The 72,089-nt window shown below is 39.0% G+C and overlaps 1 protein-coding gene across 4 annotated transcripts; it reads left to right on the forward strand.

Annotated features, from left to right (window-relative positions):
• The first annotated feature begins 7,857 nt into the window (after positions 1–7,857).
• On the forward strand, positions 7,858–44,336 carry LOC113120328 (ephrin type-A receptor 4-like). 4 transcript variants are annotated; one of them, XM_026290212.1, is made up of 18 exons: positions 7,858–8,107; positions 9,253–9,320; positions 11,469–12,132; positions 27,586–27,741; positions 30,880–31,215; positions 32,321–32,445; positions 33,514–33,673; positions 34,088–34,199; positions 36,366–36,424; positions 36,684–36,797; positions 36,956–37,141; positions 40,014–40,084; positions 40,206–40,415; positions 40,637–40,813; positions 40,911–41,104; positions 41,542–41,700; positions 42,038–42,896; positions 43,257–44,336. In XM_026290212.1, exons 1-17 carry the CDS (start codon positions 8,008–8,010, stop codon positions 42,150–42,152), a joined length of 3,006 nt encoding a protein of 1,001 aa, XP_026145997.1. In that variant the 5' UTR covers positions 7,858–8,007; the 3' UTR covers positions 42,153–42,896; positions 43,257–44,336. The 4 variants fall into 4 exon arrangements, with proteins under 4 accessions (XP_026145997.1, XP_026145999.1, XP_026145998.1 ...); XM_026290214.1 differs by having other exon boundaries at positions 40,664–40,813; XM_026290213.1 differs by having other exon boundaries at positions 40,023–40,084.
• Positions 44,337–72,089: the final 27,753 nt, after the last annotated feature.

A 72,089-nucleotide genomic window follows, 5' to 3' on the forward strand; every position in this document is an offset into this window, starting at 1 on the left:
TAGAGGTGGGTCTTATCTGAACTCCCGGAGGCCTGAAACACAGTCCTTCACCTTGCCAGGTCAGGTGCTGAAAAGGGAATCAACGGGCATCATGGGGACCAACCGAACTGTGTAGCCAGAGGGGTCACCTGGCGACCTCACAGTGCAGCAACCTGTCGACAGTCAGACAAGACCATGACCAAGACCACCAACAAGTCTATTTTCACTAGTACCTTTCCTGCTGTCACACAAACTTACACACATACACACACACACACACACACACACACACACACAAAACTTTGAATACACACCTTCATTATCTTAAAAAAATTACTCTCATTGCTGTAAACCAAATAAACCCATCTAAACTTTGATGTATTCTCATAAAACACACACATATGCTTTCAATTTCACCCTAGCTAAATGCATCACAGGCCTTTCAGAAGCTCACAGTAATACCAAAAATAATTTGCTTGTTTATCAGTAAGCATGCCAACACAATTACCACACTAATTACTGCAGTCAGTGCGTAAAATATTACCAAGTGTGAGGCGATGCCTCCTCTCACGCTGTAATATTCATTCCATAATCATGTTATTACTGTAAACGTGGCTCATTTTACGACAGCAGTAATTAAAAACGGCTTTGATCACACGTATCAGTGGCAGCTTAGTGCTGCCGTACTCTCAGTAATTAACACTGCCACCCCATCTCTCCCTTTCTTAATGAAATCGCTCAGACAGATCATAGATTTCTCATTCATCTCAGCAGACCAGGCACGGGCAGCTCACCTCCACTGCTACTGAACCTTGTTAAAACAAAGTAAAATAATGGGGAAAAATGCTCTCTCCTTTTGCCTCCCTGTTTTTCTACAACAGTGAAATCGATCATTTAAGCTGGTAAAACTGAAGCTGCAATTTCACCTGTAAGCTTTATTATTTTGCTGCGATCAGCTTGGTCTAGAAAAAATCAAACATGTAATGATAGAATGATATATGAAAGGTTTGCACAGTGTAGCTATTGTAATTTCTGGCAAATTAAAGCAGTGACTCGGAAGGCCGAGGCTTTGCCGTGTTCCAAGTGCTGCTTAAAAATCAATATGCCAAGAGGAACAGATGGGAGAAGGCATTGTGGACAGAATTCTTTACGCGATATTTACATATCTAACTAGGCAACCGACGCTCCAAGATCCAGTCAGCTGCTGTCTCAAGACCTCAAGCCTCACGTCTGATGATTTATTAGGCTTCTGGCACTGATGAAACTCACTACCTGGCTGTCTTCCGCCCTTCTCTGCGGGTGTGTGTGGCTGGTGCACGTGTGTGTGTGTGTGTCAGTTTGATCCTTGGCATGTGTATCCGTGTGTGTGCAAATCTGTGTTCATTTCCATATGTCTGTGTTTGCTTGTCTGGGATCTTATGTGCCAGTGCATATGTCTGTGTATGTTTGAAGGTTTTTTGTTTGTTTGTGCTTAGGTGTGGCTATATGTAAGTATTTTTGATTAATAAATTAAATAATAATGTATTTCATTAATTAACAACAACAGCAATTGTTATTATTAATATAAATAATATTAATATAATTACTACAAAGAATAATAATAATAATAACAACAATAACAACAATTAATATTAATAATAATATTTAGTTAATTAATTATTATTATTTATTACAACAATAATACTAATACTAATAATAATTAATATTCTTATTATTCTTATTATTATTATTAAATGTAAACTCATTATATTGAGTATGAACAACTTTATAAGCGTACACATGTTTATTTATCCTTTGAGGGTCATAAAATATTGAATTCAGAGAATAATAGGTTAGATTTATCTTATTCATAATAAATTAGACTAATTGAGTATCCTTAACATTATCACATTTATTTCACAGTTAATGCATTTACCTAATTTGACATTATGACATTTCATTCTGTTTGGTGTGATTTTTCAAGTCTGGTTGGAACAATGGTTGGACACACATATCGCTAAATGAGTAAAACAGCTTAATGAGTGCAACATGTTAATGTTACAGGGTTTCGTAGTTGTTGTGGTTTTATTATAATTAATTGAGTCCATTCAAAGAGAATAAGTGACTCACATCTGGATTTCATTTATGCTAAATGTTTTTAAAAGGGTCTTTCTCAGTTTCGTTCAGTGCTAAATCAGAGTCCTGCTATATTGTGTCTTAGTATCAAACTTGCTGAACATGTTCTGGGCGCCTATTTAAGATTTATAAAATTTTACATGTATCAAAGCAACCATGGTGTTGTCAATGTGTTGATATTGTAGGTTTTGGTATATATAAAAAAGTCAGTTGTTATTTTTCAAGAAAATGAGATGCAGTATGTGTAAAAGTTACATACAAATACTGTGAATACTAATGAAATAGTGCTTGTAATTGAGTATATTTGTCTAAACATGACTTTATGCTGGGACTGAAATTGGCACAGCATCCTCTTTGAAACAACAAAGTGTCTCGCTGTCTTCCTGCCTCTCTGCCAGCACCTGCTGCCACTGTGAGTCTCTGTTTGCATGTCAAACTTTACCTCTCAGACAAATGGCAGAGGACATTTAAACAAAGCAATATAAAGCTGCACTGAAATAATTCAAGGTTAGAGCTACAAACAGTCGTGGCAGTTAGCTTACTCAAATGACAAAAGGCGGAGTGCAGTTTTTTTCTATGATAGATCAGATGACTCAGTTTTTGAACAATGGTATACATAAGTCACAGAGGTAGAGGTTATTGAGCTTTCTAGAGTATTCGAATATTGTAATGTGTTTTACAGTCACGGGTGACTCTCTCTTTTCCTTTCGTTCGTCATTCATCCTGAGTTTTTGCTCTGTACAGTCGTGACAGCTGCCTGGTGCGATGGGACCGGCAGTGATGCCTTCACCATACTAATGACTCTACTTATTTTTGAAATGCTGTAGGACACCCTGCACCATTACACAGTCTATCCGTCTTCACCAAACAGCCACTCCGGCACATCTGAAGCCTTGCTTTACTGCTTTGGGGTTGTGGATGGCACTAGGCTGTTATTTAAAACTCTTAAGAGGAAAAGAATTAGCAAATAGAAACCATGCTACAGCAAACCTTGAGGCCATGTGGCGCTGAGTCCACACCACTGTGGGATGTTTGCCAATGGAGGTCTGGGAAAAATAAAGAGCCACTGTATGCAACCGTTTCCTTCGGTGGCCACACTTATGGATTGGTGATTTCTGTAGTATGTTTGCACCTGTGGGGTCTGAAAGCTCTCTAGTGCTTTGAAGTAGTGATAGATTGGGTTAAATCTGGTCATTTTGAGATGATCAAATCGGCAGAAAAACACATTCACTTGGCTGATTAACAGCTGCTTTGTCAAAAGTAAACAATTTTGTTTTAAAAAATTTTTTACAATTATTTATTAATCAGTTTATTTATTCATTTTATGTATGCATTCAGTTTTAAACAAAAAATTTTTTTATTATTAATTTTATTAAGCTTGCATATATCTTATTTTCTTTGATTGAATGTATTATGTATGCATTGCAGGATTTTGGAGAAGTCCTTATTTAATTAAGATTCAACATTTAAATTAAAATTCAATTTCTGAATTTGAAGTAAGGGATGCAGAATTGCAATTAGAATTTTAATGTAAGAAAATGTTTATTAAAATTAGTTCAAATTACATTTTAACTAAAAAAAGCAGTTTGTCAACTTTGAGAGTTGGCTTGATAGACTTTTTTTTAAAGATAGATACATTGAAGGATAGTGGATGGGCAGACAGATAGAAATAGATAGAAATGCTGTAGAAATGTGTATTTAGTTTATATATTTAATTTGACTGAACTAACTTTTGACAACGGTGGAAGAACATGTAATTTTCCTAGTATGCATTAGACAATAAAGGGATAGGGCATTTTGCCATAATCCACTAACCCTCAAGTTGATCCAAACCTGTGTAAGTTTCTTTCTTCTGTTAAGCACAAAAGAAGATATTTTAAATAATGTTGATAACCAAAGAATTGCTGGTAGTCACTGATCTCTGACTCTCGAAGTTAATGGCTATCATCAACTGTTACCAACATTCTTCAAAATATCTTTGTTTGCGCTCATCAGAGAAAATAAATTCATACAGGTTTGGAACAACATGAAGGTGAGTAAGTGATGAAAAATAAATGTCTGCTTCTGCTTTTTAGAAACTGATATCGACCACTACTGTGAATTCAGGAAAATTCAGTGGACAATTGGGACATTTTCTTCTAAACCAATTCAACAAATAGCAGAGACTCCACATTTCATTTACTGTGCAAGTAACATTTACATAAAAACTGTCCAAACTCCATTCAAGTGTCTGATACATTGATTGTTGGTTATCTGATGCTGTAGTTGGGAAAACATCATGGCCGATGATTAGGAGCTCTTATGCTATCCATTGATTTCTCTTCTATCGGGGATGAGCGGTTGAGAACATAGAGCCGGGCTGATAGCTTTGTGTTTGATTTGCAGTCTCGAATCCATTCACCATTCGAGGGGGAACAGGACTCTATCTCCAACAAAAAGGTCTTTGGGAAATCATACTGTATAGAGACAGAGAAAGGGAGACCATGAGTCATTCCTCATCTTTATCAGAAGGAGAGAGAGGATTTTATGCAAAAACCTCAGCAAGGTCTTTTTGGATTTATTGAAAGACAGGCACGTTCTAACAAAGGAACTTTTCTCTCCTCATTAGGCTCCTCTGAAAAGCTATTGAAAACATCTAGTAAGCGTACAACATTATTGAAGATGGAAAACCAATCAATCTCCTATTTTATTGGACTCGGTCACATCTCAATTGAGATGATGGTGAAATAACCTCCTGTACTGTATTTTAAGGCTAAGGGAATACAGAAAAAACTAACCAGCCCAAAGCTCTCCTTCAGTTCCTTTGTTTCTCAATCACAAACACCCACACACTTCTTCAGACTGCTGAGCCCGTCCATTTAATTTGGCCTGCCTGCATTCATTCCCTCTCCTAAATTTTAACCAATTCATCACATGTTTAACGTTTGCATGTGCACAGGATATATGCATTAGAGTGGAGTTCCAACGGATATGAGTGTACGTTGAGAGGCCCGAACAAGGGGCGTACAGAAAGTAGAAGACTGTTGTCTTGCTCGAAGTTGGCAAATTACAGACCGCACAGTGTCCCTTGGGGGTCCAGGGTGCACTCCGTCTGGAGGCCTGTGTTAGCGTCGCACAATACAGATGTGTGGGCAGAAGCCATCTGGGGCTCGGAGAACAAAACCGGGTGTGGGGGCGCCGTTCAGGGAATTCAGTCGGGAGACCCGAGAATCCAGAAAGAGAATGGAAAATGATCTGATGGTAATCAATCAAAAAAATTGTGACACAAATGACCAAACACAACGGCCCAGAGCAAAGCTTCGCACAAACACACCCCTGGCTGTGGCGACTCTCCGCCCACTGGCCATAACGCAATCAATAGGCCTTCACCGATATGAGCAGAAGCGATTGGCGGAGACTGCTATGAGTGAACTGCCTCCTCCTCAGCTAATTGCACTTTTATGATTGCGCAGTCTATCGTGCAGATTGAGAAAATAAAATGCCATTCTCTTCGACAAACTGAGTGACAATCGATGTTGGACGCCCATCTCTGAACGCCAGATGCTCCTCCCGACTTCATTATGCTGACCGAGATGGTTTCGCCGGAGCAACGGCGTTGCCACAAAGCGTTTTTCGATCGTAACCCTAGAGACAAAGTCCCGGACGTCACCTGCTCCTCAGCCTAATGCTATTAAGAACGAGAGATCCCAAAGAGGCCCCAAATGTATATGGAAAAGAACAAAAACGTAGCTTCTCTGGCCTATACATAAACAGGAAACGCTAGCTGTGGTCAGACGGATCTTGAATGTTAAAGTCTGAGACGGCGGCGGAACATGTTTCAAGTCTTCATCGAATCCACGGAGACCAACTTTAAACCAACAACTTGACTACAACTACTTTTTTTTTTTACCATCTGTAACATTCTATGACAATGGTGCAAAATGTGGCGTGATACTAAAAAGTGAACTTTTTTTATAGACGACAAATGTTAAGTGAAGGAGGTTCCTTCAGTTAATGTTGATCATCAACCTGTAAATTTTGTTTTAGAAACATTTATTAAGCTCACACCTTCTTTCAGAGACTAAAAAGCAATAAATCCCCAATTCATATAATAATGATTGATACAATAAACATATTAAATAAACATAAAACATAAACTGAACAAATTGTAAAATAAAAACAACACCAGAATGGTTAATTGGGCTGTAAATTTAGCCTAAATTGAGGTTTTGAGGTTAATGTTAAGCTATATAATAAGTTTCAAACCGAACTGTTTGGTATAATGAGAAAAATCGTGTCTTTAATGCTTTCAGAAAGCCATGTGATGCCAAAGTGTGCCCGTTTTTTTAAACATTTTGTTAATCATTGTGGCTATGCTATATCATGCAAGGGTTATTTTTTTTTATTTAAGAAAAACACTATGTCAAGCTTTTTTTCCAGCCATCAACATTTATCATAAGTAACACAACAATGAGGTGCTGCTACAACTGTTAATGTTCAAGTATAAACATGCCTTTTCTCTTACAGATGCATCAGTCTTGTGGGCGGTACCCAATAACTCAAGTCAGTTACTCCCTTGCAGCCCATCGATATGCAAACACCCTGCTGTTAAAGTTGTCAGCATACAGTGAGCCCCGCTCCCCATTACAGGATGTGGATTGGCTCATCAGGTGGGCGCATGCTATAAGAGGAAAGCGTGAACCGAAATCGGCGCATCTGCTGCTATTGATTGAATTCCACTATGAAAAAAGACGCGTTTAGAGCGCAACCTGGTCGTGGGCGTCGTGAAACGATTGATTGACAGGCACAGGAGAGGTCATGAAGTGTAGGCGTCCAGTTGATAAAGACATAAAGGGTCTCACCCTAACATTTAATAACTTTTAGTCTTTGCAGCAACACATGCTGAATAGCGACGCCAGATTCGCGAATGAATCCTTCTTTTAAAGTTGAGTGATCCGGTTAACAAAACCTGTCTGAACAATTCAGTCGGCCCAAGCGGTTCTCTTGACAATATGTTTATTTGAACTTATATAATGTGCCACGCCAGTATGTCAATGACGCAATTTTACCGATATGCAAAATAACTGCTAAATCTCTTTTAAACCCATATTGAAATGAATTGTTTAAAAGATCCGATTTGCAAGAAAAAGTAACTTTTATCTCTACTGAAACGCTAGCTCTAACTAACTGCAGTTTAAATCAGGATTGAAAGTGGGCAGATTTACGTTTTCCCCCATTCACTTATATTTTTTTGATTGGTAATGTTTGAATAATAGTTATTGGATTATTCCGTTTCTCCTGAATAAATTGTCTGTTAATAATGTAATAGAAGTAGGCCAATTTATACACGATCTAGCAAGTTTAGAAACTTACCTTTTGCTCGAGTGTTGTGACTAAGAGGAAAATTGCAAACACTAGACGGCGCACTTGCTCTTCCCACTATATGGCTGTTAAGCTTAACTTTAACGACTACTTGGACGCTCCATACATACTTATGTATGACGTATACAGCTATAATACTTATGGTCAGGGTATTTCCAATATATTCTGGACAGTGTTCTGTATGTAAAAGCAGCATTTTAACAAACAGCCGCTCTCTTTCTTTTTAGCGCGTTCTCTGTCACTCGCGCACTCTGTTATCTAACACACACGCGAGCGTGGGATTTTATGATACGCAAAAGACTGAAAGAAGAAAGAGTTTTTTATACTTATACAATTCTTCATTTAACATATACCTGAAAAAAAAAATAGGTTGGTTATTTCACCGAATTGGACAGACTGGTGTTGACTTTTGGTGACCAGCACGTCAGGCAGTAAAGATCCGCCCCTCGGCGGTGTTCAGCTTGCGCTCTGTGTGCATCATTGTTAAACACTGATTCCACCGGGACAGACGCAACTTCGGTCCGCGCGCGGAGCGGAGGAGACGCACACAAAATGACACTAATGGCTGCACTTGTGTTCACAGCGACTTTTGCGCTTATAATATGGATACCGACTTTCGCATTAACCGCACGGGTCTACCCTCCTAATGAAGGTAAGGATTTACCAGGGAAAATCTCTCCAGAGTTATTTTGATGTTTGTTTGGGATACGACATGGGAAGGCATAGAGAGGTAGCCTACAGTATATGACTGCAAAGTGTTTTTTCTTTTCTTTTCTTTTTTTTTCTTTTTTTTTTGACTTTATCTCGTCAGCGAAAAGGAATTATATAATTTTCTCTGAAAGTCCCTTTTGGCATCTCCAAGTGTCTGTGGTTCCTTAATCCACAGATCTAATGGAAGACTGAGCCTTTTTCCCCCCATCAAACGAAGTTAAGCTCGGACTCTATTGGGAGTTAACACTCTGGTTCAAACGATTTTTAATTTTGGAACGTATTTTTTGCACATTTATTTATTTATTTATTTATCCATTTATATTTCATGAAATGTGCATGGATGGCCAGAAATGAAAATATAAGTAGTTCACGACTTATTATTTTCTTGGAGTGTTTTCAGCGGCGAAATGCACGAAATTCAGAGACGCGCACAATTCGACACAAACACTGCAGTATATAATGTAGAGTTGTAGTCTCAATTAAATTCAAGTAAATTTCGCATTACTCTGCATGCTTTTAAACTTCTTAAATTTAATATATAGTATCTATCTATCTATCTATCTATCTATCTATCTATCTATCTATCTATCTATCTATCTATCTATCTAATATAGCCTATGTATGTATAGGCTACACACACACACACACACACACACATTTATTGTGTCTGCTCATCTTAAATTCTGAAACCCTTACAAATAATAATAATAATAATAATACTGCAAAAAAAATAAAATACTTGACCATAAGCTTTTCATTTATTCTTTGCATGTTCATTCCACTAATTATTTCCACTTTCAAGGGACCTAATTTTACTTGAAAAATCGCCAACACAGAATACTGATTAAAACAATACATAATCAAGCTGAAATACAATTTGACAAAATACATATTTTGGCCAAATATTCACTTGCATTATTTAACCATATCCAATAAATAGCCTTATAAGCCTAAATCAGAACTGTGTGCATTTCTGTGCAGAACAAAAGCATAACAACAGAAACAAGTTAAGAGGTAGTTTGATCTAGCCATAAGGAGATTGATGATCCATCTTCAGTAACTCAACGGCATTTTGTCTTTCGGCAGTGACGCTGCTGGACTCGAGAACTGTGCAAGGAGAACTGAAATGGGTTGCGAGTCCAACAGAAGGAGGGGTGAGTCTACAGAGGATAGACAATGTTGCGTTTACGTTTGTATATGTGTTGAAAAATCTTTATCTGCAATTCTCGAAAGTGTTTAATGTCTTGAAAATGATATTTGCAAATGAAAAAGCAGACTAGAGAAATCAAAAATTTGTTTTTTGAGCACAGCAGAATTGCTGCTTCACACTGTATGTAAGAAGGTACAGGATCTAACCGAGGCCTCCTGTTATGTCAGAGCCCCACACACACACACACAAACCTGTTTAAGAGGTATTACACTGTATGCTATCAGTATTTTCTGCATTAGTGCATAGATGAAACACAGACGACTAATGAGACATATACAAACATTCATAATTATAAACCCTGACAGATTAAATGGCTGTGTTCTTATAATTTGATGTTTCTTACAGACTGAGAAACGACTTGAGTTTAAGAGCTCGTGCTCAGGAAAATTAATTTAGTATGCTTTGTAATTATAATTTTTCCTTTTTTACATCATTTATGGGCTGGCATCTTAAAATTTGAGAATTTTCTTGTGCTCGGTGTACTGTACTTTGTATATATGATAATGAGGGCATGTCTTTTTGGCTTACTAAAATGAGTACAGATAGGCTGATGTAAAAAGGCTATTTGCTAATGTTTAAGAATTTAAGTGCTAATAATATATATATATATATATATATATATATATATATATATATATATATATATATATATATATATATATATATATATATATATATATATATATATAAATGTCAGTGCTATATACCTCAAGTTAATTATACACACATTATGTGTTTTATATAAAAAGTTTTGTTTATTTAATATTCATGCTTGATAATTATTATGCTATTATTGCAATTAAATGTGTTAAAGTAGCACAAGCACCTTGTATTTAGTCACTTTTATTGTTATTGTTATTGTGATAAATTTTATGATGTATTAACAAAATAGATGTCTTAACCAACAATGTTGGTTTGTCTATTATCTATCAACCTGAAGGTAATGGATAGGAAAACCTACCAAACCAAGGCCAAAACAAAAAAACAACAACAACTCAACAGTCTTGCACACTATGGATACTTGCACATATATATGTACAACGTTTCGGTCCCATGACCTTCATCAGAAACAAAAATTGTTGTAGAAACGTTGTTCTCTAAATACTTCTTTGGTTGGTTTTAGGTTTAATGGTGAACTTGGTATTTGAAGAAATGTGCTCCTCAATCCTCTGCTGATTTATCTCAACGGCCCATTTGATTGACAGGGTCCTGACAGAGCCCCCTCCCTCACGAAAATGGGCCAAATGTACAGCTTTATCGGTGTGACAGCTGGGATTTCTACACTTACGTCTTACAAAGAGTAAAATAGCGAGAAGAAAAGACACCGTCATAGATTGTGACAGGCCTTTTCAAAACTCTACTTCACTGCGAACATCTCATTTGAAACTCTCACCAGAAGGAAGCATCAAACTCTAGCCCCCATAGTATTACAATGGCCTAATATGGGATTAATGGTGACCAGGACGTCAGGTTGTACTTGTAAATATTGCTGGTCATTGCATTTGTTTGGTATAGGTGTTTGCAGTGGTGTATTATTATTGAAAACCATATTTTGGCCTTATTTTCAATTTCATTTTACATGTTGCCACAGCTACCTCCCAAAACATTTAGAAGGATTAAACATTACTTGCTTTTTTGATGTGCAGAAATGGATCTTAACAATGCTTAGATCAATCAAATGATCCCGATTATGATGATTATTTAATGCCCAAAGCGTTTATTTGCTAAAACAGTGTAAAGAATTACTTTTCCAAAAGGGATTGTTCACCCTAAAATAAAAAATTAAATTAAATTAAAACTTAATAACTTTTTCTTCTGCTAGAACACAAAAAAAATGTTTTAGGGGTGAACTGTCTCTTTAATTTTTGGAGTAGCACATGCGCATAAGTGCACAGAATCTGGTAGATGTGTGATTAGATTCTCATTATCATATTATAATCAATGAAATCATTGCATCATTGCAGCTGTTAGTCTGTGGAACATCTTCAGCATCGGGACTGGAATTGTGTGCACCTGCTTTAACAAAAGTCTCCCCAGTAGAATTTCTATAGGCCTACTTACTTCTCTGTCTTTCCCTCCATCTCTCTCACAGTGGGAAGAAGTGAGCATCATGGATGAGAAGAATACGCCAATCAGGACCTACCAGGTATGCAACGTGATGGAACCCAACCAGAACAACTGGCTCCGAACGGACTGGATCCCCCGTGGTGGAGCTCAGCGCATCTACATCGAGATCAAATTCACTCTGCGTGACTGCAACAGCTTGCCAGGAGTCATGGGAACCTGTAAGGAGACCTTTAACCTCTACTACTATGAGTCCAACAATGACAAAGAGCGCTACATTCGAGAGAACCAGTTCACCAAAATCGACACAATCGCAGCCGACGAGAGCTTCACACAGGTGGACATAGGAGACCGTATCATGAAGCTTAACACGGAAGTTCGTGATGTGGGAATTTTGACAAGGAAGGGCTTCTACCTGGCGTTCCAGGATGTTGGCGCCTGCATCGCTCTGGTATCTGTACGGATCTTCTATAAGAAATGCCCCCTCACCGTACGCAACCTGGCGCAGTTTCCAGACACCACCACTGGGGCAGACACCTCATCGCTAGTGGAGGTACGCGGATCCTGTGTGGACAATTCAGAGGAACGTGAGGTCCCTAAAATGTACTGCGGAGCAGATGGAGAATGGCTGGTGCCTATTGGAAACTGTTTGTGTAACCCTGGCTATGAGGAATATGGAGGAACATGCCAAGGTAAGAGCTCAGATGACGCCCTCGCTCCATTTTTGCCAACAGAGCATTTCACCAGGTTCTTTTATGAGTCGAGATTTATGCACCTCCCACATGGAAAGAAAAAAAAAATAAAAAATACCCTGATCTCTCAGCAGCAATATATTCTATAATATAACATGAGATCATTATAAGAGAAGCTGACCCGGATACACTTTTCCCCCTTCAGGGATGTGAGAGTTTATACAAATATAGACAGCTGGGTACTCCGCAGATCACTTTGGATTAAGCTAGTGTTGCTATTCGAGAGGTCTGGATATGATTATGAATTGCCCTGTTTGATATCAAAACACCTCCCTGTGGATTTGTGCATGAGAAACGTTGGTGCTAATTATTTTGTTGGAGCAACAGCCGTGTGGTTTATTAGCAGAATCCTCTTAATTAGATCATGGGCTAAGGCTCTCGTACCCTTTTCGCTCTCCTTCTCCTTTGCTATCTCTCAAGAGCATGTGCAACGGGTTTCAGTTCACATTAAAGGGAATAGATGTGACTTGCAAAACCCTGAAAGAGCAGAAGAGATAAAAGAAGAAAAGGAGAGGATCAGATAGATTGCTTCTGTCACCAGAAGGCCATTTCCCTTTCTCCATGCTGGCTTTGATTCCCAGTGTCCGTAGTCAGGCCATACGGCATGGAAAAAGCTGTGACATACTGTTTGGGGTAATTCTGAGGTCAGTGCAGGCAAAAGGGAAGAGCCATAGGACATATAGACAGTTTGAGCACGCCCTTTCTTTCTTTTCTGTCTGGTCCAGAAGAGGGTCATCGCTTGAGCAGGGTGATAAATGGCCGACTGGCCAGTCTAACTGCCTTTATTTATGAGCGCTATCTCAGTGGGCTAATTGCATGACAAATACAGGCTGTAATTTAGGGTTCCTGCAGGCTCAAGGGGGGTAGTCAGCATTCACCGTGGGCGATCTCTCTCAGTGGATGTGCTTGTGTGGGTGGCTGAATGGGGTACACTGGGAAAGGACATTCTCAGAGATCTGGCCATTTTTCTCATGCACTCTTTTATTAGCAGAGCTCGCTGGCAACAGCCGGGTTCCCCACTCACTTCTTAACTTTCCTTCTCTCTCCCACTGCTCTCTTTTGACATTCAGATATGTTTAAATGAAGGAAAGAGGCTGTAATTTACAGAGATCAGAACAGTGTTTCCACATAGACATTTGGTAGAACATTTTACTTAAATCACTTCAGGGCTTGCAATGATGATTTCATTACTCTGAGATATTTGGAAGAAGGTGTTTTTAATATTTCTGTTGTTTGTAATAGGCAAAAGTTTTCAGGTTTCATTTCCCATCCCACACATCAATTAAAAAACCCTTCAAGTCCCAAAAGCTGATATATGTAGAGGATAATTTGTTTAATTTCTGGGTACAGGACTGAACTCTTAAGAATCAGATTTCATGTTAGTTCACAAAACCACATCACTCATTGCTCTTTCAGACCAGTGCTGCATTGCCAATTTTATATTTATTGATCTTGCATGTACATTAATGTGATTCATATACATTTTAAAATTAATTAAAAAAATAAATAAATAAAAATCTAGAAAATATAAAAATGCATTGCTAAAAACACGTTGATATGACAAGTCCTAGTGAAAATCAGATTTTTTTCCCCCAAAAAATCCTTATTTATTGTTAAAAACATACATTTTTTGATACTGGTCAATGGGAAAAGTGACCAAAAAACAAATAAAAATTCACAATATATTTAGTAGCCAAATTCCAGCTTCCATAAATTTCCTAGGCTCTAAGTTTCTTTATATATCCTTAGACCATCGTCTTTATATCTGTCTGATTTCAATTTGAGCCTGTCATCAATGGCTGGTTAAGGCATCACATGCTGTCTTCATCAAGGCAACAGGCAGTTGTTTCCACATTGAGGCGGGTTCAAAAGGTGGCTTTCTCTCCCAGCATGCAGATGGGAGTCACTATCAGTTTAATAAGTCTGTGTGTGCAGCCCAGGCCAGGGGAAGGATGCAAAGGTTCACCTTCAATGTGAGGGTGTAGGAGAGGGGAGAACTTTCTCAATGGGGTGTCCTGAGGACCTTGTGAAAAAAACCCATTGAAGATAAGGGATACAAGCCCCCATACCCCAGAAGACCTCAATGCGAGCCTCTCCCCAATTGTTGGGATGCCGTGATCCGGGATGGGGGTGAGAGGGGAGGAACACTAGACAGGGTCAGGGGTGACCCTTGGCTTTATCTTCCTCTACTCCCTGAGAGACGGGGGTCATGGCCGAGATTTATTAAGACGTCACAATTTTGACAGCTGCAGCCTAGACGGACAGGTCCAATAACAGAAGAGCGAGAGAAGGCCACAAAACAGCCGCCATTCGTCGGTGAATGGAGCAGAGACTTGGCCAGAGGATTTTGTGTCTTTTCATCCATATAAGAGTTTGTTGTTTTCTCACTGCTCATCTGCTGTGTTGAGTAGGAGGTGAGGACAGAGAGGAAATCTCTGTTTGCTAGTGGGCGTACGGCGAGCTGGAGATGTGTAAAAGCACGCTGAGGTGCTAGGCTGCAATGGAGAATGACAGCCCATTCTCACTGTTTCACCACACTATAGACATACAAATAGTTTAGTGAAACAACAGGACTGCATGGAGAAAAATCGAACTCTCTTTTTACTAATAAGCACCTAACAAAAAAGTACTGTTGTATTATTGAAAAATTTTACCCTTATGATAGTATCTTGTGCAAAAGAAGTAGTGGAGCAATTACCATGATACATGATCAAACAAACATATTGGTTGCACTTTATTTTACAGTACGTGTACTTCCATGTACTTATAGTGCACTTACAGTGTATTTATCTAAGAAAGTTCTGGTAATACAAGGTAACTACATGGGTTAGGGTTAGGTTTAGGGGTAGGTTCAGGGTTAGTACCTAGTTATTACATAGTTATTGTAATTACTATAATAAGTACATAGTATGTACATGGGGAACAGGACTGTAAAATAAAGTGCTACCAACATATTAGTACTGTGGTACTTTGACAGTATACTTTGGTACTGAAATTTGTGTACCATAGTGTTTAAATGGTATGTCAAGATATTTCAAAAGACATGTCAAAATGTCCAAAAACATGATAGTACCGCAATAGTACAATTAGTTTTTCTAATATTTACATGGTATTTTACATATGTAACATAGTATCATGGTAAGTAACTTAGTAAATCAATTTCTGCTCCATGGTATATGTCAAGGCCACTGCACCACAGTAGGACCATCACAGTAGGAAGTGATACCATGGTATTACATGGTATATGTCCAGAAAACATGGTAATACCATGTCAAAAAATGATGGCAGTACTGTGAAACTTTTGGGTTTTTGTAATGTATCTTGCAATTCAAGAAGGATAATGTATATCAAATTGCCATCTGATACATCATTCAACCATGGTGCTGCCACATTATTTTTTAATGGGTGCTAATGTAAAACAGCTCATGCATATTTAAGCAATTAGAGGTAAGGATAAAGGGTTTGAAAACTAGAGCATGATGGGAAGGTGTGATAATATGTGATAATATGAAACACTGCTCTTTGAATCAGAACAGACAGCGGTTTGTGTAACTGGAAGGAAAACGATGCTTGACAAGACATTATTTATGTATGTAAGCTGAGATGGACTCTCAAGAGAACACTGTTTGTGTGGACTTTTCTGAGCAAAAGTAGATTTTTGCTTTAATCTTACATTAAATATATTGGTGTACTTGATGGGAGGTATTGATCTGGTTATCATGTGTTGTTGTTGAGATACAGCTTCTTTTTTTTTCAGGTGTAAACTTTGCACCTTAGCACCTGTATGCTAGTATTTTTTTGTGTGCAAAATTAGAAAAAGCTTGCATGTGTATCTCACTGCTGTCATAATTATGAGCAGGTGTATGATACTCATCATCCTCAGCTGTGAGTCATTTTTGCTCTTTTCTTTTATTAAACAATAGTCGTCGCCTGCCAAAATGCTCCTACCTATAAATATTCATCTTTTCCTTTTTTGTTTTTGATGGCAAGCACATATGTTGATTCCTGTCACGATCCTCCTTAGTTCTCCCCATGAGCCCCTCCACATCCCCTGAATGGACTGTCAGCTGTCCCGGGAAAGAGAGATAGAGAGATGGAGAGAGGTGCTCTTTGATATGAAACAAATACATAATTTGCATATTTGTCCGTGAAATGCAAAGCCAGCAAACCTGTCTCTCAAAGACAGTGGGCGGCTCATCCTTTCGGCAAGAGGAGCGAAGGTTTGGTCCATTCTCTTCGCTCTGTGATCATGGCAGCATGCTGTATACGTTTGAAATTAATATGATTCGCATGATTAAATCCAAATCTTTTGAATTGGCTGAGTCTGACGTTTGCGTTTCACATGCAAAGTTCAGATGCTTTGGTCTATCTGTGTTGCTCTCTTGCAGGCTGTATGTGTGCAATTGCTCGCTCATGTGTGTGTTGTTCTCCTTGACCTCTTCCTGTCTATTATGATCCGGTGCTTCCATACGGAAGCTCCCCTGACAGCTCACGGCCTTTCAGTTGTCATGATGTGATGGATGCACCATGGGCGGAAAACGGCCTCAAGGACAGAACTGGTGGGAAGGGTGAGGGATGGAGGTGACTGTCGCCCTCCTACCGGACTATTAGCATCCATGCTAATATAATTTAGGTCATAGATGAGGTGACAAGTGTCCTTTTTTACCATTCATCCAAATGGTATTTGCTATCACAGCATTCAGTGTACCCTGGTATTACCTTCTGATCCAGTCACTCTACCTTCAGAACATCACAAACTTTTTTTTTTTATATATAATTTCAAAACTTAATTTTGGTATTTTAACATCGTTGATAAATTCACAGCATTTCTCAGAAGTGGTGACTGTTCTGTTCTGTTTTGCTAATGCAGATTAGCCAAACTGTTTGCACCCATGCTAATGCTATTTAAGACTGAGATGAGGTGAGAGATGTACAGATCATGGGAAAATATGGTAAATCAGATGCTGTTTTCTAGGAACCCTGAAGATGTTCTCAGTTATGTCCCTGCTTCTTGCTGTATGTTTAAGGGGTGTTTGCAGAACCATAGTTTACATCAAAATACCATGGTTTTCTGATACAATCATTTGTACATTTTTGTAAGGAAATATTAATGGATACTGTAGTGCCATTGATAAATTAACACGCTGCTGAGACCACACGCTACTTTTACTATATGTTCAAATGGTAACCATTCAATAGCATGGTATATATCGTACCATGATATGAGATCATCCGTATACTTCTTCGTAAGGCAAAATGTTTGAAATACCCAGATTAAGAACAAGCTATCTAGTGTCCTTGATAAATTCACAGTATTTCCCAAGAAAGTCTGATGAAACTACATGCTAAGCATTTTTTTTGCTAATGCGAACTAGCCCGTGTTCCCTTTTGAGAAATTCTGATAGCACTAGACTCATCTCTCTGGTGTTTAATTATATTTTAATTATGCCGTCTGGCACACATTCATTACCGGCGGTCCGGATCCCTTAGATCAGAAGAGCTGAGCGCAGATCTCCTTTAGCGTCAGTGGTACAGTGTTGTGGACAGCGCTGTCTCAGCGTACATGTTCCAGGGTAAATATCTCTTCGAGTGGATGAGCCATATTGACTCACTGCTCGAGGGTCTGTCCTCCCATTCTCCCTGATTAACCCAGCATCCATTTAGTCACTGCTCTCCACACATGCTTCATGCCATAGGGTTTGTGTTCATTTGATAAGATGTCCATCAGCGGCAGTCATGAGCGCCCAACCCAGCTATTTTGTGCCATCCTCCCTGTCAGTTAGTGCCTCGCTCTTTTCTTTTCTCACTGCATACATGAAGCCCTTAAGTTGGCTTCCACCCGGAAAAGGTCATAGGTCATCCTGAGCCTGTGTTGGAGGCCCAAGCCATTATTTTCTTCTGAGTCGTTGAAGCTGAAGTTTTATACTTATAAGAGGGGCACATTTAACTTTATAGTCAGCATGGCTGCTGCGCGTTTTTGTCTTCGGGTTTGATTAGGACGCTGCCAAAATTTTCTCTGTACAAATGCACCAGATGGAGCCCATGAATGCAGTAGTTCTTTTCTACTAATGAAGTGTTTATGAAGCCCTAATATGAATGGTTTTATTCATGATGATTGATGCCACAAATTAATCTTCTTGCTAGCAAGTCAAACTAAATGAGAAACCTTTTCTGTACTGTGAATGACAAGAAATGGAAGCTTTAGCCTAAGTTCTGCCAGGAAGACTCAATCACTTCGTCACTAATTACCTTCATCATTATCCAATCACGTCTTTATACTCCTGTATAAAAGATCGTACTTACACATGTTTGAGTTCGCAGATGCCAACGCGACAACAACCTCCACCCTCCCCACCACCACCAGGATGGTCCTGTCCTTACCTTCCAGGGGGGGTCTGCTGCGCCCCTGCCTTCGTCTTCAGGCAGGAAATGCAGATTCGCTACCCTCGGATTACGAACCATGGACGGGGCCTTCCGCCAAAGAAATTTATAATTGTGCTCGCTGAGCTGTCAATAAATGTATGCTTCGTACATTCTTCGTACATCTCCCGAGTCTTTCTGGTAGAACTGAAGTAACTTAGTGTTTTCTCACTTAGGTAAATATGCAAACGTGAATGAAAGAAATGTTATTCATATACGTCAACAAAAGCACTCTCCATTGCACAAACAGGCATACTCGCTAGCATACTCGGGAAAGACTCAGTAATGGGATTATTTTCGGGGTCGGCAGACCTGCTTCGACAATGCAGGGCAACACTAGTGTTTAGCCCAGAGGGGTCAGAGCGGCAACTTCACATTGCACATTAATACTGGTAATTATTTGGAGGGGTTGAAGCATGGCTGAATCTAATGCTCAGCATTAGACTTGAGGGTTTATTCTTTTCCTGGGGTTTTCGTTAGAGTGGATTGGTCTCTCCCAGACCAGCTGCTGTGGAAAAAGCCACTCGGTTTGTCACTGAACGCAATTAGTTTTGACTTTATGTCTTTGTTAGCGCTGAGAGAAAGACATGGAAAGGTGGGAGGGGAAGTTGAAGAGAGTTTGCTGAAGCACTTCTGTGGGGATAAATCTCACCAAGGAATTTCGAAACACAGGAATCTGAGCCTTATATAGAAGCACTGAAATGTAGCTAAACATTGTTTAGAAGTTTTTGTCGCTAAAATGTATGTGTGAAATCACAGCATAATTCAGTGTCCTTGAGTAGAAAAAGTAGCTAAGCTGCATTTTTAGCTTGAAAGTTGCTCAGTGGTTTTCAAAATAATAGATATTTAAAAATATTTTTTTCACTTTTTGTTAGTAGCCTGTTGTGTAGCTAACTTCTCTCTCTCTTTCTTTCTCTCTCTCTCTCTCTTTAAGGGTAGCTTGATCTCTTTTAAACCACAAGTAACTTGCAGCTTGGCAATATAAAGTTTCAGATGGCCTCCCCAACATTGCACACTATTAATACTAATGTTCCGTCATGTTAACAGCAGGTTATACGAGATGAAAACAGTGTCGTTTTCCAGTTGATCACTGGATAGAAGACTAATCTGAGAAGTTTTTTTTTTCTTTATTTTTTTCTTGCAGTTAAAACGACTTTCTATTTATTCAGCACATAACATAACACCAACTACAGGAAAATATATCTTCACAAGTTATTAAACTACAACGTTTAAACTGATCAGCTAGTAAGGAACCAAATTCTATAATTATGCTTTAGCATGCACACACTCCTCTTGCCGACATTTAACAGGATTACAATGTTGTGGGCCTCCTCTAACACATGTGGCTTACTTAAATAAGCTGAGTGTGTTACTCTCAACAGACTCCCAAGTGCATTTGTGTGTGCTTACAAACAGACTTTCGCAGTCTAACCGCACATGCACTTCCCTCATTTATATTTGTACTCCTCAACCTTCAAAAATGAACGCACGTGACTGAAAGCAAAGCAGAAACTTAAAAAAAGAGAAGATTGTGAAGTGTAATTCACCCATCATTGCCGTGGAGTTGACACATTTACCATTTAATATCCTCTCCTTGACATTAATCCGAGAACCCAGGACCGTTTTCTGCTCGCTCACCACCTCGTCCACACACACCTCTGCTCCGAGGCACTCACAGTAACCACAACCCATATGCATGTGCAATCAGTATGTCCGAGGAATTATTGCGCAGTGTTGAATTTTGGCTCACTTGAGAGGGGAAAAAATTATAGTCTTAATGTTGCTTATTTTCACTGTAAGTTGTTACTGCTTTCTTTGGCTCTGATTTGATGCATGTAATCAAAACATTAGATTTTATCCATTCCGTTTGAGATTTAAAGAGTCTGCCTGTTTCTCCAATGCAGTGTTCTCCATGTCGTGAGCCGTTATTGGTAGTTTTTTTTAAGGCACAGATTGCACCCTAAGCAAGAGCGTCCATTCAACGGGCAGCACAGTGCATTCTCACTGTCTTTGTGTGGCAGCCTCCCTTTGAAGGCCCTTGGCTAAGAGGAGGGGGACTGAAGCCGACAGGGAGAACATTAGCATGTCAAAAGCTCCTAGAATCAATAAGGGCCTTTTTCTATCTCTCTGTTTCCCTCTCATTCTCTCTCTCTCTCTCTCTCTCTCTCTCTCTCTCTCAGTCGTTATATCTCTACCTAGAGACCACGACCTTTTCTGGCATCATACAGCATCGTACAAACGTTCCCTTCATTTGTCCAGGTTCACCAACTTCAGCGTTGGTACTGTCTGGAAAACCAAAGCTATAACTTAGAGACATTGAGATTTATAAGTGTATTATGAACATTTGCAGGTTTTATCCTGCCAAATTTAGATTTTTTCTGTAGTATAGAGAAAAGAAAAACAGAGAGTGATCAGGAGGAGATAGTGGAAAAGGATCAGGAGCAGAACTCAAACTTGCATTTTCCACATAAACACCACGGCTAAACCGTAGTTCATATTTTAAAGCATACATTTCTTAAGGGGTTTGTCTTTGAATTACTTTTTGTGTTCACCATGAGCTGTCAAAGCACGTCCCACCGCTACTGGCTGTGGCCCAGTTGAGAGTAGCCCTTTGCAGTCTCTGCGGTCTGGCCGCTGAACAAAACAGGTGGACGGGACACGACCCGTTCTCGGCAGCATCAGCTCTTTAAGAGAGCACCACTTAGCCAGGGTTCATGCCGAATGCACCGCCCTGACCCCTTCTGCAGAATTTAATATAGCGGTCCAGAGAGAGCCTATTGCCAAGCCTGCTTGAAGCGAGTGCTATTTGCTAATGATTGTAAGAGTAATCCTGCCTGTGAGATGTGTTGAAAGAGACAGGGCTGAAGGGGGTGGTTTATGGAGTGTCAGAAAAGCAATTGCTGGCCAGAGCATTTGCAGTGAGGGGAAAAATGTGAGCTTTGCAATGAGGGGACAATGATTCTGCGCCCTCTGAAGCAAGACAATTATGACCACGAGTGAGTAGTGGAAAAAGACACAAACAGAGAAAAAAGTGATGAAAGTGATGTAAAGTACCAAGAGACAGAGAAAGTGAGACTGAGAGGTTTTTGAGCTTTTATCTTAGTAGTAGCATATTTTTGGAACCATAAAATATGCTCTAAAAGAAAAGTACTATGGTACTGCCATTGTATTTTATTTGTATTTTTTTAAGTACCACAGAGTGTCATGTAAATTCCATTTCAGTACATAATAAAGTAGCATGACATCTGAAAAAAAGCAGCATGACATCAAAAAAAAAAAAAAAAACTGAAATAAAGTAAAATATTAATATTAGTTGAAAAAGGAAAATTTCTAAACACTGTAATTGTAATATAATAAATACTAGAATAATATATAAAATAATATTGCATGTAAATACCATGCCACAACAATTCCAGTACCAGGTTATTTAAATTGCACACCAAGGTACAAAATACCATGAAGTGTTAAAAACATCAGTTATACAAAAGTAGTACACTATATTCCAAGTCTGTTGAGGATGTTTGATCAATGGTGGCCTATACCTCTTTTTACTAAATTATATTTGTGGATATCTAACCCTAACATGTTTTTAGCTACATGATATTGAGTAATGACTGAATTTGCCATCTGTTAGATGAAACTTGCCTTCGCATACACACACATTGCAAGCCAGCTCCTCCTTGTTTGCTATGCAGGAATTGTTAGGAATGTGAGATGCCTGGCCCCCTGCCTCTCTCAGCTGCCCGCTCCCCTCAGAGGACAGTAGACAAGACAATGAGCTGCATTTTAGAAAGACCTCACCTCCACATCCCTGCTGCTGCACTGTCCCTCCCCCCACAGTGGACTGAGCACAGAAAAGGGTGTTTTCTTGTCACCTGCCTGAGCTAACCCTTCATAAAGAACTTCCTGAAATGCTGTGAGTGTGTGTGTAGGTGGAGTTCCTTCCTATCAGATCCAAACCACTGGCTGGGATCTTGATGTGATTCAGAAAGACCTACCCTGGAGTTGTTGTCTGTGCTGCTTTGCCTCCTTCTGCCTTTCCTTCAAAGCTTTACACGGCTCTCTATATAAAACACAGCAACACACACACATCTCTGTACAGCAGATGGCCACGTAATAATTTACCTCAGAGCAGAGCTCTCACACATAAAGGTGAACACACGTCCTTTGTGTACGTTGCCTCTAGCTGTACCTCCATATTACTTTGGTAAGACCTTGGGACTGTCTTTAGAAAAGTTTGAGGAAACTTTTGACAGGTTTGTGGGGATCAGAAAGAGCGAGAGAGGGCAAGGGAAGGGTACGCAGAAGCAGAGACAGACAGAAGAGCGATAAAAAAACCTAGGCGAATATATGGAGATTAAAGCCAGTAAGCTTTGACACAGCTTGGCCCCTCGCTGACAAACGAGCTTCACAGGGGTTAGAGCCACATCAATCACAGCATCATCTCACACACGCACACTGCGGCGATGAGGAATGCTTGCATGCCGCGTGTGGATCAAGGTATATCAGTCACTGCAGATGTAATTAATAAGCAGAAGAAGGCAGGAACCGATCAATGAGGGAATTGGTGTGTTCGTGCTGGAGGCCAGAGATGATAATCATCTTTCTTTTTCTCATTCTGTTTTTGCTGTACTTCTTTCTCCGCTCATTCAGGCATAGCATCAGATAAGAGTGAAAGCAGTGTTTGAAAAGACAACTTGGAGAATTTTGTGTAAGTTAAAGCATTTTTTTTTGCAGTGAAAAGGTTATAAACTACATACATGTAATGAAAAGTCTCTGAAATTCTGACTTGAACCTGGTAAATCATGAGATAATGTGAATGTGTGTGTGTGTGTGTGTGAGAGAGAGAGAGGTGGATAAGCTGCTGTTGATCCTCCTGAGCAGCGGCTTCAGAGATAAGCTAACATCATAAAAGTGTCATAAATATGTTAGCCATTAGCAAACCCACAGGTCTTGACTTCACTTTCATTGCCTTCGGCAAGTGTGTATGTGTGTGTGTGTGTGTGTGTGTGCATGTGCGAAAGAGACTTTCCTTTTCTCATTCTTCAGAGAAGCAGCCAAAATGTCCAATATGCTCAATTTCTAATAAATTTATCAGTCACATTTCTAGGTTTCAACATATTTTTAATGCACTTATGGTGTAATGCAGAAAAAATGTAATAAAAAAAAAAATAAAATAAAAAAAAAAAATAATAATAATAATATATATATATATGTTATTTATTATTAAGACCTTCACATAAACCACTATGAAAGCACATTTACTGAATAGATTCCTTGTTCCCCCCTTTTCGCTTATGTTTTGCTCAAATTTCCCCTGAAGCTCATTTTGTTCTTTTGAACACGAGACTGAAATTTTATTCACAAATTGTTTTTACTTTTTTAAATTAAATTAATACCAGTGTCAGGAGGTGATGGAGAAAGAAAACACTAGCAAAAACAGAGATATATAGATGGAAAGAGTCTTACTTCATTTGTGTGTGTGAGGAGAGAAATATAACCTGGCAGAGTTAAGTCAGTGTTGAATTTCCGAGAGGTCACACACACTCTGAAGACCACCCAGTGCTGAAGCTCCATTCCCTCTCATTTTCCTGTCCCCCTCTCTGGCTGTATTTTTTTTTTTTCACTTCTCCTCACATTTCTATTTATTTTTTCCTGCAGTTTTATCTCTTTGTCCACTATTTATTTACTTACAATGATCTGAATAGAAACCACCGATGTTGACACAAGTGTCATCAGACCTCTTTACGTGTCCATCTATGAATGTCTGAATGTCCTCGGATTACATGCATCTAATTGTCCTATTGTCCCACCTGGAACATCTTTCAATACTCATAAACCGACACGCATACCTTGTACAATTCCATAATTCATTCGCTTCCCAACACAATGCACCCGATCATTTTGTCCTCAACTCCACCCTATATTATGTCTTTCTATGCAAGACAACAGGTGACTGTTTTAAGTTCTAAAGCCCACAGAAAGCATTCAAGGCTCAATCTGAGATGTCTTCATTGAGATGAACATTGTCCTCATGGTGGACGAGAGCGCTGACCCTGAATATTGGGGCATGGGCTGGTAATTACGACCCCTTTAATGTCACAGGCAGTAAGCTCATCTCTTCAATCGTCCACCGGAGTGGACAATGAGACCATGATTGTCTTGCTATTGTCCAGCCCAGTTGTCATAGGCTTCATGGAGAGAGAGTGGAAAGGTCAGATCTGTAGGGGGGATGAGAGCTGTGTGTGGAATTGAAACCAGGAGTTGTTAGGGGTCTCACGAGGGACCTAGGATGGAGGACTTAGGAAGGGAGGGGACAGCTGGTCGTCTTCCGTAAGGGTCTAGGACTGAGAAAACACTCAGGCTCTTAAGCAGGTGGAGGGTGTTAGATATCCTAAGTGTTTGAGAGAAGTGCTACAAGTCAACGAGTGCGTTCGCTTATAAACAAGACCGAAGCTCCTGCACTCGAGGTCTCTTGAACACACCTCCAATTTCCTACCGTGGTTTTAAGCTTCCAAAGAATCCTCTTCAATTAACTCTGTCCTCCAGCTGGCGTTAAGATGAACCAAAGCTGATCAGATGAAACCACCAGCTCTAATTCCCGTCATTCCCCTCCAACACATGACAATAAAGCACACCGTCCAGAGGAGGTCGCGACCCAGGGCTGCATCTCTTCTCCCTGGGCTCTTTCTGTCTTTCCATTCCTCACCCCCTACTGTTGTCTTGTTTATAAAATGACAGAACTGTGTTAATCTCCTCTCAGAAGATGTACGTTAATTCTCTTCACTGATCAAGCATGCTATTGTGGCTGATTGCGAGTGATTTGGCAGACTGTGATGGGGGGAGAGATATAATGGAGAAATGAAGGAGAGTGGAAGGTGGTGATTCCTGAGGGGGAGCGCTAATGCGGCTCCAGGGTGAGATTAAAAAAATTGTCCAGCAGAGAGAAATTAAAAGAGAATGAGGCAAAGAGTGATGAGGGACAGTTATTTGAAGTACCGTGTCTTGACGAGAGTTGGGGAAAGTTACTTTTAAAAGTAATCCATTACACTCTTTTGTTACTTCATAAAAAACGAACTAACTGCATTACTTCGCTAATTTTTAAGGAAAGCAATGCATTATGTTGCTTTTGTGTTACTTTTTGTCATCTGAGCTGGGCTTGCATATGAATTCCTAATAACCAAAAAACTAAAGTTTTGTTTTTGGCAACTGTAAAGGCCCCTTCACACGAAAAATAAAATTAATAAGCCTCAGCCCGAAGGACATGCTCCCAACACGTCACTCCCAATTTATCTTAACACGGGGACAGGAGAGGAGTCAGTGAATAAATGGGAAAACAAAGTAACTTGCATTGCTTATTTGAAAAAGTAAGTTATGTGTTACTTTAGTTATTTGAAAAGTATTCTGATTACATAACACGTTACTTATAATGTGTTACCCCCTGGTTTTGACCTCCTGCATCTTGTCTGTCCTTTATATTTGTGAGATGCAGGGAACCTTTCTATCCTCATTTGAAGTGAAAATGCTGAGTGAAGTATGACAGTTTATTTTATTTTATTTTATTTATTTATTTTTTATTTATTTTTTATTTATTTAGTTGTTTCTTATTATTTTTGTATTGTTATTTTATATATAATCTAGTGCTTAATACTAATATACTCAATACTGTATTACTGTTAAATATCATAGTTTAGCAGATCTCAAAATTAACACCATATTTATCTTTCATATTGTACACTTTAATGCCTAAATTCACTGTAAAGCATTTGATTGAAAGGAATGCAAATGATTGACAAATTGGTACAAACTTTCTTTCTTTCTTTTTTTTTCTTTTTTTTTAATCAACGAGTGTGTTCCTAATTGAAGTTCCCTTTTTTTCGTACTATTACTGATGCAAACACCAAAATGAGAGTTTCCCCCATGTTTGATTTTCACCCAAGAGGCCAGTCTGTGACGTTCAGATCCTCTGTTGGTCTAACGTCTTTTTTTCTTTGCAAACTTGCAGGTCAGAGTTCACCAAACCCAAACTTTTGTAGGCAGTGAAAGACAAATATCCTTCACAATTGTTTGCATTCATATGAATGTAAGTGAATGACACACAAAGCCCAGTGTGACCGCCCTTTAAGGGCCGTCCTCTCGACACACGAAATCTTGTTTGTCCTATTTGTCATATAAAAGCCTTGTGTTCTTTCCCATAATGCTTTGCTAAGAGCATGTATGATTATCGCTAAGAGCATTATTATGACTTGTGATATTCCGCATGGAGCGTTTATATTGATAGGACCTTTTAGTGAAACACATCTGTAAACTATCTACAGATCAATAAACTCTTAGATAAATGTCATAAGTTGCGGCTTTATTCATGTTCAAATGCTATCTGTACTTGTGCGGGTATCGATGGCTTTGTTGAGAAAAAAAGTCAATAAAAGACCTCAAAGCATTCCTTTGTCTCTGTCACCGTAAATAGGAAATTATGCTGTGTTTGTATGTGTGACATATTAGAAGGAGCAACAGAAAAAAAAGAAAGAAGTAAAAAGACAAACAAACAAAGGAAGAAAAGAATAAAGCTGGAGGGAGGACAAAAATGGGCGAGAAGTAAAATAAAGCGGACAAACTTGAAAAGATTGAAAGAGAAAACAGAGCTAGAGAACAAATGCTGAGAGGGAGAGAGAAAGGGCTTGGCTTGGGTGTTGGGATTAATGACTGTGCATTCCTCTACTATCACTTCCTCTCTTCATTAGAGTGTCATAAAGCTGTGCACTGCTGTCTGTCATTCAGACATTCCACACCACTCCCTTACAGTGTGTTTCACAGGCATGACATAAACACTCAGACACAGAGTGTCGTTATGATAGCTGGAGGTGAAAGACTTAAGAGTTCTGTCTCAAAAGGATGAGCTACTGTAGCAGCATTTGTTAAATAGTTCATGATCATTAACGTCTCAATTTTCTCTCACTTATTTTCTCTTCACAGCCTGTAAGATCGGTTACTACAGAGCGCTGGCTACAGACGACAGCTGTTCTAAGTGTCCCCTGCACAGTTACTCCATTAGGGAGGGATCAACTTCCTGTGCCTGTGACAAAGGCTTCTTCAGGTCTGAGACAGACCCCGCCTCTATGCCATGCACACGTAAGTGCACTTTACTCTACACACTTCATCTGGGTACACACTAACTGTGCTCACCAAGGCTGGCTGCATTTATTTGATTAAAAAGTGCCATATAAACAGTAATATTTTGAAATATTGTTGAGTTTCAGGTTTTCTATTTCAATACATTGTAAAAGATTCAATATCGTATGACCTTTAAAAAAAAGAAAGTAAACAACATAAAATACTGACCTCAAACACATCTGTCAGATGATCTCTTTCTGTGTGCCATTCTTGGCTAGAAAAGCTGTAATGTGGACCAGATTATGCTAGTAGTCAAAAGTCTGGCTATGTGAGACTAAACACAGACGTAAACAAACCACCCTGGACATGAGTAATCATTAGACCAGGTTAGGGATTTTGAATTGAGGAAGCACATATCACTCAGGAGAACCAGCACCGCCTGGACTTGTATCAGACTGCAGCTGTTCACTTCACACACCAGCGGAGCTGTTTTCATAAAGGTTAAGGACAAAAACTGTGTTTGACAGTGACAAATTATTGGATGTTTAATGGCAGCGGATGCTAATTTGTGTCTTTTATTCCTGAGTTCCCTAAACAAAAAGTTTTGTGACTGACTGAAAATGTGTGTGTGAAGCAGTGAATTGGGAGGAGTCCTGTCATGATGAGTAAAGATAGATATGTGTGTGTCAGACCCTGAGGTGAGCCATAGACTTGATAACAGTGTTCTGCTTATTAAATAGAGACCTGCACCAAAGCTCTGAGCCAAGATGACAGGGTTAATCGTAAAATGTAAGATTTCTCACATATGAATCACTCAGGTTTTTGCAGACACACACTCACGCTCAAGCAGGGGTGATCAAAAAAGCATTACGTGATCATTTTTTTAAAGATCTCTGGGAAGAGGGCAGAGAGGCACCCAGGCCAGATGTGTTCATGGTGTCGGATTTAATGGGATTTCCAGATCTGAATATTCAGGGGTGGCAGTACACTATCAGGCATCCAGACATGCACTTTACGTATCGGATGGTCGTTCTCGCTTCTATCTCCTTTCACTTGCCTTTTTAATTGGAGCTCTCTTTCATATCACCGTCTGTCGTTCACCCAGAAGCACACGTCACATACTCAACAGCCAATTCACTAACAGCGCATGCACAAAAAATGAGATAAAAAGGCGCTAGGTAGCAAGGGAGAGAAAAAAGCAAAAATCAAGAAAGTGGGGCGACAGACAGCGAAGAGGCGCGAGAGAAACGACCCCATTACACTTGCTGAGCCGAGCCTCTCTCTCTCACCTTATCGTATTAAAATGCAGCGAAGCCAGTCGACTTAATCAGCTCCTGTCAATCACGGAGCGTATGGCACCGAGCCATCGTGGGAGCGTGCTCGCTTCACCCCGGTCTGCTGGGTGGGTACAGCAGCCACATACTTAATACAGGTTAAACAGAGTTTAAAGACCATTTACACTTAAAGCTCAGCCAGGAGGAATTCAATCTAATCCAGACCTAGGTCAGATATGTGTTTGAAGTGTTTAAATGATTTGGAGGATATGGAGATATTTGAAAATGGCTTTTGCCATATGGGGAGACCTCAAGGAGGGATAATGAGGCACATCCTGTTATATTTGTCCTCTTCACTCACTTTTTCAAGTTTGATGTTTGGCATGTGGTTGTTGAGACCACCTAAAGAAATGACAAATCTCAAATGAAATCTTTTAAAAAGTGAAGTGTGTATTTTTTTACAAAATACCAGCTAAATATGCCAACTTTGGTTTAATCAGTTGTGTCATTTGGAAACGAGACTAACAGTTGTTTAGCCAATAGCAGATGAGGAGACACAATTCAACATTAAACATTTCATTTGTATATTCATGCCAGCGATGTGATTCAAATGTGACGCTTGTCGAGACATTTTTGTTTTTGTTTTTGTTTTGTTTTTTATACATAAGAGCAGAATTTGAATATTCTATGTTTCCTGTGCAAAACAGTCAGTCATACTTCTTATTGCAAACTGATATTTGTTATTTTAATTGTCATAATCATAAACACTACCTTGTAGCATAAATAATTTTACAGTTTACTGAACTTTGTTATTCTTTAATTATTTTCCTATTAAAGCAAATGAATCAGAAGTCTCATACATTCACAGGAATTAACTTGCTTCTGCATTAAAAAATAAGGTGGCTATCTTTTGCTCCTCAGATTTCATCATGATAATAAAGACTCTAACGACCTCAAATCATCTGGAGTTTCAAAAGAGATTTCAACAATGCCAAGATTTGAGATTTCAATCTGAATTTAGACATTTCTCATCCAGTCATTCACAAATTATCTGCTCTATAAAATCCAGATAATTTTTCTAATAATATAAGAACATTAATATATATGTTAACAATTCTAGTTTTTCTTTCTATATTTTTAGTCTCTTCCGGAATTTTTAGGACTAACACCTATATTGAAGTTCGTACTTTAATATAACATAACCGAGAACTCAATTAAGTCTCCTGAGCAATAAAAGAGCAACCACCTAGCAATAAAATGTTCCTCTGGGCAACTTTTGTGAGAAAGTCAACCTGGGATTGCTGATTTAGAGAATGATATTTATGATGAGAACGTCATTGCTATACCATAAATGGCAACGAGGGCGGCCAAATTAGCATTTATGAGATCCCTATCAGCAAGTTGCTCAGTTATGGAGATGTAATCATTTTCTCTCTCTTTCTCTCACTCTCTCGCGGGTTGAGAGTATTTCCTTTTCGCTCAGCTAGCACTGCGTCGCCTGTGGTGCTGGTTTTATCATAAATGTAATTATCTTTAAATTCAGCAGCGCCTGGTTTACAAAAACACCACAGAGAAAAACAGCACAAATGTACACAAATACACACAAGCACACAAACAGACTTGTATCCGTCATAGGCTGTAACATCATCTGCCTGCAGTGGCAATAAAAGGGTGTGTGTGTAGGTGTGTATTTGTTTGCCATTGAAGATTCTCTTGCCAAGGGTGTATTTTGAGATCAATCTCTGCCACAGTCATAATCCTGTTTTGTTTGTTTCGAAAACTTCCAGACATCACTGTAGCGGAAATGAAACATAAATCATGTGCATATTTTGTCATAGTGTCTCTAAACTCGGTTTCTTTTTCCAAAATTGTCTTTTCATAGAGCCCCCGTCTGCTCCTCAGCACCTTATTTCCAATGTGAACGAGACCTCTGTGAATCTGGAGTGGACTGCTCCAGCATCCTCCGGTGGCAGGCAGGACCTCGCTTACAACGTCATTTGCAAGCGTTGCAGTTCTGATGGTCAGCGCTGTCAGCCCTGCGGCAACGGCATTCATTTTTCCCCTCAGCAGATGGGCCTCCGCACCACCCGGGTATCTATAAACGACCTGCAGGCTCACACCAACTACACCTTTGAGATATGGGCAGTCAATGGGGTCTCCAAGCAGAGTCCCGGACCAGAACAGGTGGTGTCTGTGATGGTTACCACCAACCAAGCAGGTAATTGTGTTTATGTTCACAAATGATTGTTGAAAATAATATCCCCACTTTTATTAAATACCAGATTGGTGTCATCATGTGATCTGGTCACAGGCTGATGGGCTGAATTTGTCACCACAATCTGATACAGAACATAGTCATCAAGTCAGTAATCAGCTTCCTGTCTTTGAAAGTGCTCTGTTTTATATCACCACAGAGAAGTTTCTAATTACAAATTTTTTGTGTCTGTCAGAATGGATTTTTATGACATTAAACTGTGTGTCGGGTCAAATTGCGTGTATGTGCACGTGTTCCTGCTTTCATTTGTTTGCGCTGAGTGGACTATTAACTTTTACAAGGTGTTTAATTTCGGGTTCATGAGAAAGCGTGAGACAGGAAGTGCCTTTTTGTCTGGCTTTGGGGATTTTGTGTGTAGGGCCCCCAGGAGTGGGCTTTCTCACCATCATTGTCTTGGTGAACTCTTGACTGTAATGGCCATCACACCTGTCTGTACACTCTTCAAACAGACCTTCACTCCTGACCGTCTGTTCTTAGCTTTTATAACCCCATATATTGGGGCTCTGAGCAGGTACTGACCTACAACACTGTAGAACCTATTGGTGCTTGCTAAAGTTCATATCAGTATAAATATTTTTGCTATTTCTAGCTACCACCCAGAACACTAAAATATCAGCTGCACAGTAACACAAACAAACAAACAAACTCAGAGCACCTTAGAAAGCACATGAGATTGTTGTTGCAATCAACAAGCTCACCCTAGCAACTGCGTAGCATCATACGCTGAGTGGTTTTAACACCACGTAACCACCTGTTGCTTCTTATGCAGCCATATAATGGGCATTTCACTTTGGTGATTCAACATTGTTCTGGGAGTTACAATGCTGTAATCACTATATTTTCATATGCTAACCTGCGTAGCTTTAGTGTTTAGTTGTTTTTCAGGTTTTCTCAGTATGACAATTCAAATATCTCCAATATCATACCAATATCCAATATCACATTGCTTTATGGCACTAACATGTTTATGTTTCTTTGAAACAACTGGGTGTCTGGGGTGCTCTAGCAATATTAAGCTTTGTCTCTTTGTGTTTTTCTCTTTCTCCAGCTCCCTCTTCAGTTACCACCATCCAGGCCAAGGACATCACCAGACACGCTGTGTCTTTGGCATGGCAACAGCCTGAGAGACCCAATGGAGTCATTCTTGAGTACGAGGTCAAGTACTACGAGAAGGTGAGAAGATGCATGGGAAATTAGTTTTCAAAATTTTCCCCTGATGAGATCATCCATGCTGAAAAAACCTAGCATAGCTGGTCACCAGCATATGTTGTGCTTTGGATGTGGGTGTGCAGCCCAAGACTTCTTAACCAGCTTTGTCAACCTACTTCACCAGAAGGACCATGCTGATTGGAAACTTTCAGTTTTGCATGTGTTTCGTGAGGTTCCTCATCCAGACAGCATGGGATGAGGGATGAATTTTGGAAAGTGTACAGTAGTTCAGGATTAGGCCTAGTGACATCACTTTCTTGTTAGGAACTCCAAATGGGAGAGATGCTTCATGAATCTGCAGATTAAGATGTAGCAATCAAGTTGAAGCCTTCACTTAAGTCCTTAACATTAGCTGTATGATGTCAGGTACATCAAAACGAGAGAGCTGCATTTTAGTCAATGGCCAGCCCATACTCACTCACACTCACAGCAGGAATCTGGTGAACCCACGGGTCAGAACAGCATGGAGTGGATGGACATACAGGCCATTGGGATACAGAGAGGATAACAGCATTCTCCTCTCTCTGCTCCTGCTGTGTCTTCCTCTGGCTGACTGATTACAGATTGCAGCAGTGGTCAGATTCTTTTCCCTTACACTGTGAGGTTTTCCATTGCAAACACACACTGACTCACATACAAGACCAAGACACAAAGGTTCTTGTTTCTTGATCCAACAATTACAAGCCAAACATTAGGGGACATTGAGAAAAAAAAATCAACTTGGTTCCTTTGCTTGTTTTGGTTCAAACTCAACATCGTTTAAGTGGTTTGGATCTAGTGATGAAACGGGAATTTTGAACAAGCAAATTCAGGTTACACCCAAGGGAGCGAGCGAAAACAAAGATGGCAACCTTGTTTTTGTACTACGAGTCTGCGGTTTTCCCTACAAAAGCCTGGCTGTAGTTTCTGTGTCAGACATTAAACAAATCCCTCTTCCGTTTAGTTTTATCAGTTTTTGATTCCAAATAAAACAATCCTAACAACCAATCCCCCAAGTTGGTTCAACATTTTCTGTTCCTCTCATCCAATCAGGACCAAAATGAGCGTAGCTATCGCATAATGAAGACCTCGTCCCGAAATGCTGAGATCAAAGGCCTGAGCCCGCTCACCTCCTACGTGTTTCATGTGCGTGCCCGAACCGCTGCTGGCTACGGAGACTTCAGCGCCCCCTTCGAGTTCATGACCAATTCAGGTAGGTTTCCATGTGCGTGTTACGGAACCGACAATGGCAAGTCTTTGTTCCCACAATTAGAGACTCGTGTTGAGTTTTAGGGTGGATCAGCCATTCATGCGAAAACTATTTCTCTAAAATAACATAATTATAGCCTTTGTGTATGTTTTCCTTTTCTTTACGGTAGTTTCTTTGCTTGCTGACTACAAAGTCACTGATATTTTTTAAAGCACTTTAAAGTAAATTCTGTAACAAGTGGAATGTTTTGGAGCTTTGATACTAAAGTAGATCATTTCAGCAATAAAAAAAAGGATTTTCTCCTCCCTAATGGAACCAGGCTCTTCAATAAGAATTAAAAATGGCTGACAAGATTAATCTGTTGCTTTAAATGAGAATTACACATTTGAGATTAACTTTAATCTTGTTTTATTTCAGTTCCTTCTCCCATCATCGGAGATGGTGCTAACTCCACTGTGCTGCTAGTGTCTGTGATCGGGAGTGTGATTCTGTTGCTCATCTTCATCGGAGTCTTCATCATCAGTCGCAGGTAAGCCACCAGGCCCAACTGGGTGTCAGTCATCTGCATTCTTCCATCTCTCCACTTGTCCCTGTGGGCATTTCCCTCACCTCTCCCTCACCTCGTCTGTCATCCTATATCAGTCAATCTGTTGTGCTCCTGCTGTCTTCCCTCTCTCTACCTGTCCATCAGTCTGGTTCTCATGACTCTTCCTCCTTCTCGTTCCCGCTCTCTCTATCTCTTTTTCCCTGTGGTGTAGCTAGTGGTATTGTGACAGGCCACTGGCAGCTCTGCCTGATTAGTCTCTGCTGTGCTGCCACGGGTCTCTGTGCCTTGTGTGTCAAAATCCGTTGGGAACACGTAACATTCCCAAGGTAGCCGAGACGCACAGCAGGACGGCGTATGAACGCATACATGTAAGTTTCTGTACTGTACTCAATCAGAGTGGCTGTCATACTCCCACGGGCAAAACGTCATGGTTGTTTTGGCTTAATCAAACAACTTTTTCTTGCTAAACGCTCTCCCAGTTACCCACTTACTCCACTATGGTTATCATCAGCTGCATTTCCTTTCATAAGGCCTCGTCCTATTGTGTCTGATCGTAGCTTCCCAAGACCAGGGTGACAGTGTCTATTCTTATAGTGGTTGACATTGTATCATTATCAGCTGAGATAATCATCTCCACATCCTCAAAGTCCCCAAAGAGAAGCATCTCCCTCATTCAGGGTAACAATAACAATCCAAGTTAATGAATGGGGCTTTTGTTTTGGCCAAGCAGCCATTAAGCACTTCCTCAGTGAAGCCTTTCAACAAGAGACAAGACTACACATCCCAAGTAGCTCTCACCTTTGGCTCTCCAATCCAATCACTCGATCGTAGATGCGAGGAGGGGGGTTACAGCCTTGCACACAGCCGTGAGTTCCTCGCTTCAGTACTTGGATAGCACACCTGATAATCTTCTTGTTCCTAAAATAAACCTGTACCGACCGTTCGGGCTGATGGCAGGGCCTCCTCCCACGAAGGCATGGTCCCCTGTAGGCAGAGCTATATCCAGCTTCTGTGGGGCGCTCAGGCGTTAAAGCCTGGCCCTTTTCTCCTGTTCTACCTGTGGATGTGCCCCTTTCCCTCCCTCTGAGCCTTTTCTTCCTTCACTAGCCCCAACCTTGGGGGCCTTTTTCAATGCCAGAATGCACTATAAAAACAATAACAGCAGTTGCATTCCTGGCAGAACCCCCCCTTTCTATATACAGACAGGTGACCCCATCCCCAGCAGGGAGTCTTGGGTTAGGGCAGCGTCCTGGGTGGGGTTATGCGTTCCATTGCTTCTCTTCTGCTCCCTGCACCCATGCCAAGGGGTCAGTGGTTGGCCCTACGGGGTCAGCAGGTGATTGGGTGAAATGAGAACTTTGAAGGTGGTGCATACTAGTTTCTTTATGTCATTGTGGACAGATGGTGAGAGATGTTTTTAGGGGTGGGGGTGGAGTGGTTTCAAATGGGTTTTTGTTGCCATTTTGGCCACTTGATGAGTTTGTGTTTACTCATCTGTCAATCTCTTTACTTAATTAGTGTGTGTTCTTTATCTGTAAATCTCTAAATTATTGCAAATGAAAGGCCAGTGGACTTTGTTCATGGACAGATCTTCCTACTTTGATGGTGTACTCTCTCTCTCTCTCTCTCTGTGCAGCTTTATTAGCTTTACAGATTTTTACAGTCCCACTTTTAAAGATAAGGTTAAAAGGCTATTCAAAACTTTGACCTGCTTCAGTGACTTGGAACAGGATGTTCCTTCATGTGCCGGCCCACCTTGTCACACCATTTTGCCTTTGTGTATGTTTTGTAGAATTTTTGTATATATGTATGTATGCATGTGTTTATTTATTTATTTATAACCATTTAAGTGTCTGATTATTTTTTTTTTTTTACACAAAACATTCATCATTAACCTTGAAAGTGAACAGCCTGTTTTAGGATATGTTTTACTAATAGTTAAAAGCCAAATAATTTATGCAAAAATTCATGCAAAAAATGTACTTTTACCCATCTGACTTTTAAATTTAGTATCACACTTTGGTATCCAAAAACAATCACATATTTTGACATTGTTAAATCGAAGAATCTCATTCATGAAAAAAAGAGATCTTATTGGTTATTTTTCTTTCATGTGAATTATAATGCCTCTCATCTCTTTGTTAACAGGAGAAGCAAATACAGCAAAGCCAAACAGGATTCTGATGAGGAGAGGCATTTACATCCAGGTAATGCTGTTGCCATGTAAACAAATATACACAATGACACACTCTCAAATATGTATTTATCATCTAGGGTAAAGTTGTATATAAGAAGACAAGGTTGTATGTTTCAAATGTGGTAGAGGACAGACAGAAGCCAACAAGAGAAGGAGGAGAATGGAAAACAGATGTTGTATATTAATCATTTTGTCTGTCTGCCAGCTATCCTCCCATCCTCCTCTCTCAACCTTCTAACATGTAGGCACCTCGCTCTGTCTCTCCACAGGGGTTCGGATCTATGTAGACCCCTTCACCTATGAGGACCCCAACCAAGCAGTCCGTGAATTCGCTAAAGAAATCGACGCCTCCTGCATCAAGATTGAAAAGGTCATCGGCATTGGTGAGCAAACGACCTGCTGTTTCCTTTTCGTCTGCCTCAGACTGAGTGTAACTAGACCACAACTGTTAGAGTGAAAAGTTAGCCCACCATTCCAGAGATCTCTTGGGTCATTATATACAACAGACATTTCTGATTCAAGCCTGATTTTCCATTTAAAGGAGAATTCGGGGAGGTGTGCAGCGGTCGCCTTAAGATGCCTGGAAAGCGCGAGATCTGCGTAGCCATAAAAACCCTCAAAGCAGGATACACCGACAAGCAAAGGCGAGACTTTCTGAGTGAGGCCAGCATCATGGGCCAGTTCGACCACCCCAATATTATCCGACTGGAGGGAGTCGTCACTAAATGTAAGTCTTTTGAGTGTTTTTAATGTGAACAATCTATTCGTTTACTGTGACCACGTCCTTTCAAACTGATTTATTCTGGTTTTGCATATCATTTGCATATCGTGACCTTGTTGATCTCACAATTCAAGCTGTGCGCTCCACTGTCTACAGCCAACTTTCATGAAAAGTCTTTTCTCAAAGTAATGCATAATGAGTTTTGTTAAAGTTTGTGTAATGAAATGAAATATACATTTTGTCATTAATCATTAAATTGATAGGATTTATACTTTAAAACAAGAAACAACACTTTATTATTTATGTTAATACTTTTATTTACTCAAAAATAAATAAAGAATAAAAACGTTTTATGCAGTCTTGCTTCTTACATAACTTTTAACAACTCTTTTTTGTATGCCAAGCAGCTAAAAGTATGTTTACACATTTTTACTGGAAAACACGAAAAAAAATACTTATTAAGAAAAGTATTGTTTGCTGTGTTGCCAGCTTATTCGGCCACCCATTGAAGCTCTGCTGTAGGGCTGATGGTTTTCATTTCTTTAGGTTTGTGACTTTTGCTTTGACTTTTAGCTATTAAAATTATTTTATTAAAAACTGGACCACTTTGCTTCAATTTTTTTCCTGTTGAAGCCTGCGTCCTCTTGGCATCTTAAATGCATTTTGGAACCATGCTGAAGAAATGACGCAGTCTCTATTCCTTAGTTTGATGAAAATCAACCTTGTATTTTGTAATGCACCCTTCCCACTACCAGAACGGAATCTTGGCCGGCTGGCAGACCTGACATCAAACCTTTTAATAACTTGTTATTGATTGAAAGTTGACTCTCTCATATGTGTGTTTAAGAAACCTCCAGGGTGTAGTTGTGGCCAGACCTCACTGTGCATAACAAATATGTGGAGGACCTGGTGTGTGTGTGTCTGTGTGTGTGTGAGCATGGAGCAGTGATTTGCATTAGATGGCTTTGCATTTGACAGCTGGACTGAAGAACACCCTTAGTGTCTTCTGATGCTGATGGCTCTTGTGCTGTCTGGCAGCTCGGGAGCTCTAGAGAAACACAGAGATAAAGATGTTTATTTATTTTTACATTTGTTTGTGTAGACTGCATGGAGAGAGCTGCATTCATATGCAAGGGCTTCTGCAGACACGTAACAATCCCACAATCTCACCGAGTCACATCTTTTCTCCAGACAGCCCTTGCAAATCCCCATCGTCTCTGATGTATTAGTGAAGACAATGCCAACATATGGGTTACAGAGAGAGAAAGTGAACAGGAGTGAAACAGAGAGCAAACATAGAGACACAAGGAGCAGGGGAGACACCACTCATAGAAAAATAAAAATTCAGATTTTAGGAATGAAAGTACACCTTTAAGGTACATGAGCCATTTTTAATTTTTGATAGTTTGTTAACACTGTGAATGCACTTTAACTGGTCCAAACGGAATTTGACTGTTTAATATTATTTATTACTATTTACTTATTTTTTAAGATCATGAAATAAGATTAAGAAAAGGTATGATACCATTGTGATCAGAACTTTTCCTTTAACAGGACTGGCGTCTCATAGCCGGCTTAGTTTGAAGTGTCGGAGTGCTGTTTCTTATTAGCAGCCCTTCTCCCATAATCCTTAGCATGGCAGAAGTAGTGTCTTCAGGATAACTGTTATTACAAACAGACAATGGCAGCCCTCTTGTAACCTACGCCTCCAACCGGGCCAATTAAACCTGTTAAATAAATTACTAATGATGTATAAATTGCCTTAAATAAATAAAGACAAAATGCCCCTAAGACTCAGAGAGCGGGAGAGAAGCAGGATGCCAGCCGTCTACGGAGAAAGCATTCACAGACGGACTTGGTGGGCGCAGTCTTTTATGCACTAGCATTAAATGCAAGATTGTATTTGCATAATGAAGGCACCGCTAGAACACTGAAATGATTCCTCTGAGGTGAAGCGTGTTTGTGAGTATGCGTTTGTAAGCAGCTCTGTGTAGGTGTGTGTGTGTGCGTGTGCCATTGTCCTCTTTTGTGAAGCCCCTGCGCTCCTTCCTTTTGGCTCCATGAGAGGGGACTGTGTTGCCATAGCATTGCCTTGTCTCAGTATACTGACTGGCAGGTAATGTGGGAATCCAGCCCTGATAGCCTCCAGCAACGGCTGCATTCAGTAAACAAACCCACACAGAAGTCCCACTCGCAAATAGGAGCGGAGAGGAAGAGATGGGGGAGTGTGAGAAAAGAGGAGGGGCTATCAGACGGACACTTTAGGGCTTGATTGGGAAGTGTCATTTAAATGTCCTAATGTGTGCAGAGTGCCTTGAGTGCATAAAATGCACTGGACAAACACCATACAATCTCAACATTTTGATGCACTTAAGAGTTTTCACTCACAGTTTTTTTTGCTCTTGAAGACATGCAAATGAAGCAGATAATTGGTTCAGGACCCAGATCAACAAACTTGATTTGTTAGGAGAAACTGCAGCCAATCAGGTGCTATTATGCAGCTACAAAAGATCTGCCTGTATTCTGTTCAATGGAAGTTGGATTTCCAACTCGGAAACTCAAAATTAAGCAATTTAAATGCATTCATAAGCTAAAGTTCTAGTATATACAGTATGGACCACTGTTAAAAATCTCGTATGTTAACCAAGGATTATTTGATCTATTTTAATTTTATGTAATGTAATAAATTCCTGTGATAATAAATCAGAATTTTCAGCAGCCATTACTCCAGTCCTGACATGATCCTTCAGAAATCACTCTTAATATGCAATCTAAAAGAACATTTATTATTGTTGTGCTGCTTTGTAACATTATAAATGACATTAATTTTACTTTTCATTTACATGTTAGTTCATTATTATTATTTTTTTCTTTACTGACTGCACAGGTAAGCCAGTTATGATCATCACTGAGTACATGGAGAACGGATCCCTCGATGCCTTTCTCAGGGTGGGTTTTGTTTGTGTTTTATTTGAAGCACATATTTTTGACCTGGCGGTCATTTAGTACTCTGGTGCACTGTATTGGCTTTATCATATTAATTTTTGCTGTAAATGTTGTTCCTTCGTAGAAAAACGATGGGCGGTTTACTGTAATTCAGCTGGTGGGCATCCTGCGTGGAATCGCTTCAGGAATGAAGTATCTGTCTGATATGAGCTACGTCCATCGAGACTTGGCGGCACGCAACATCCTGGTTAACAGTAACCTTGTGTGTAAAGTGTCTGATTTTGGCATGTCTCGGGTTTTGGAGGAAGATCCAGATGCTGCTTATACTACTAGGGTAAGTTTGACACATATTATTTGTTTGCAGCCCTAAAACAAGCTTTCTAACCCATTATCTTAAGCATTTAACCCGCATGTGCTTACATGAAGTCCTAGAATATCTTCAAGTATTATAGAAATTAGCAAACTAACTCCAACAATTGAGTGTGTAGTGAGTGCATGTGCGTGTGCATGTGTGTGATTAACCTCCATGCATGTGTTTGCTATTTCTTTTGAAAGGAAATAACAGGAACGTATCAATCACAGGGAGGCAAGATACCTATTCGATGGACCGCCCCCGAAGCCATTACATACAGGAAGTTCACCTCTGCTTCTGACGTATGGAGTTACGGCATTGTCATGTGGGAAGTAATGTCATATGGAGAACGGCCATACTGGGACATGAGTAACCAGGATGTAAGTGTTTCATAAGGAATGGACATGGTTGATTAAGAGCTTCAGTGTATAGATTGTCAGATGTTGTGTTTAACATCGTTTGGATATTTTGTTTCAGGTTATAAAGGCAATTGAGGAAGGCTACAGACTGCCTCCACCCATGGACTGTCCAGTTTCTTTGCACCAGCTGATGCTGGACTGCTGGCAGAAAGAGCGTGCCGAAAGGCCAAAGTTCAGCCAAATTGTCAACATGCTGGACAAACTCATCCGCAACCCCAACAGCTTGAAAAGGACGGGAGGAGAGATAGCCAGGTAGTAAATAAATTTCACATAAGCCAAGGTGCATCATACATCTATTTATTAAGGGCACCAGTCACAGTTCCGGTGCACTTTCCCTATCAGTTATCTTTCCATATCCATTTTTATTATTTTTTGTTGATCTTTTAAAATTCGCCTAGCTCAAAATCTTAGTTCAGTCTGACTGGGCATGCCACTTCTCATATAACTCATGTTCTTGGTTCCAGTCTCATTTTTACCAGTAATAAATTGCTGTACATGCTTTTTTAGCTCTGGCACATAAATGCATGTTACATGCATGACTTACAATGTTATATAAACGTGTTCCAATGAAGTGATGTTCACGGCTATAAAATCTTTTATAGTTCTTTCATACGCTGTTCAAAAGTAGGCAACACATAGCCAGTCCAAGCTCTTGGGGCTCCCAAGTAAGTCAATTTCTCTTTTTGTAGACCCAACACCACCCTCCTGGAGCCCAGCAGCCCAGAATTCACATCTACCCTGGGATCAGTTGCCGACTGGCTGCAGGCCATCAACATGGAACGTTACAGAGACAACTTCACTGCCGCTGGATACACCACTCCAGAGGCTGTGGTCCACATGACACAAGAGTAAGTCACGTGAACAAAAACTGGGCATTCTTAAGGTGTTAAGAGATGTGTGATGTGTGTATGTTGGCTTTGAGTATGATTTGACTAACATGAGAAAAATGCTCAGGGATACACAGTCCTGACTTATGGGTTCAGTAGTCACATTTCCATGCAAAACCCCTGTAGATGCCAACGAAGCTTTGAGAACTGCTACTCTGGCATTCAAATGTTCTGCCAGGATCAAGTTCTTAGATGTCATGTTAAAAGCAAATGAGGAGAGAGGGATAACATATTACACAGAATTAGACCAAATCAAACATGTTCTCATCACTTCTGTCTTTGTGTTTCGTTGGAACAGAGACATGACGAGGATAGGGATCTCCTCTGCAATACATCAGGATAAGATCCTCAACAGCGCACAAGGAATGCTGTCCCAGATGCAACAAATGCAAGACAGGATGGTGCCTGTCTGAACTCATGGGATCAGAACACCCAAACTCAAAACATACTTTGGACTTCCTTTTTTTTATTTTGGTTCTAAGAAAATCCATTTACCTCATCCATGCACTTTAAATTACATTTTTGAAAAAAAAAAAAACATTTCAGAGGTACGAATCAGCACTTTTCTTTCAATAATGCCATCCCCACCATCCAGTCAAGTGGATCGTCCCGCGCTACAATGAAGTTCTGGATGTGATCGTAGGAAGCTTTTAATTTCAGTGAAACTACGAACAAGTTTCTCTGTTTGTTTATTTGATTTTTGTATGTATGTGCCTGTAAGTAAATGTATAAATAGTACAGGATTCGTTTTGTCCGCTCCTGCCATTTCACAGAAACTTGACTGAGCGGCACCTGGTGGAATTTTCACACTCAAATGAGAGATCAAGAGATTTTATGCACTCTTTAACGCTTTTGTTCCGGGGATTTCAGAGAGGCAATCTTTCCAGTGTCCACAATAGAAGACCAACTCTGGAAGGTCTCAAGGTCTCCCCACCCTCAGAATGGAATATCTGTCTCACCTCCACAATTCTCCACACCGTTCCATTCGGCCTGTGTTGGAATAGAAAAATCAGCCCTCGGTTTACATCTTTCTCTCTCCACCTCCATCTCCATCCATGCCCTCTCTGTCCTCGCCTCTCTGTCTCCGGAGACCTTCAGCGGGCCATGAAATCAACACATGTCTCCATTACTGGAAGTTCCATCAGAGCTGAGCTAAGGTAAGCACAAAGTAACAAGTCCGACCCAATGTTTATGGGATCTGCTCTACTTCCTCTCCGTCCCTTGCAGTTATTTATCCGCTCATTAGTTGGGATTAGAACCAGTACAGATGAATACATGGGATATATATCGGTGCCATTTGATGGGATGAGCTCAAAATGAAAACTGAGCCAAAAGCGTGAAATGTGTTTTTCCCATGCTCCCCAGCAACAGAGCAAACAGAGCAATTTCAGTTTCCATACTCTATGGATTACTTCAATTAATGCTGTGTTTGTGTGTCCTGGTCTGTTTACAGAAAGCGCTTTGAATCCCTGAATCATAATCATTTTCTTTTTCTCTCTCTCTCTCTCGCTCCACAGAGTCACCTTCACACATCTGCTCCACAGCGATATCTGCTGCGCAGACTCGCATCCATTGCAGCTTCAATAACTAAAATTACTTGACACTGGGACAAAAGACTTCAGTTCCCATGATTCCCAGCAAATGCTGAATGCTTCCACGACGGGAGACTGAAAACATGACAAACAACCAGAGGGGCAGTTGAAGGCCCTTCGGTTGTCTCCTAAGAGATTCGATGAGAGATATAATGAACATTTTCATTTGGTTTCACTCTTGACAGAAAAAGCTCTCCATTCTCAGTGCAGCATGTTGCTGTTTTCTTTGAAGGATGACGGTTTGTTTTGAGGCACATACACAAAGGACAAAAGCACATGATGTTTGCTAAGACTGCAGAACTTTGTGGCTACTCTCTAGAGACCGACATACTGGAGTTGTTTGCTATATACACTAAGCCCCTGCTGTTCTACACTTTTTACCAATGCTGGAGGTTGTAAAAAAAAAACATTTATTTGAGTCGTTTGACTCCAACCGAAAATATTTCAGTACTAATTCCAGTGGTCTGAATGTGGACTGCAAGAAGAGGCACGTTATTTGTACCTAAAATAAACCGATTACAGGAATGTTTATAAAAAGTGGGTGAAAAATGTAACATTTCAAGTGTGCTCAGTTTCATGTCAACCACATCCATCCGTCCGATCTGACAAACTTAATGTGTTAATGTGACGCATTTTCATATGGAATGCTTCTTGCTTTCTTCCAGTTTCATCTTTCAATACTCCCTGCTCATCTGTTTAGGGCCTGTTTGGAATATGCAATGAATGTGTAAGGAGAGAAATTCAATAGAATGTACCGTGCCAAGTCTCCTAATGTAGTTTATTCCGGAGGAACACTAACAAATCACCTTTTTTCCCCCAGCGGATCTAGACATTTTAGGTTTTATGTTGTGCATAATTGTGCCATTGTTTTCCTTCTCTTCCATTTTTTTTATTTTATGAATTTAGGTACATGAAACATGTCATTTATTTATGGTCTTTTTTTATCTAGTTTGTAAATTGTAAAATAGAGCTATGAGAGGAAATAAATGATTGCCAAGTGCGTTGCAATTAATGTCTAAAGTAATTTATGTGGTCAATTCCGCTAATTCTCTGAAACAGATTGCTGAAAAGGTATTTGGATGGCTGTCTGATGAGGTATTTTCACTTGGAGAAAAAAACAGATCTGGTGTTTATATCCACATAGAGCCAACAGTTGGCTCAAATGCTGGTCACATATTTCTATTACATTTTGGCCGCAGTTGAAACGAAATGGTTGAATGTGGTGGTATGAACAGGTGTGTCGGTCTTGCCAGTAGCATTCAGATTATTTTGAGTTTCTATTCTCCTTTTCACCCTCTCCTCGTCTCATTCAACCCGAGCTTGAAGTTAGGCCTAGTGTTTGTGTAAATGCTGATTGTGAGTAAAAGCAGCTTGGCAGGGGTAACCAACACATTAAAAGCGTATAAAAAAATAAGAGAAAGAAATGAGTAAATTCCCCCGCGACGAACAATTTTAACAATCAAACCTTATTATGGTTGAAGCAGCAGCAGAAGAGGGGGCTGCCTGTGAGCGCCTGTGTTTCGTCAGCCTTTCGTTTTTATTTTTTATTTTTTATCCCCCTTCCTTTTTTTACTTTAAACTTTTTTCCTGTCTTTTCTGCACTTTGAATGGGCCGTAATACAGCCGCTTTGGCACAGTACGCCTGCTTAATCAGTAAACATCTGTTTCCCAAAGCCGTCCCAGTCGCGATGAGGGCTGATTGTGGAAAGCCTTTGATAAATAAAGGAGAGAGGGGGGAAGAAAAATAAGGAGAAAACGTAATTTTAGACTCCCTGAAAATTCTGCCGTGAGCCAAGCCATGTTTTTCCTCTGACAATCACTCTAATGAGAGATGCATTCATTATGAGTGTATTTTGACGCCTGTCACCCTGGGGAAAATAAAAGAATAAAAAAAAGGAACGATGGAGCAAAAAGAAAGTTTAAACTTTGCTCAGGAAAGACTCACCAGCCTGAATCTGGTTGATATGTAATGAGGAAGAGAAACGGCATTCCTGCAGGATGAGAGAGGAAAGAGAGAGAACGGGAACTAGAGTGTTTTGATAGCTCTCTGTGAGGTTTAACAGGAACGGTGTGGACCAGGACTTGGATTCTAAGAGGGTGGTGAAGGACAGAGTGTGTCTGAGGACCCAGAAACAGCTTACAAGTGCAGTCTGAGAGAGTCATGCTACAAAACCAACCCTGAATCCACATTTTAATCCTTAAACCCTGGAACAGCACAGTCTGGACCATCAGGACATAACAGGTCTTTTCACATTTTATATGAATCTGTTCTAGTGTCCTATATCTGTCCTCTGCGAGATCTGTGCGTTTTACTACTGGAGTCTTTTTATCAGTGTGATATCAGTCTTTTTCAATAGCCACTTTATCAGTTACTTTTAGCGACTTCCAGCACATTGATTTAAAAAAAAAAGAAAGAAGGAAAAAAAGTTACTTTTTTTCAAGGTAAAGAATAACATTTGAAATTTGGAGCAGCAGAAGCAAATGAACTCATTCCCTGTCTTTCATCTTGTCCTATCCCAGACAAGCATTGAAAATGTCCTGAGTTGCTGTGAGTAAAGGTGTCACCAGATATCTGCAGAAAAAAAAAATCTTACTCTAACTCTGGCAGTTTTTTTTCTCTTCCATTAAATAAAATACGAAAATGTGCATGATATATTTAGCTAGTTATTGAATTTTTTGTTCAATTGAGGGAACCCAACCCAGGCAATATGAAATATATTGGCAATGGCTGTTGGGGTAAAATAACTACTAACTGAATGTTAAATAAATTATCAAAACAGACCTTTCAACTCCTGACAAATGGTTGGTGGGAACTTTTGCATTTTGCATTTCCATAACTTGGCTGTAAGAGACTTCTGGTCTAATAATCTGTATACAAACAGCCTGGTGTGTGTGAAGACAGTTGCCTTGACCTCCCTCTGAACTAAAGGAATATCTCTGGCTCTAGATCAAGATGGTGTTTCAGGACACATTTCTGTGCTAATTGCTGCACGTTTCTGTCCGCTTGCAAAGTTGTGACGTAAGGTCCAAGCCTCCACTCATTTCAATTGAGAATACCATTTCGACGGCTGTTTATGAGCACTATTTATTCATATTATACATTTAAGCTAAACTTTTAAAAAACTTACACAGTACCCAACAATCTCTGTGCTCATGACATCATAGATATGAAATAGATGAATCACTGTTTGACCATCTTGGATTTTGGTATGGAGATAAATGTTTTGATTAAAATCGTTTGATATTATTACACAACATTGTGCGTGTAAATTAGCACCATTTGTTGTTTTCTTGTGGTATGAAAAAAGATAATTTGGACCCGGTAGCTGTGATGTGTGACGTCAGACTTAAGGGGGTAGGCTGGTTAACGTTAGTTATTTACATCGCATTTCTCTATTTGGATGCATTGTGAGTATTTGTTGCACACTGAATTTGGTTGCGTTTTGGATATTTGAAGCACACCTGTTGTAAAACTGATGATTATGTTTTCTTAATTGGCTAGTGTTTCCTTAATTTGCAGCGCGTTGAGCTCACTTGGCCTCCGTATTTTATTTGATATTCATCCGGGAAAACAATTTGACAGTGCAGACATTTTAAATGTGACCTTTGCTCATCCTCTTTTTAAATATATAAGGTTGATTTTAACTTATCACTTGATGCTGGATTTCGTTCAACACTTAATCGACATTTCATGCGTATTAATATGTTAGGTGTGCAAGAGTGAGTGATCGACTTTGGCTGTGTGCACACGCTGTGGTGAGCTTCATACAGCCCTGCATGATTAATGAGAAAGAAATGACAAACGTAATGAGGTTTGCTTAACAGTGTCATACTCACCCACAGGCTTTTACCAGAACCACACATCAAATGGAGAGAGATAGAGAGAGCAGAGGGGGTTCAATGCAATTAAAATCTTCAATTTATTTTCCTTTCCCACTGTCTCGCCACTGTCATTGCATTGTACAGTATGTTGTGTCTTTTCATTGCTTATTTTTCTGCACTGTTACTCTTCATTTGCCACTCTCTCGAGGATTTTTGATTGATTTTACCAAGCTTTCTCTAGGATTAACACACATTCAAGCTCTGTTACAAAACCTTGTGAGCTGCCAAGATTTAGGCAGCATACTAACTGAAATGGAACCTCTGATTTGGGACACTTCACATAAACAGCAACTATGCATATCACACAAATATAGTGTGAAAATATAAGAGACTCTAATGGACCTTTTTTCACATTTCTAGGTTTGTAATGCAAAAATAAACTTTAAAAGGGTAAATTTATATTCATGGGAGACCACAGCAAATTGTATTCCATTTGCTCCATAAGCCAAAAAAAAAAAAAAAAAAAAAAAACTTTTGCATTTACATGAATTGCATGTCTTCCCCTTAGAAACTATATTAGAAACCTTTCAAAAGTGCTCATAGTTTTTTTAAAAATATGCTAGACTATAGTGTTACAAATGTATGTTAATTCAAAATTAAAACCTTCACTATATTTACATACATTTTGTACGGATAGCTTTACCACAATCTGTGAAGTGTCTGTGTTTACCATTAGCATGTTGCTAAGCTAACAACACAATACTCTAATCACATAAATATTTAGGACACAAATGTTTTTCAATAGTCCATTTTAAATCAATGAAACTATATTGATACTTTCTTAGTTTAATAAACATTTTCCCACATATTTCACCATTTTGGATTAACTTTAGAAATGTCTCAAAAATAGTCATCTTTGGACCAGCCTTTATGTTGGTTGCATATTTGCAATTTATAAATATATATAGGTAGCTCACTAGGTTTTGGAACAGGGCTGTTGACTTTCTCTCTAGGAACAGGTGTTGAGTTACCACACTACACACAAACATTAGATTTAAAAGTATTTGAGATGCACTCTCCCTAAAAATGCAGTTAGTCCAACATGAGGTTTTGATACATAGCCATTTCCTACAGTGTCGGCAATCCAGCACTACAGTACATGCCAACCAGAGTTTGGTTTTCTATCAGCCTAAAACGCTCCAGACACCATTGTGGCCAAAAAGCAGTCAGCTTAATTTCTTCTGCGTCCGGTGATAAGTATTTATGAGATTGTGTAATAAAAACCCAGCAGTATAAATCAGACGTGAGCATGGGGTTTGGCCTGTGCCAGCAATCTTGAAATCCTCAACTTAGGGAAAGTTCAACAGATCCATCTCTATAATGCAACAAAGCCTTGGAACCTTTTCAACCACAAAGTGTGATATACAGAACACTTGTGTGATTCATCAGAAATGAGAAATAGAGATAATGATGGAGCGAGGGATAAATATTAAGAGCCAAAGAGAGTGAGGGAAATGTTTGGACAAGGCCATGAGCTTAGTGCCTTGGTTTGCATGTACACCACAGGACAATTCATACAGACCGCCATGCCAAAAGTCCCCTGCACCGAGCACAAATACATTTATTTTCCGAGGCTTTCAGGTTCACAGTGGTCCAAGACCAAAACTGATGTGAGCTTTAGTATTTCTACAAAACTCTACATCTTTGTCAACTTCTGGAGTATATGGAATGGGATTTATAGCTGAACTCTATGCAAAAGGACAAATATGTATGAATTACGCACAACGTGGAATAAGTCATCCACAGAACATCCTCATTTCTAGCATGTGAAACATTGTTTGATCAAATCACACACTCTGCAAGCAAATGGTATTTCCATCCTGTGTTTTTGTTGAAATCTGTCTTCCAAAGTTAGCGAGAGAAGACGCTGCTCTGGTCTGCAGTGGTCTGGCCGGTGTCCATTTCTGACTGCAGGGACAGGGGGCAAATGTAGGGAGAGTGAGAGAGAGGCGAAGAGCACGAGGGAGAGCGGGACAGAGCGGGATGCTGTGAGCCGTTCTGTTAAAACGTTCAGCGGTGGAGGGAAGCCATCTGCTGCATTACAACAACCTGCAGGAGAGAGAGAGAGGTGAAGGAGGTAGCATAGCGCCCCAGGTAATGATCTCATCCAGGTTGGACTGAAACAAGTGCACACGGTATTCTGCTACAGTGACTTCAATCTGCTACTAGACATTTATGAGCAGGTGACAAAACGGCAGCCAAAACTGTACATGCACACACATAGAGTAAAACAACAAACAAACACAAATTAAAAGATAATTTGGTCTTGGGGAGCCTCTTGGACATCTTGCGCATTTGGAGACATTGTTGAGATCTCTTCTCAAACTCCCCTGCTGGAACACCAGCATTTTAGAATACATCAGAAAGGTTTCACAAACTAAGTTTTGCTTGTGATCGCTTGGCTATGTTGGTCGGCAAACAAGACCAGTATCAAATGAGAACTAACTAGCGTTAACCATCTTAGAAACCATTTTTCAATCTGATGCTTGGACCTCCATTTACAATCAATGCAATCTCGTTGATATCTTGGGGAAACAACTGAGGCATAATCTTATTTGTCAGGAAAAGTCTCAATTCGATTTTAATTAAATTTACTAGAGAGTTTGAATTCCTAACCCTAACGTTGTGGGTTTGAGTCTTGGGCCGGCAATACCAAGACTGAGGTGCCCGAACCCAACTGCTCCCCGGGCGCTGCAGCATAAATGGCTGCCCACTGCTCCGGGTGTGTGTTCACGGTGTGTGTGTGTGTTCACTGCTGTGTGTGTGCACTTTGGATGGGTTAAATGCAGAGCACAAATTCTGAGTATGGCTCACCATACTTGGCTGTATGTCACGTCACTTTGTTGTCACTTTCTTATGGAAAACTATCAGCACATTAAATTTAACATTTTATTCTATTATCAATTTGACCATTAATTACATTCCCGATGCTTTTTACTTATTTATGCTGATAAAGCACTTCACAATAAGAACATTTGTCATTTGTTTCAATAGAAATATCACAGTTTGGTTGCCCTGTCAGCTATATCAAAACGACCTGGCTCCGACTGCACAATCGACCATGAAAACACAGAGATAAGGCCATTGTTTACAAGGAGGATGCTTTATTTGGAGTACATCATTGACATTCTCATTCAGTGCAGGTAACAGGAGATAATATGGAGCCAATTGCCTCGCTCCAAAACTGGCATAAATATTCACCAGCCCTTCCTGCACAAAACAAATTGATTTCACATTCAAGGTTACTGATAAGATAACATACGTGAGTGAATACCAATCTACCTCCCATAGACTGAGCTAGGCTGATTTTGGTCGGGTGGGGGAAATCTGCACGCGTTGTGTCGTTGAATGATGAATGGACCAATTGAGTCTGCAGAGTTCTATTACTTTCCATCATCAAACGAAAGTTGCTGAGGAGCGCTGCTCTCCATTTTAGAGCAGGAACTGAATATGCATACAAAATGAGGACAGAATTAACCCTAGCCAGCTATGACTGAAGCCTAAAGGCTGCTTCTTTTGTGTTTGTACTTTTCTTTCTCCGTTATTTTCCCTGACCATTCTCTAATAATGTTGCCTTCCTCTAAAATTTACTATCTTGCAATGTATGTTCATACCCCTCCCCCGCATTCATCTTTCTCGCTTTCTTCCAGACTGCTGCTCTACTGTCATGTCCCCCAGGCTCGAACTAACTCCAGTATGTGATATAAATATCCTCAGCATTTAATCTCTATGCTCTTTGAGTCTTCTTCATGGCCGGAGGTTTCTCTATGCTCTCCTAGTTCTCGCATGTTCTTCCCCTCTAACACCGAACAAGTCTGATCCACTAACTGATTGCAGTACTGCAGGACAGAATTGATTAAATATTTTTAGCCTGCTCATATGTTTCTACTGTATTGATTGGGTTATGCGTATATTTTCCTAGCAGAAAATGAAAATACAGAATGGTTTTCACGCTTTCTGTTGATGTTTCGTGCACATGCATTTTTCCTCCAATGCAGACAGAATGCCATATTAAAATGCTGTAAAAATATTCTACACATTTTTCAGTTGTACCAGTGAAGTCGGAACCAGTAACATACTATACAGCATGACCAGTATAGTTTGATTCTCATGTGAATAACCTTTGTGGGCCAGTTGTATTTAGTGAATCTCAAAAATAAGATGTGTCCGAAATTTCATACTCTCTGGGTAGACACAGTAAAATGTCATTTGTCATTTGTCATGTAACGATAAAGTTTACAGGTCAAATTTTGTGACCCCCATCTGCAGGTTTAAATTTCAGCATCCAAGTCTTCATTTGTTCTACATTTATCACATCTATCAGACACAATTGAGATCTCATTTGTGATTTTCTTTCTTTCCATTGGTTTTTGCAGTTTCTGCTGTTCCTCGTCCACCCACCAGTCTCTCACACTTTCCCTCTCTGTCTTGCATTCTGCATTTATCTTCACTTCTCTCTGTTTCTCTGTTCCTCTCTCTGGGCTGATAGATGGGTTGTTGTGAGTTTGCTGACAGCAACGGCATGCAGACAGCCTGGTTTATTTATCTCCTCTTCTGTCCCTGATCCATCTCCACTGTCACACACGGTCCTGCTCGTCCTAATCATCGCCATCTGTGAGCGAGCAGAAGAAACAGGAAGCCGCACTCAGACATGTGACCTTCTGCCTCCACTCGCCACGGCTAATCATCGCCTGTGTTATCAGCTGTTGGAGAGTGGGAGTGTGAAGGTAGACCGAGTGAAAAAATGATTTCATGATGAGCGATGTTGCTTTGATCGATGCAATTCAGATTTCATAACCTCAAATCTCTTTAAGTGGCCACACGTCCGAAAAAGGTCAACCATCATAATAGAGACAAGGGGCTTGATAATTTCACTGCTTGAAAATGGAATTTAATTTGGATTCTCATCACACCACAACAGCTTGTTACGCTGATTTAGAGTCCTGTAGTGCTGGACTGGGAGTGCTTAAGGTCAACTGTGCAATTTATTGGTCAAGGCCCGCCCATTAGGCCGTCAAACAACCAATCACAGTTCATTTTGTTCAGCGTCATGTTCGAGGTGTGGAAATGTTGCCACAATAACAGACAGGTGTGTAAAACTCTTAAACATATTTTAAAGATTCTATGCTGCAATCTTTAAATAAAATCCAGCATTTAGGTGATCCTAATAAGCTCTTGTCATCACAGTTGTAAACACGGTGGCTTTCTTCTTTCATGAGGGGGTTTGGCGGCACAGCATCTTTGTTTCCAGGTGGAACGTTAAAGAAGGCTAGACACACATCTTGTGGAAATCCTGTAGAATTCAACCAATCCGATGACGACTTTGACACTCCTAAAGTGTTTCCACTTTTGTGTCCCTTATTTAAATATAAAAAAATCCCATATAAAAAAAATTTAAAAAATATTAAAAGAAATCATTTAATTAAAATAAATAAAGAATGCAGATACAAAGCTTATTTTATAGAACCAAAATACATTTTGTTAAAAAATACTTGGTGGGATTTCTTAGTTGACTCTAAATGTTAAGTCATTGAGACCAAATTGCAACATTATTTAGCTTTTAAAATAACAGAATCTTGACATTTGCCTGAGATGTTTAAAAATCAAACAAAAAAGTCCACATTATAACATTTGTGGAACATGACTTTTTATAAAAGTAGAAACATAGAGGGCTTACATTTTTAATTCAATAGCAAATCTATCCCAACACTGGACAGTTCACAGTGGACAGTTATATATATATATATATATATATATATATATATATATATATATATATATATATATATATTTTTTATATGGAATAAGCATAATCTAAGTAAAAAAAATATTTTGTTTCTATGGAAAGTTTTGGGGTAGCGTTAAAACAAAAAGTTAGGCAGAGCTCTCTTTTCTCATGCTCAACAAACACTGAGCTGATCAGTGCAGACGGAAGTTGAGGGAATTTAAGAGTAGCCGGTGAGGTGTGTGTGTTGTGGACTGCAGTGTACTATGTGTGTGTGAAACAGAGAGGGTTTTTAGCCTGCGGGGGTCCGGTTTGGGGACAGCAGGAAGTATCTGCACTATGCATCTCGCTAGCTCACTAAGCCCTGTGAGTAAAAATAAAGTTCTGATCCAAGGAAAACAGATTACAGATCTTGTTCTCTTTCTTTGCCTCTGCCTGCCACAATTACTCCCCCTGTGCTATCACAGGTAAAATCGTCCCTTTTGACACACACTTTGCCCTCAATGGGAACTCAAAATAACATAGCAATGCAAACCAGACCAACATGATGGAAAAAATGGAAGGGGTGTGAAAAAGAACAGACAGAGCGATGTAAAAATAAAAGGGTGCACGGAATGAACGGAGACCTGGAGAAAGTGAAAGAGACGGGAGAACGGAAGAACAAAGGTGAAGCTAAATTAATGGCTCTTTTACACAGAGAGTGGTGTCAAAGACAATGGCAATGAAAAAGAGGATGTAGTTAAATGGTTGAAGATAACAGGCAGCTTTGCACAGGCTGAACTAGGAACATGTGTGTGTGCGGACCTTCGGTCAACCACTGATAAAACTCCTGCTTAGGGCTGCAGGGGTCTGATTTCATTCATCCATGGCTGGTAGCTGAGAGCTGATGAGTTCGGCTCACAGGTCGGCATGGATAGTCTTTCTGTGGTGAGATTCGCTCAGTTTTTCTTGGTCTGAAACAGCATTTCATTGGCTCTGTGCAGCAGGTTATCTATAACAGTAAATCACTGTCCTTCAGATTATCACTACAAAAATCACTTCTCTATGAAGACTTTGATATGGATTTGCTTTTTTGCTGCAGTATAGAGGCCAGGGAAGTACAGCGAGGCCATTGCATGGCCCACATTGCCTGCATAAGCGCTATGGCTTAAGGTGTCAGTGTTAGCACATTCCAGTTCTAATATAAAAAATAAGAATAATTTAATATCTCAGTTGGTTCTCCCCAAAATTGAGATTTTCTCAGATATGTCTCCTGAGAAAAACACCCTGGTAATCACGCAATTTTCTTCTCTAGATGTTAATGTTTCAAAGCTCAGATTGATCAAAATACCAAAGTCTACAAAAGTTGGATGTTTCTATATGAACTTAAATACTTTAATCGAAATTCTTTCCAATTTTCCAAAACAACCTGGTAATCACACAAGTGTCTTCTATAGATTTTCAAAAAAGATATTAACATTTCAAAGCTTTTTTCAAATTTTCAAGACAGTCTATAATCAAAAAACTGATTTATTAATTAAAATACACTTTATGAAATTCTTCCCAATTTCCAAAAACAGACTGGTAATCACACTGTCTTCTCTAGATTACAAAAAAAAAAAAAAAAAAAAAAAAAGATCTCAACACTGTTTCAAAGCATAAATTTATCAAGATACCAAAACCTACAATCAAAAGTCAGATATTTCTATATAAACACAAACACTTTTCATTAAATTCTTTCCAAATAAAAAATCCTCTAGGCTAACCGCTAGGGCATGACTCCAACCATGTTGTTGCTTCCTCAAGAAAATCTGAATAATTTTAGCACTGCTGAGATTTTCCTCAGTCGCGCTGTTCTATATCTATGCTGTTTGTTTGTTGTTGAGATCAACTTTAGCAGGAACCTTATTTGTATTCGCTGTGCATACATTCATTAACATACTGCGCCCAGCTTCAATCAGTCTTGTGTGGCCTGGTGTCTGTGTATGTGGTGTGTGTGTGTGTGTGTGGACGTAAGCATTGACTAATGGAAAAGAGAGTCGTGACAATAAGGATTAGTGCCGACCCAGTCCCTAATGTATCTCCCACACAGAGTGAATATAGAATTAGGAACAGTCTTGAAACACAGCGGACAATGTCCAGTGTTTCAAAGAGCAGAAACTATCACAGAGAATTATTTTCTAAAGGCTCAATATATATAATGATATATAATTTAAAATATTATTAAAATATCATAATATAAAAATATAATAATTATATAATATACACACACTTACAAGTTTGGTGTAAGTTTTTTTTTTCTTTTTTTTTCTCAATTTTGCATATGTGAGGATGCATATGCCAGGTTATTGTTGTTGTTGTTGTTAATGTATACTGTATTTTGAAGCTGAGAATGTCTCGAGGTGATTCATTTCCTAGCTGAGGCTCAAGCTATTTCAAACAGCATTATAGAGCTGGCATGTCCTAACAGCTGCTGTCAGGAGACATCTCCTGCCACCAGTGTAGCTAACGACTCCCATATCTCTGTCTTTTCAGCCCCTGTATCACCCAGTCCAAAGTTCCACTCCATTCTCCTCGCCTACAGGAATGCAATTTAGTAGCCTGCAACAAAAAGTGGATTAGGTGTGGGAAGGAAACCTTATGTCTGTACTGGCACCCCCTCTCTTTAAGCTTGATTTTCTGCCTGATTGCAGCTCTCAATGAACCAATGAATGAATGAATGTTTCAGAGACAGACTGGAAAGAAAGAGAGAGAGTAACTCTCATGTTTCACGATCTAAATGGAATAAATTGCAGGCGTGAGCACAAAAAAAATGCTGATAAAACAGTATCAGGAGCAGATTTTTGGACGCCTAGCTCATCCCAACCATATGGTTTAAGACTTTCAGTCAACTGCAGAATGTTCAATAAAACTTTTTTTTTTTTAATCTGCCACTACTGCATAATGTGGAATCTCAGATTTATGCTTTTGTAAAGTTGTAGCGATTACCCACAACGCCTCTCTCATGTCTGACACAAACATTCAAATTGCCTTCATTTTCCAATGATTTACATAAAGTGGGATCGATATCCCTCCATGCTCCTCTCCGCGATGCCCAACATCATGCTCTTCTCCATAATGCAGCACAGCTTTTGCATACCATCCCAACCCCAGACTGTATGCAAACAAACAGGAGACGTTCCGAAACAGCTGCACCATATAAGTCTGGACCGGACTGCTGTGATGCTGAAAGGCAGCCCTTTTCGTGCAGAGTGCATCAGAGAGATACGAAGGGGGTGGCTGCTTTGAAAAGCTGATCTCTTTAACCACGGTAGACACAGCCTCCTTTCATTCTGCCCATTTTATTATGACATCCTGGCACCATCATACACTCACTCATGTCACTCTCTCCTGTCTCGGCATGCGATCCGAGCATGTTCCGCCTCTGTGCCGGATTCTCGTCTGTGTGTTGATCCTGATGGATCATGACATGCAAGAATGACACACAGTCAGCCGGGGAAGAGCAGTCAAGATTGCATTATGAGCCTATTTGGGGAAACGGAATCAAATCACTTGAGTTGCTGAGGGACAGTTTTAAACGAACCAGCCTTTCTCCCCTCTCCTTTTTGCTCGCATTGTCCCTTTTATATCATCAGATTAGTTTCTGTAAAAGGATCTCCTAATCTTCTAAGCCTGATCATCGTGGTGTGCCGGTGGGGTGCCTTTGCTGCGTGGCCAGCCGTGCCCAAATGTGTGGTGACGAGCTAAAGGAGAGCAGGGAGATGCCTTTAAAGAGCTGCCTGCATTGCTCATTCTCATTTAAATGCCCTCTGGTCCGAGCAGGACCTGGCTTTGGGGGTTCCCATGGCAACTCTGATTCTGAGCTTTTTTGGGGGAGATTTTGGAATACTGACCCTGGGTAAAGAAAAGACAGATATTTCTGCAGTTGTTCTCTTCTTCCCAGCTGTTTGAGATTTTGACAACTCAATGAGCTCATGGCGGGGTCTGTTCAGTGGGGAGATTGGCTACAGATGAGGCTGAAAAGTGGAGGCTTTCCGTGTGGATTTGTGAGTAGCCTGTCTGCTCCCACTGACATCTGACATTACTTCCACTGCAGCTACCTGCACTGACAACATTACACCGGCAATGTGACGAGAGGGATGCTTGAACTTCTATTAGCACAAACATGTACCTATATATAACAACAAATACAAAGTCAATCATGCAGTCAATCAATCAATCAATTAATCAAATTTATATTTCATATTTTTATATTACTTTTTGGAAGAATTAAAGGATGCTATTGGATTTAGACCATACCAAGTTACTTTTTCAAGGAATAGTTCACCTTATTTACTCACCTTCATGTCGTTCAAAACATGAACAGTATGACTGACTTCTGTGAAAAATAAAAGCTGAATTTTTGGAGAATATCTTGTCCATTTCTTTTTCAAAATATATTGGTATATTTAAGCAAAGATTGAGTCAAAAAAGTGTCTTAAGAGTGGGACAGTTGAGGTTTGTGTGATGGACAGATATTATTAACAGAAAGTCTTGTCGTCCACATTAGCTGTCTTTAGCGTATTCAAGAGAGAAGCGGCGATGACTATTTCAAGAATAAATCATTCCCGTGTCAAACCATTTCAACAAATCATATTACAAACTCGAAGGAATTATTCATTCATGATAAAACATATAATTACATTATAATTTTTTTAACCATAATTTTGTCAGAATTATTGAAAGTAAAAAATTATGAGATGTCAAAAATGTAAATAAACTCTGAACAATTGTTACTTTTAATCTCAAAATTTAGATTTCTGTCATAATTTCAACCTTTTATGGCATAGGACTTTCTATCTCATAATAAAATCATAATCATGATTTACCAAAGCAAGTTTTTGGAAATGGGCTTTCCATAGATTTGTTCACCAATTGATTGCTATGTTTGATGAATGATTGAATTTCGATATTTTATTCTTCAATTTGTTTATTGATAATGCAACTTAAAACCTCTCTCCCCTTCCCATAATATTCACGTACGCCAAATCAACACTTGTGACAGTATGGATACACAGCAAGCAAGCTTTGCAGCGTGACTAGATTTCTTCCATTATAATCAACAATGCTGTCGAAGCAGTGCAATGTCAATGTGGAGTATATACCAGTTCAAATTAAGTAAAATCCACCTGCAAGCTGAGCACAGTGCTATGGATGACAGATAACTTCAGCTAAGTAATGACAAATAACACAACAGTTCAAAAAAAGAAAAGTGCAGTAATCCATTAGGAATAACCCAATAATGCAATGCATTATGTTTTAATGTAACATTCCCCAACACTGAATATGGATTCACATACTTGTTCACACAAGCAAGGATCATCAAATACACATCAGATCAGCAAGCTGTAAAATGCTCACAGCTGAAGCTCTGCGTTTCTGGGATGCTCCTAAAGGTAGCTGTAAATTTGGGACTAGGACAGGCCAAAAACTTAAGACTGATTCTGCACCTCTCACCATTTTCTTGTGCACACAAATAAGGAGAAGATGCTAAGCCTTGATGACGGTACAGAATAAAGTCATAAGCACACTAGTTAATTCAGGATTATGGGCTGTTTGGCACTGGATGGGTGAATGATGTTCTGGGTGGCTCACAGGGAGAAACTTTGTAATTCCCTGGGATTTTTTCTCTATTTCTTGCTCAGAACAATATGGCACTTCAGTTGTGTTTCAATACACAATGGAATGGCCCAACATTAGGAAACCCAATCATGTGGAACATCCCCTTGCCCCTTCAGTGTGTGTGTATATGTGGATCATTGAGACTGTATCCACAGGCCTGAATTGTATGGATGAATGGCTTTACCTGAGTAGTAATTGACAGATTGATGGCTCTTAAGTGATTCTGACAGTGTGTATATGTGTGTGTGTGTGCTTGTGAGAGAAGTCATGGGTCACTGGGACAAGACACCAGCTGATCAGATAAAGCACAGTGTGTCCACATAGACCCTCCCACAATGCCACAGCCTGACCTGTCCACCTCCTTTTTCCAGGACAGAAATCCAACAAAGGCAAATCAGAGAGGTCCCAGTCTTAATTAACATTGTCTCATTGACAGAATGGCCTACTTTGTGCAAGTACACAGCAATAATTGAGTGAAGCATGACCTCTGACCCCACCCCTAATGATAGTGTAATGAGAGATGAGAGCTTATTGTCGGATCATGTAGATGATTTTGGGTTCTACACTTACACCAGAGCATACTGACAGATGGAATCCATCAGGTACCAAACATCTATTTCTTTCTTTTTCTATTGTTGATCTCACACATGGCTCTATTTACATTTAACAATTATATCTCATGCACTACAATTTAACACAGCAGCTAAATAACCAAGACTTCATACATTTGTGCATTGTCCATCCTTCACCACTTCACCTATTCACCTTATTTTCCATGGCAACAACGGTGCCGCCATTGCGCTAGTTTTGTCATCTTACTCCCGGCTGAGGGACCGGATGTAACGTACCTAAGCTAGTGGCTGGCTAGATAACAGAACGCAGAACGAACAGAAGTATGATATATGCTCAGTTAGGGGCTGCATAACAATTGTATTAAAAAATAATTGCACCAACGATGTAGCGAACACATTGTGACGCGGCCGGAGTGCTGTGGTGCACTTTACAATTTACACCCACCACCTAAAGAAGAGAAGCACCTGAGGAAATGGATGAAGGCGCTAAATTTGAAGCGCCCACCCAAGCGCTCTTATGTGTGTTCGTACCATTTCATGGACGGGAAGGCGACTGACGAACACTTTTACCCCGAGAAATGGCTCGACTACGATGTCCCCTTAAAGAGGTCACGCCGGGGATGAAAAGGTTGTCAGATTCGGGTAAGCTAACCTTAACTAGCTATGTGTTTGCTCGCCTAACGTTAGATTTATGAAGTCCGTTCTATGAATACATTTATGATCAGTAACAGTTAGTTAACAAAGGACAACGAATGTTCCATGATTACCATTGTCCACCCATTTATTTAATATTTAGGGTAGTACAAGATATTATAGTACATTACAATAGCTCACATTATTCCTGCTACAGAGATTGCAGGTGATAGCAGGCCAGCTAGCCTCATTTCTCATTCAGATACTGACCTACGTTTGAACACTACAGTTAATAGTGTGTATACTGTTTTGTCTTTAATGCATCTCTCTCTCAAACACACACACACACAGTTCTAAGTTCGGGTCACATAATATATTAATTTTCATGATATATTGTAAGTTCTAATGTAAAAATGTTTAATTATTTCCACAGATGTATCGATGAACGCCAGTGATGCAGTGTACAACTGTGAGGGTGATCAGATCCACATGCCCCTGATCTTGCTGAAAGTCACCAGAAGTTACCTGCTGTGATGGTTATTTTTTATGAACCTTTACAAAGTCACCAGAAGTTGCCTGCTGTAATAGATATTTTTATGAACCTTTACAGTGTCACCTGACATTACCTGCTGTAAATAGTTTTTATTTATTTATCTTAATTTGATCTTTTTTTGATCTTTAATCTCTGATTTGAAGGAATAACTCATGTCAAGTTTGCAAGTTAATTCCATCTTGGTTTATTACATATGGAAATTAAATGTTGAAATTTTATAGGATGGTCAGTAGAAGGTGTCTCTTGCTTCCTGAAAACAACAAACACTGATCAATACATCACAAATGATTTTATACAACTTATATTAAATTATCCATGTTCTAAAAAACAAATCACAGTCTGTCTCTTGTTTAACACAACTGATTTAAAACAACTTATTTGATATAGTTCTTCACCCACACCCTCTACACCCCACCCCAATTACCTAATATCCTATCCTTAACCTAATTATTCTCATTCCTGCTTATTTACAAAGCTGCAACTATCTTGTTGAAAGCAGCAGGTAGCCTGTCTGAAACTCATCTGACACGAGGAAGCATACACTTAAAATAAAAGGTTTGTAGTCTAGCTACAGTCTTGGCACAGAATTGCTTATTGTGTGGCACATGTAACTTGCTGTGATGGAACCCAGATGAGCAGCTTACAGGCCCTCAGCCCTGTACAGAACATGGCAAACCTAAAATACATTTCAAAGATTTCACAGTTGTCTTATTTCAGAATCATTCATTATTATTACACTTGACGTTTACCTTATTCATTGATTAGACTTGACGTACACCTACCAAATCTTACCTTTACCTTACCTTTTGCATATACACTGTGCAGAATTAAGAGGCAAGCTGATTTTCTGATCATATTTTTTGGTAAAATTTACCAATTCCAAACCAAACCAATCTTAACTATTAATTTTGCATTTAATCTTTTATAAGTGATATATAATCTTTTTTTGGCTTGTTTTATCTGTAAAATAAAATCTGCCTAATAATTATGCATACCTGGATATAAGGCGTTTTTCAATTCCAAGTTCCAGCCTCCTCCTTTTCTAATGTGTAATTGATAAACGTTCACTTACCTTACTCCACTGTGCAATTAAGTTATTAGACAAAATACTTAATCTGATGATGGTCATCAAACACGTTATTATACTTTTAAACATTTATAACTTCGTGTATATTAACATCACACACACACACACACAAAACTATCCAGCACCATGCTGAGAGGTTTAGACTGCTCGACTGGCTGGTTGCACGTTCAATTTTAAAAAGACGAAAAAACCCTCGCTGTGTAACAGTACACGACCCACTGTCTCACTATGTAAATACTGGTAAGCCTCGGTACATTTTTTTTTACAATCATTTTTCCTTGCTGCTCCATCAACTCCTCCTGACAGGGCAGTTAAATATATAGGTTAACTCTGGCCACTTCTTCATATCGTCTAACATTACCCACGTTAACAGCGACGATGGATGGGACAATTTGAGACCATTTGATCGTCGTAAGACGTTTTCATCGTGCTCCCAATTTATAAAATAACGTTCTTTGTAATTTCTCCACAGTTATAGCAAACTATAAACAATCGTACAACTACTAAACTAGTAACCGGACGTGCCGTATCGGTTTAGCGGAAGTCGGATGACAAAATGCGGAAATGCGAAGTATTAAAAGTGGGCGGGGCGGAATAAGGTGAATACTACATATACTATACGTATATATTTTATATACACTTAATATATAGACTGTATGCATACAGTCGTGAATATATATGTACAGTCTCTTACATAATTCAAAGAATCCATTATACTGATTTTTTAATAGATAGTTTAAAAGAACATAATTTATATGAAATGGAAATCTTTATTATTATTATTTTCTGTCTCTTTTGACCAGTTTAACGCATTCCTTAATGAATAAAATAATTTTATTTCAAAAACATAAAAGTAAAATAAATAAAAATCTTGCTGACCCCAGACCTTTGAATGGTTGTGTACAAAATTTATATTTGTAAAATTATCATTAATATTACCATTAATAGTCTAATCAACCAAAACATTTTATTTGTCTCACTTCACTTCTAAAAATAACATAGATCTAGAATGTCGCACACACAAACACACACACACACGTCTGTATAAAGTATATACAGTATGTATATATATATATGCATGTGTGTGTGTGTGTGTGTGTGTGTGTACAGTTTAAAGATAACATAATTCTTTCCAAGATTTCATAGCTTTTCTCTGGGGTCAATACTGCTCAATTCTTAACTGCACACTTTTTCTTACATGTCCTACATACAGCTTACATCTCTTCGATCTATAATCTTGTTTTCCCTCCTGGGCCTGATTGCTTGTAACTAAAGTGATAGCATGTCCTGAGGAGAATTTTCACCCGTTTTTATGTCTGTGAATGGCTGATTACTATTGTGACAGATGCCTCACACAGCTGCAGAAATACTTGCGCTCCTCTGAGCAGACAGCTGAAAATGACGAGTCATTATTTACATTATGTATTTTAGACTCTTTTTTTGCTTTCTTTTCCTTTGACTTAACGATTCTTGTCTTCACAGTGTCTTAATAAATGTAAATGCAAATTAATAAATGTAAATGTCTTTTCAGTGCCTTACAATGGTTTTCATCTCCCTCCCTCTCTTTCTGTTATCTCATGTTGCTTGTGGTTTCTTCATCAAGGTATGAGTGCAGAGACTGATAACTAATTCCAGCAAAGTACAATAACTGAAGCTTCTGTCTCACAGAGGGACAGAAAGTAATTACTGACCTCCCACTAGTTTCGCGCATATATGTGTCCATCTCCCTGCCTCGCTGTCATCAGCTGTTTTTTTTCTATCTACTTTTGACTGATTATGCATGATGCTCAAGAAAGAAAAAACAATTTAAAGATCCAATATGAAATAAAATGTATTTATGGTACAGAATAATAGCATTGGGGTAAAATTGTAAAGAATATAAAATTTGCTAGATTTAAATTCAGAACTGTGAAGATTTCAAGTCTGAGAACTGAAGTAGGAATTGCGAAATATAAGCTTGCGTGTCTGAGAACAAAAGTCAGAATTGTGAGATATCAACTCAGAATTGTTAACTAATAACTGCAAGATATAAACGTGCAATTCTGAGAAGTCAGAGCTGTGAGAATTGTTAGATAAATAGTTGCAATTACTTTTTACATTTTTTTAATTCAGTTGCAGAAAAAAAGTTTAATTCTCACAATTCTGAGAAAAAAGTATGAATTGTGAGATATAAACTCAGAGTTGTGACAGAAGGGTTAATAAGCTGACATTTAAATTATCTATATGCTTTTTGTACACATAAAAATTCACGTTTAGCAGAAAAAAACACATTTCAATTGTAGGATACAGTCCTTAAGCATATTCCAAAAATTAGAAAAAAAGTTTAGTGATTAGTTTGAATAGTGAACTTTTGAAATAGGTTGTTATAATAAGCTATTTTTTCTGTATCAAAGTTCTGTCTTTCTTGTTGCTCTCTGCGTGTGTGTCTCCTGTTGAAGCATCCTCTGCTGATATTGAGGGAAGTTATTTGTTGTGTTATTATTTGGCAAAGATGTTCTTTGTATACAGCCACTGGGGTGTGGATGCGGTACAGAGAATGGCATCTCACACCATTGGTGATCTCACCTTTGCTACGGTTGAATTTGGTGGATTTCTGAAAGAAAAGAAAGAAAGAAAGATCAGAAGTAGTCAGAAATGCAAAATTGTAATAGTACCAGTACCAGTGAAATTTCAAAATTTCAGATAACAATTTTGATATAATTTACATTTGTGCAATTGGCAGTCATTTTTATCCAAAGGAATATATTTCATCAGTACATCCATTCCCTTGGAATCCCATTGACGTTTCTAGTGCCTCGCTCTAACAATTGAGCTGCTAGAGCGATACAGCACAAAAAAATATATACTACTAAAACCACTTTCTTATTTTTTATAAGCTTTTAAAAAATGTTGTTACAAACAGAAGTAGTTCTTTTCTTCTATTTTGTGAAGATCATATGAGTGAAGTGGATTACCAAGACATATAAATGTAGGGTGGGGACTTGACTCTACCAATCGTTTGTTGATTGGATGAGAACAAATTTGAATGTGAGATTGAAGTTGATTGTAAGAAAGAGGTGGCATTTAAGAGGACTACCTTTAAATAATCTGGCATACATCACCAGAGGGTTGTTTGTTTCAACACAAGATCAAGTAACAAAATGCATGGATGTACCATTCACAAGAAGACTGTTATAAAGCATTTAAAAATGTCCATTCATGCCAACTTTAATTTGTAGATTAGAATATTACAAGAAATTTGACCACGTTAAGTTAAAACAGTTGCATGTTGCATGAAAACATTCATTTTAAATTTTTTTTTTTTAAATAAATTTTTCTTTTTCTTTTTTATAAGGTTCTTCAATTAATATTAATGACATAATAGACATTGACGTTAGGTCTATTTTGCTGCATTTACAACTAGGCATGTGACAGTATCAAAATTTCATGTTGCAATTAATTGCTAAAGCTTTTATCATGGTATACGGTATAATCACAATATTGAAATTTAGATGCAAAAAAGTGTTGCCATACTAAAGCATAACATTTTTAATAACTTTTTTTCTTATAACAAAAAGAAATTGAACATTTCAATACAATACAGCATTACACAAAAAAATGATAAAGTAAATAATTTTACACAAGAATTATAAAAAACCAATAGGTAACACCTTACAGTAAGTTTCATTAGTTAACCTTAGTTAATGCACTAACAATGACGCATTTGTTACAAAAGTTATTATTCTTTGTTTAAAAAATACAACTGTTAGTTCACTTTAGCTCAAGTTCATTAAATAACCCAGTAGCAACTTTTGATTTTAACAACATTTTATTAAATATTGAAAAAAGTTGGAAAATAAATAGCCTAATAAATATTTAAGTATTGGGCGCCGTGATGAGCACCATAGTGAATACACAATTCTGAATGGCTGTTTAAATAATTTCTGAAAGTAGCACTGGGCAGCTGCTTTGTTTCCGGGGTTTCCGGGTAACGGCTGCATTTCTGCTGTTCTGCGCCACCTGCTGTCAGAGAGTAAAAGTGCGCTTTCATTCAGCACCTCATGCGCTTCTCAACTGGGCTTGTTTACTTGACATGAGAGTGAGCAGCTGATGGGAAAATAATTCTTAAAGTGTTTTCAAAAAATGTGAATAATTTGTAATAAATAATGATTCACCATATTTTGAAGTGCCCACGATAACGAATATTTTGCATGTTCATTATCGTGATATATGAAAGTGACATGACATTCAGCCAAGTATGGTTACTCATTGTAAGTATGAAACCTCCAAAAACATTAATGAGTATAATGAAGGAAATATCAACCCAAAACAAAACTTCTGTCATCATTTACTCACTTCATGGCATTCATCTACTTAAGGCATAACTGACAACACTGGCCATGGCCAGTGTTGTGGGTAACGCGTTACAAAGTAACGCGTTAGAGTACTCTAATTACTTTTTTCCTGAAATGTGTAACTTAACGCGTTAGTTTCGTGCGTAAGTAATCAGTAACTTCGTTATTTTTTTTAAAAAAGTAATCCGTTATTTTAAGGAAAGGAAAATCCCGACTGCAGCCTGCTTTTTTTCAGACAGTAGTCCTAGGTCTACTGTGCCACCTGCGGATGTATCAGCGGAGCCGAAGCTCTGTGATCGTAAAGTCAATGGCTGTGATGCGTCTGTGCCCTGCGCCTGACCCTGTGTGTGTGTGGGTTTTTTTTTTTCGAACTCCCGGCAAGATAGCAGAGAGGACAGCGCTTGGTTTAGGGAAGTACGCACATTATATTCAATTTGTCAACGAAAAAGAAATCGACTGTCGGACAAAAGTTTCGAAAATCTGCTTCTGCTACGTTTTAATCAATACTTTGAGGAGTAAATGTAAGAGGACTGTGTTACAGCGAATTTAGGCTTGTGACTGTGAGTGACACTTTAATAATAATTAGTTCGGCTATTAAGCGATTTGTCATTTGCCTGTGTGGCAGTGAAGGATTTAATTCGGTTTGTTATCATTTTTGTTTGACAGGCAGCTGTTAATTTCTGTTAGATCGTTGGCTGGCTGGTTGTTCATCATTTCTAAATGGATTTAAATCTGCAAGCCTGTTTAAGGTTGTGTTTACAAGTAAGCATACTTGTACTTTGATAACTGCATTATGTAAAGTTAAAGAAAAATCAGGAGTTATCTTGTGGTGCTCATAATATACAGTAGCCTAGGTTACCCGGGCTGGGTAACGTTAGGTGCGAATTTTGATTAATAATATGTTCTGTGATAATAAATAAATAAAACGCCATGTGGAATAGCCGATTGCTGACTGTCTATCCTGTTATTGTTATTCTGCAGTGTTAATTTAGTCGGATGACTGACGTTATTCATTGTCGGGAGTCACGACTTCTAGGTGCATTTAAAGGGGCCGGGGGCTGTGTCTGTTATGTGTGAGCCGCTGCAAACGGCTTTTAATTTTTGGTAACGCATGAGTACTCTAACGCGTTACTTTTATGAATAGGTAACGCTGTATCATAACTGATTACTTTTAATTGATGGTAACGTTGTAACTTAACTAACTACTTTCCAAAGTAACTATACCCAACACTGGCCATGGCAAGACAAATATTTCAGGCATATAGATGCATTATTGTGAGGTGCAATTGCTCATCAGATTGTGTGCACATACATAGCTTTCTCAAGTAGCACTGTAATATGTTTTGCTAGTCTATAATACAATTTTAGCTTTTTTTGTTTCAATTTTAGTATCAAGATGGCTTAGACACTTCACAGCAAGACAGACAGAATGAGATGGAGGGGAAGTGAAAGAATAATGGAGAGAAGTTCATCTGGATTTGTTTCAGTGCTTTCATTATGGGTAATAACCGTCCCTGCACTGTTGATCAGACAAATTCGTCTGCGGGGCTTTTCTCACACCACTGTACACGTCACTCTTTCCTACTCTTACTCCTCATGCAGCGAAGCATTAAAAAGCCATTAAACTGTACTCATCTCAAGCAATGAATAGACAGAGACAGAGAATGAAAGAGGGAGAGACAGATAAATATACTTCAAAAGTCAATTCAAATGATTTAAGCTCTGTTTTGATCACACACACTTCTTCCAACCTCTGGTTCTCAAGGACACGACCACACTCTGATAGAAAAACAACTCAATAATGAAATAAAAAGTGTGGAAATATAGATAGTCACTGAGGGAGAGATGCATTAGGCTGAAGGCACACAGTCCACTTAGTCCTCAACTTTTAAAAACAGTCCCAAAACAAGCATGCAGTGGACAAGAATGAAAAGATGGAAGATTACAGTAATGGGCTTATAGGTTTTTGAAGTCGCCGGCGTCTTCAAATATGTTCTTGGTTGCCATTAGGCTTGCTGGAGTGACATTACATTTTGTCATGGCCATTTGAAACACACTACAGAGTCTCAGAATCATATTCCTCTCTAATCTAATCCCCTGACAATATTAGACTAAAAAGCAGGCCAGCGGGACTATAAGAGGCTGAGAAAAACAAGGTTTTTGATTGTTAAAACGAGGGAATGAATGCAATGTTATGAATGTGATAGCATCTTAACAGATCGCTTCATCCTGATAGCAAGCTTAGCGTCGGTCTGTGATGATAGTCAAATCCCAATGTCGGCACGTCTAGAGAGGGACGGCCAGGCTACAGGTGTTGGGTAGAGACACGGAGAGAGTGAAAGTGTGTGTCTGTGTGTAGGAGAGATAGCAGGTATTAACACAGAGGCTGGTTGCTAAGCAGCTGTGGTGACGACTGGACAGAACTTTGATAGTACCGCAGGTGAACCGAACACACACACACACACACACACACGCACATTGCAAACACATTGGTTTGCAAAATGTTCTGAATTTGTTCACAATAAAGTTTGATTCATTCAGACAGTTTAAGTACTTTTCAGTAATCTTTCATACTGAAATAGTAATAAAGATGTTTCCCTAAAATCCACTGTAGAAAATAAAACCTAAAAATGTCTTTATCATTTGTCACAATGAAGCAGCTCGACTCTGTAGTGCAAAGCCAATTTATATAAATATATCCATGACAATAAATATATATATGTGTGTGTGTGTGTGTGTGTGTGTGTGTGTGTTTTACTGGAGGCTTGTACCCCAATACTGATAACATGTGATTATGTCAGTCAACTGATATCAGTCTGCAAAAATGTGATATCAGTGGCAAAAAAATTACTTTCTTAATGAGTGAATAATTTATTCTATTGATTTGATCAAAAACATATATGTTCATATATATATATATGTTTATATAAGAATTACAAGATTCATTTAAAAAGCAAGTGATGCCTTTATGAGTGAGCCATTGATTAATTCATTGAAGAAATTTGTTGAAAAACCAAAAAAAATAGACAGTCCACTTAGTCCTCAATTCCTTAACTTTTAAAACTGGTCCCAAAACAAGCAGCACTGGACAAGAATAACAAAATGGGACATTAATGGTCTTATAGATTTTTAAAGCCAACCTGTTGGAGTTAGACATCAAATAAGTTAATTGATGTGTCTTAAATCACACACTCTCTGAGTAGCTACATCTGTTGAAGGATTACTTTACACAAGAAAACTCTCTCTCTCTCTCTCTCTAATAATATATATATATATTATTCTATTGTTTTTGTTCTTATCAGTTAAGTTTTTTTATCTCTTCAAAACATTGATCTAAGATCTGTTGGAAGATGTGCTAATGTCCAGTGTCCAGACAGCAGTTCTCCACACCTCATCAGGATGTGTTTTTTCAGCGTCCAGATTCTGTATCGCCACACTGCACTGGCCTGTGTGTGTTACTGACTAGTCAGACTCCCCCAAGGGGTCCGTTCACTCTGACGCCAATAATCCTGAGCATGTAGCGGTGACTGCAAACAACCATGCAGACACGCACACACACACACACACACACACACACACACACACACACACACACACACACACACACACACACACACACACAGTGTCCTTTCCTGCTCAGTCATCCAACAGCTCCTTGGACAAACAGACGCAGAGATGATGATTGTATTGCCGCTAATCTGTAGTCCCTCATTCAAGCCACCAGGGAACACGTTTTTTAATAAGGACATAAATGATCCCCACCAGGCAGAGAATTCCCGCAGGAGAAAAAGATAGAGAGAGAAAAAAATTCACTCTAAAGCTTATCATTGTGACTGTTTGCAACCAGGGGACAAAATGGCAATAAACAAGAGGTGCAGCAGAAGCCGGCGGGGTGATAATATGCACAGTTATTTACACGTTTGCATGTTTATCTGTGCTTGGCAGACTCCCGCCAGATCTGGAATGCATTCTCCGCTCTCGCAGGGCGTAAAGCTTCTAGACAGTGACGCACACACACAGTCTGACTCCTGCGCTACTTAAGTGTGTTTTCTAGCTGGAGGTTTGAATGTGTGATTGGTTTGGATAGAGATGTTTGCGCTCCCTGGAGAAAAGAAGCCCAGCTGAAGACGGACTGCTCCACAACTGATAATCTTTAGAAATCACAGAGACACTGTCCTAGAAACAGAATGAAACAGAGAGGGAATGAAAAAAAGCCTCATCATGATGGGAATTTGTCACATTGATGCAAAAAAAACATCTATCTATCTATCCATCCATTCATCCATCTATGCCAAGTTTGGTGTCAGTACATTGTGATAAGGAAATTAACACTTTTTTCCAGTAAGAATGCAATGAATTAATCAAAAGTGACTGTCAAGACATTTATACTGTTACATAATACTGCTATTTTAAATAAATGCTGTTTTTAAACTTTCTATTCATCAAATAATACATTACATTTTAAAATATATTAAAATAGAACATAGTTGCTTTTAATTGATATCATATTTCACAATATTTTGGTCAATTAAATTAGATCATTCAAAAAAAAAAAAATAATTGTACTGCCCCCTGATTTATACATCTATATACATCTATATACAATTTGTGAGAGGGATGGAAATAAAGAAAGAAGAGGTTAAGAATCTGGGTCATGTAGAGTTATATAATAAATGTAATAAAAATTCCTCCTGTCCTAACTAATAAACATTACACATTCCTGTCTATCTACTGTCTGTTCTTTCTTTTCATTCGCTCTGTTTGTCTCTCTCTACAGCCTTGACTTAAATGGGTCTCGAATGTTCCCCTCTGTGGATTTCACCTTGATTAGATATAATGACAATATCTGTAGCCACAAATGCCCTTGTCAAACTCCTTCAGGAGCCCAGGTTATCCACATGTACATACACCCCATGCATCTTCAAAAAATAAATGGTTTTGACTTATTTTTGGAGACTATTGGGAGAAACTTTAATGACCACAAACTTGTCTCCAGGAAATCCAGGTCAAGGTCAGGGAATCAGATGTACAGGTGATAAGCATCTGTGTCTTGGAGGCTGGGCTGTTATCACAAGTTCTATAATGGAGAATATGCTGTTAGCAGACTTTCATTTGTCCATAACTCGACTGATTTTCTACATTAATTCAAAGTTAAAATTGAGTAACTTTTAGTTTGGCTCCATCAACGAAATAAGTTGCATTTCAAGTCAATTTTACAGTCTTGTTTCCTGTTTTGTTCCTGAAAGAATCATTGGAGTTTGAACAAATTTTGGGGTAAATGATTCATCTTCACCCACACTAACAGTAACTTGAATTGTTACTGAATGAATCACCATTTTGAATGGTTGAATGAACAATTCAGTGACTCATTCGTTAATGAATGAATCTGCATTTTGAATTAATCATTTGAGAAAATTATTTAAATGATGGTCAATTGTTTCATTCCTGAATGAATGATTGATTTTGATCAAAAAAGTTGAATGAATGAGTCACTGATTATCTTAAAAAAAGACACTCATAACGATGTAACCTGCAGAAAGAGTCACTTAAAAATCCTGTAATAACATACTGAAAGACCAATATAATAAAAAAAAAAAATGGTGTATTGTAAAAAGTTGGTGTAAATTAAGTCATGCTTTGAGCGTTTTTAGTAGGCACAGACATTCACTCTCATAATGACAATGGCAATGTCCTTTAAGACCATTGTCCTTCAAATTAGAGAAGATGAGTGGTTAGTGGTACCTTTCACACTCTCCGGAGAAATTGTTTTACAATTACATTGCTTTATTTTAGTTGTTGCAATCCAGCTGTCCTAGAAAATTGTACAGATCTTTGCATACATTAATAAACACTTAAAACTGCGAAACATGCAATTGCTTTAACTAATTTTAGGTCATGATGAACTGGACATAGTGGATATTTTCATTCCTATTGTGACGTTCATCGAAACAGAAAGAAATTTAGGATGGGGAGTTTAACCTGATAAAATATTCAGAGAATCTGTCATTTCCCAGGAAGACAGAGACATTTTGATTAAAAATGATGATATATAGGCAAGGATGAATCATTCAAAACAAGATCGATAACATGCATTTAGAAAATAAATAGGGTTAGTTTTAATTTCATGCCGACCAATAGCCAGTGGTGTAGTTAACGCACCTGGGGTTTCAAACTAGCAAAAACCCAGTACATGTCCTACTGAAAAAAAGGGTCATCCCTTTTTTGTTTAAACAGCAACAGGCCTTAGTGACATCGAAGTCATGAACATATTTTGCTACTTGTTATACAGTTGCAGTTAGTATTAAGGGGGGAATTTCTAAAGAGAATTTGAT

This window comes from Carassius auratus, chromosome 2 (genome assembly GCF_003368295.1).
Source record: "Carassius auratus strain Wakin chromosome 2, ASM336829v1, whole genome shotgun sequence".
In the NCBI taxonomy this organism is placed as follows: domain Eukaryota; kingdom Metazoa; phylum Chordata; class Actinopteri; order Cypriniformes; family Cyprinidae; genus Carassius; species Carassius auratus.

Coding starts and splice junctions, on each gene's coding strand:
- LOC113120328 (XM_026290212.1), top strand. CDS start 8,008: ATGACACTAATGGCTGCACTTGTGTTCACAGCGACTTTTGCGCTTATA. Junction 9,321..11,468: donor CGAGTCCAACAGAAGGAGGG/GTGAGTCTACAG, acceptor TCTCTCTCACAG/TGGGAAGAAGTGAGCATCAT. Junction 36,425..36,683: donor GGAGAGGCATTTACATCCAG/GTAATGCTGTTG, acceptor GTCTCTCCACAG/GGGTTCGGATCTATGTAGAC.